Here is a 72089-nt window from a genome sequence, read left to right on the forward strand (position 1 = left end):
GGAGAGAAAGATGGCAACAGAGGATGAGATGGTTGGATGGCATCATCAACTCAATGGATGTGAGCTTGAGCAAACTCTGTGGGGTGGTGAAGGACAGGGAATCCTGGAGTGCTGCAGTCCTTGGGGTCACAAGGAGTCTAACGTGACTGAGCAACTGAACAACAGATATCAGGTCCTATTCCCTGGAACCTAAAAACATTACATAATAAATTAAAAGGTAATTGCGAATGTAATTAATAAGGATCTTGAGACATCCAGAAATATAAGAATGGATCCTAAATGTATTTACATGTATTTTAAGAAACAAGGAATTCCCGCAAAACAAGGAATTTCAGCAGCCACCAGAGGCTAAAAGAGGCAAGGAATAGATTCTTGCCTACATTCTCCAGAGGGAGCCCTGATGGCTCCTTGATATTAGCCCAGAGATGATTTCAGACTTCTGGCCTCCAGACTGCTGGCCTCCAGACTGCTGGACTTCCTTGGTGGCTCAGATGGTAAAGTGTCTGCCTACAATGCGGGAGACCCAGGTTCAATCCTTGCGTTGGGAAGATCTTCTGGAGAAGGAAATGGCAACCCACTCCAGTATTCTTGCCTGGAAAATCCCAAGGATGGAGAAGCCTAGCAGGCTACAGTCCATAGGGTCGCAAAGAGTCAAACACGACTGAGCGACTTCACTTTCTTTCCCTCTAAGAGGGAAATAAAGGGAGATTTTACACACACACCCGTACACACACATACACACATTCAGCAGCCTCCAGAATTGTTAAAAATAAATAAAAAGTAAACTTCTGTTGTTTTAAGCCTTCAGTTTATCTAAATTTGTACCAATAACCACAGGAAACTAGTATAAGCATCATATGAAAATAGGTTTTAGCATATTACAGATTCTCTGTTTTTTTAAATAACATTTCTTTTTAAACAAGAAGTCTACTACTTTGATCTTGCCTTCTCCAGTACAAGCTGAGAACCTCATAGTAACATTGCTGGAGCAGGCAAAAACAAACCAGTGTGAATCTTTTGGAGAGATGAGGTTTTGACAAACAGGGTTTATTTTTTATAAATCGATAATTTTATTAATTCTGAAAACATTAGAATAATGATTTATGGAAAACCTCATTAATTGTTTCCATTTTTTTTTTTAAAATACTTTTTCCCTCAAAAGGAGTTACTTTGAGTGATAGCTGTCTTCATAATTATTAAAAGATAGTGCTTGTGGAAAAAAGGAAGAACAATTACAATATCCCATCCCTGAAAACAACATAATTTACCAAAAAGAGGTTAAAAGAGGTTTATATATGCTAAAATGCTAGGAAATGATCATTATCTCATACTAAAAATGTAGACGAGTATATTCCAGATAAACTACTGCTTAATCCTAATTAAAAGAGGATGCTTGACATTTGAGTTGACAAGGCTATCGTTTAATGATATGGGTAGCTAGAGAGACAAGCAGTTTTAAAGCATAACAAAAAAATCTATTTTTCCATAGTAATTTTTTAAGGATAATTAGACCTCAAAACTAACATCAAAATGGACAATTTAATATACAACTGTGCAGTTCAGCCAAAATATAACTAGGATACTTTGGTACATAGTAATGATTTGTCCTAGAACTAGGAGTAGGATGCAGATAGAGAAAGGGATCTCATGGGAAAACTAAGTGTTATGTCCAAATTTAATCATCCAAACAAAAGAAAAGGATACATGCAAATAAAATGCAGTAAACAGATATTATACAAAAATAAATAATTGAGGAATAATTGGAAAATAGATTTCCATTTATACTCTAAGCTATAAAAATAAGAAATCTACTGAAAGAAGAAAAAGATAAGATTGGGCCAGGTACACAAAGGCAATAAATTAAGGAGAAATAACTCAATTAGATACCATAGGGTGGAAATGAAGCAGAAAGGGAAGAATCAGTAATGTAGAAAGCTAAATCAGTTTCATGGAAGACAGGTTCACAAAAATCATACATAATGTGAAAGAAAAGGGCAGAGAGGATCAGTTCATATAAAGAACACAATAAGTAGAGGACAGACAAAGGAGATCTGAAACAGTGGGATTCAAGTTTACCCCAAAACAAGAACAAAGGCAATGAAGGAGGAAATATTCAAATTCTTAAAAAAAAAAAAAAAAAGGTAAATGTTCAATGAAGTAAAGGAAATCATGAATCATTAATGAAAATGTTTGCATTCATTACATGGAAAAATGTAAATAATTGACACAGTGCAACTTGGATTATTGATCCCAATTCCCCACTCCCCCTTGCATTCAAAATAGACTCTTTTCATATGACTTTGTAGTTCTTCCCTTTGGAGATGAAATTTACTTCCCTGCCCCGTTGATGAAGGACTTAACCATGAAACTTGCTTGACCACAGATATGTGAGGAAAGGCAACATATAACCATGTCTGACTCTGTGCGACCCCATAGAGGGCAACCCACCAGGCTCTCATGTCCCCGGGATTTTCCAGGCAAGAATAGTGGAGTGGGTTGCCATTTCCTTCTCTAATGCGTGAAAGTGAAGTTGCTCAGTCGTACCTGACTTCTAACGACCCCATGGCCTGCAGGCTCCCAGGCTCCTCTGTCCATGGGATTGTCCAGGCAAGAGTACTGGAGTGGGATGCCATTGCCTTCTCCGAAAGCTTAGCCTTAAGAAACATTGCGTATTTCCTCCTGTTTCTTTTGAGCTTCTTCCAACCCCATGAGAAGATCCTCTGTGCCCAAAGTGTCCATGCCTCTTATTGGTATATTCCAATCCTCAGTTCACTCAATGGTCCAGAGAAGATAACAAACATGCAGGTAGACAAGGGCCCAAACTGCACCTTGGAGCCTATTCCAGCTAATCTCAGTCTGTATCAACCAGCCCTATGACTAATCTACTAACACAGAATCACATATCAAGAATTGTTTTAAATCTGTGACTTTTAAAGTGATTTATTACATGGCGTTTTTCTGGCAATAGTTGACATTGACATTGACTGTCAAGAAAATATTCCATTGATCCGACTTAATTAAACTTTAAAGAAATAATATATTTTGGAGAAAAAATATTATAAACAAAAAACAAAGACTTTGGGGACAATGAATACTCCTGAAAAGAAGTCATTTATCTAAAAAAAAAAAAAATTACTAAGAAAACTGATCTCAGGCTTCTAAGTAATATCCGGTGACTTCAAAGTCTATTTATAAGACAACAGCCACAGAAATTTGTAAAGTCATACATCAGATCACTTCAGTTCAGTTCAGTCACTCAGTCATATTCAACTCTTTGCAACTCCATGGACTGCAGCTCACCAGGCTTCACTGTCCATCCTCAACTCCTAGAGCCTACTCAAACTCATATCCGTCACATGTATTCATGATGCCATACAACCATCTCATCCTCTGTCATCCCCTTCTCCTCCAGATCACTTATTTCCCCCTGTTTAGAACACTGCAGTGATTTATATCATACTTATATTAAAATCTAAGCTACTTACATCTAGATGACCTGGCCCAAAGCTCAAGGACTTCCTTGGTGGCTCAGTTGGCAAAGAATCTGTCTGTACTGCAGGAGTGTGCCTGGAATCCAGGAGACCTGGGTTCGATCCCTGAGTCAGAAAGATCACCCCGAGAAGTAAATGGCAAGACACTCCTGAGAAATATTTGGACAGAAGAGTCTGGAGTGTTACAGTCCATGGGGTCGCAAGAGTGTTGGACACGACTTATCGACTAAACCACCACCAAAGTTCCAACCTCTTATGCAGTCTCTTCCATCATTAAATCCTCCAACAACCACTGGCCTCCATATTATTCCTAGTAATGCAAGGATGTTTAAAGGTTCAGAATCTCCATTTGGTATTTCCTCTGCTTAGGTACTCTCCTTCCTAATTTTAGATTGCTTGCTCCCAAATGCCTATCCTAACAATGCTTCCAAAAACCACCTTCATATTCTTCACGTAGTATACTGGATATTTCTGTATAACACATATTTATTTGTTTTATCATTTATTACATTCCCAATGCAAAAGAATCTCTGTTAGGGTTAAGATTTTGACTGCTCATGCAGTGCTGTATACTCAGCACCTGATAATATGTTTGAAAGGAAAGAGTTACTAGATGATTAATAACTATTTTAATAAATAAGCACCAGATGTCAAACACCCAAATAGTTTTAATAAAAATAAAGTCCTCAACCACTCTGTGGAAGCATATAGTCTATATAATTTCCAAATAAAATCTTCATGTCACCCTCTAGATTACTGAACAATTAATGGAAATAAAAACTATAAAAATCAGAACACAACAGTATTGAAGTAGTAATGGTAGCATTAAATCTAGCTATAAAACAGAATTGTATTAATTTGATAATTATGGCTATTGATTTGTATTACAACTTGTGAAAAATTCACTGTCAATTGCAAAAGTTACTATGATTTATCTTTAAAATATCTGAGGCAAAATCTCAGACATAAATGATTTGGGAATGGTGATAGAACAAGGCATAAGTAACTTTTTGTTTAGTTTTTATAAACAGGGTCATGACCCTTAGCTTGGTTTCTGAGGTCTATAAATCAAGATATATAGATTAATGATGGATACAAACATATAAAGAAAATTATGCTAATATAGTGAAAAGCATTCTATAATTTCCAGATTATTAAAAGAAAACAGAATTGAAACAATAATACAGATCATAAAGTACATGCTAGAAAACAAAGGAAACTGCTAGTAAAACATTTAAAAAAAACAGAAAATCAAACACAATTACAAAATAAAACCAAAATTATATGCCAAGTCAATATATGTAAATATAATAACTTCCCACTCAAAGTTATAAAATTAAATCCAACTATATAGGGTTATAAAATTCAACTGTATATTGTGTACAAAGAGACTTGCCTAAACTCAATTGATTTGCAAGGCTTGACTGTAAAAGAATGGATGAGATCTAGAAAAAATGCAAATAAAAAGAAAGCAGTTGCCATGATGTTAATGTTAGAAACTAAATTAAATTCTAAATACATAATAAATAGTATCAAAATATAAGAAACAAAAGTCCTTGTAACATAAGAAGGGCAAAAAAGTGTTTGTCTCCTCTAATTGTTCAAGCAAAAAAGGTTATATAGAAGCTCTAAATAGACATCTTAAGCTAAATTAAGAACACAGCATACCAGGGGGGAAAGATGAAGGGAGGGATTGGGGAATAAATTGGGAGATTAACATTTACACACTAGTATAAAATATATATATATTTAAGACAATGAGATATATACATGTATATATTTAAGATAACTAGTGAGATATATATATATATATATATATATATATATATATATATTTTTTTTTTTTAAGATAGCTAATGAGAACCTCTGTATAGCACAGGGAACTCTACTCAATACTATGTAATGGCCTATATGGGCCATTATAGGGCCTATATGAGCCTATATGGGCCATATACTCTAAAAAAGAGTATATGTATGCATGTGTACAACTTATTCCTGCTATGTAACTATTTCCCTAGTGGCTCAGATGGTAGAGAATCTTCCTTCCAATACAGGAGACACAGATTTGATCCCTTGGTTGGGAAGATCCCCTGGAGAAGGGAATGGCAACCCACTCCAGTATTCTTGCCTGGAGAATTTCATGAACAAAGGAGCCTGGCTGGCTAAAGTCCATAGGGTCACAAGGAGTCAGAGACGACTGAGATACTAGCACTTTCATTTTCATAATTTGATTTCATAATTGATTCACTGTGTTGTATAGTAGAAACTAATACAACTTTGTAAATCAATATACTCCAACAAAAATTTTAAAAAAAGAAGTCAGCAATTTGCAGGCTTTAATTTTTATTCAGTGATATACATTGAAGGATTTTTTTTTTCTTGTTTGAAACTCCTATTGTAATGTTATTAATGTCATCATCATTTCTTCATAATTAAAAAAAAAGTGGTTAAATGTAAAAATAATATAACACAGCAAAGACATAGAAAACCCCCAAAATCCAAGAACATTAGAAATAGTATAAACTTCATCACCAGCAATTAAACAAAAATCAGACTTAGAGTACATAGCATAAAGCAAAATCATGACTGTGGCATCTTTAGAAAATAGCTATGAAGAGCCAAACACATTCTCAAAATCTTTGAACAATGGCCAAGGTTAGACAAAAAGTTATAGGCTTCAATATTTTCATTACTGAATAGGAACAGTAAAAATAAAGTTTGAAAACAAGAATTTTAAAAAGAGAGCATAATTTAAAATATGTCCAAATAGTGATATCAAAAATACAATTGTGGGAGGGGGGAGGAGGGAATTCATTTGGTTGGATGAATACATTAATCTAAAAAACTAACTCTCAGCCCTTTTTTTGGGTACTTTTTAAATAAAATATGTTATAATATAAGTGGTTTATAGTCAGGGTCCATTCAAATCTCAAGAAAAACTCATCCTAATCTTATCCAAACTCTTAAAGAGAGTATGAGATATAACAAAAGCTTCCCAACTACTTTGATACACCAGTATATCATACAAACTAAAATCATATTTAGAAAAAGAAAATTATGGATATAGCTTCAGTTCAGTTCAGTTCAGTTCAGTTGCTCAGTCGTGTCTGACTCTTTGCAACCCCATGAACTGTAGCACGCCAGGCCACCCTGTCCATCACCAACTCCTGGAGTTCACACAAACCCACGTCCATCGAGTCAGTGATGCCATCCAGCCATCTCATCCTCTGTCGTCCCCTTCTCCTCCTGCCTTCAATGCCTCCCACCAGCAGAGTCTTTAGATATGAGTCAACTCTTTGCATCAGGTGGCCAAAGTATTGGAGTTTCAGCTTTAGCATCAGTCCTTCCAATGAACACCCAGGACTGATCTCCTTTAGAATGGACTGGTTGGATCTCCTCACAGTCCAAGGGACTCTCAAGAGTCTTCTCCAACATCACAGCTCAAAAGCATCAATTCTTCGGCACTCAGCCTTCTTCACAGTCCAACTCTCACATCCATACATGACCATAGGAAAAACCATAGCCTTGACTACACAGACCTTTGTTGGCAAAGTAATGTCTCTGCTTTTGAAGATGCTATCTAGGTTGCTCATAACTTTCCTTTCAAGGAGTAAACGTCTTTTAATTTCATGGCTGCAGTCACCATCTACAGTGATTTTGGAGCCCCAAAAAATAAAGCCTGACACTGTTTCCATTGTTTCCCCATCTATTTGCCATGAAGTGATGGACCCGGATGCCATAATCTTCATTTTCTGAATGTTGTGTTTAAGCCAACTTTTTCACTGTCCTCATTCACTTTCATCAAGAGGCTTTTTAGCTCCTCTTCACTTTCTGCCATAAGGGTGGTGTTATCTGCATATCTGAGGTTATTGATATTTTTCCCAGCAATCTTGATTCCAGCTTGTGTTTCTTCCAGTCCAGCGTTTCTCTGATGTACTCTTCATATAAGTTAAATAAGCAGGGTGACAATATACAGCCTTGACATACTCCTTTTCCCATTTGGAACCTATCTTAATTAGGTATCAGTATTTTGGCCAAACTTGATTATATTACACCCTTTCCAATTAACGAACTCTCTGTGAGAAATTAAGATTAAATATTAGTTTTTTTGAATTTTAAAATAATAAAACATTTTAATTTCAAAATATTTTTCTTTCCTTTCAAACTTAGAAGCTCAAAGACCAAAACCTTAAGTCTAAAACTATTCTCCCCAATTCCTTTTTCCTGTTGAATTTCAAGTTTCTTCTCAAAGTTTATTTTCTTTATGCAATTGCACCCTATGCTGTTTTGTCTGTTGATTGTTAAAGTTTCTATAGAGTCTTTGAATTGTATTGGTTCAATATTAAATGTGCAAATGTGTTCATAATTTTAAATTCCAAGTATACAAGTTAGTGAAAAATTCCAAGTGTACAAGTTAGTGAGCTTTTCAAATGTGTGCTGCCCTGTAACCACTGCTGAAATTATGATATATAACATTTTTATCACTTCCAAAATCTCCTTTGTAACACTTTTAGGTTAACTCCTGGACCATGGAAATTCATCAGCTGCTTTCTATCATTAAAGTCAATGCCAAAGAATGTTCAAACTATAGCACAATTGCACTCATATCACATGCTAGTAAAGTAATGCTCAAAATTCTCCAAGCCAGGCTTCAGCAACACGTGAACTGTGAACTTCCTGATTTTCAACATGGTTTTAAAAAAGGCAGAGGAACCAGAGATCAAATTGCCAACATCTTCTGGATCATGGAAAAAGCAAGAGAGTTCCAGAAACACATCTATTTCTGCTTTATTGACTATGCCAAAGCCTTTGACTGTGTGGATCACAATCAACTGTGGAAAATTCTGAGAGAGATGGCAATACCAGACCACCTGATCTGCCTCTTGAGAAATCTGTATGCAGGTCAGGAAATAACAGTTAGAACTGGACATGGAACAACAGACTGGTTCCAAATAGGAAAAGGAGTACGTCAAGGCTGTATATTGTCACCCTGCTTATTTAACTTATATGCAGAGTACATCAGAGAAACGCTGGACTGGAAGAAACACAAGCTGGAATCAAGATTGCCAGGAGAAATATCAATAACCTTAGATATGCAGATGACACCACTTTGATGGCAGAAAATGAAGAGGAACTAAAAAGCCTCTTGATGAAAGTGAAAGAGGACAGTGAAAATGTTGGCTTAAAGCTCAACATTCAGAAAATGAAGATCATGGCATCCGGGCCCATCACTTCATGGGAAATAAATGGGGAAACAGTGGAAACAGTGTCAGACTTTATTTTGCGGGGCTCCAAAATCACTGCAGATGGTGACTGCAGCCATGAAATTAAAAGAAGCTTACTCCTTGGGAGAAAAGTTATGACCAACCTAGATAGCATATTCAAAAGCAGAGACATTACTTTGCCGACTAAGGTCCATCTAGTCAAGGTTATGGTTTTTCCAGTAGTCATGTATGGATGTGAGAGTTGAACTGTGAAGAAGGCTGAGCGCCGAAGAATTGATGCTTTTGAGCTGTGGTGTTGGAGAAGACTCTTGAGAGTCCCTTGGACTGCAAGGAGATCCAACCAGTCCATTCTGAGGGAAATCAGCCCTGGAATTTCTTTGGAAGGAATGATGCTAAAGCTGAAACTCCAGTACTTTGGCCACCTGATGTGAAGAGTTGACTCATTGGAAAAGACTGTGATGCTAGGAGGGATTGGGAGCAGGAGGAGAAGAGGACGGCAGAGGATGAGATGCCTGGATGACATCACTGACTTAATGGACATGAGTCTGAGTGAACTACGGGAGTTGTTGATGGACAGGGAGGACTGGCGTGCTGCGATTCATGGGGTCGCAAAGAGTCAGACATGACTGAGTGACTGAACTGAACTGTGTTCAGTTAGGTGTATAACAAACTGTAGATAACCATTTAAACAAATTACCATACATATACCTAGTGGAATCATTCATATTTTAAGGAGAATAAAAGATTAAGAAACAAGATGTAAAACCAATACAGTATTGTAAAGTTAAAAAAAAAAAAAGAAATTAATTCAAAATAAATAAATAAATAAATAAATAAATAAAAATCCTCCCTGTACCCACCCACCACCTCTCCCCTCCAAAAAAAAAAATATGTTTCAAGCATTAGCCATATATTTGCGAAACAAAGTCACTCTAATGCTAAACAATTCAAGATTGAGTACACATGATCACTATAGTCCAAGACTGAGTTTTATTTGTACTCAAGTGAAGGAGCGAGTACCTAAATGCACTGTTCGGCTTTAGTGACAAAAAAAAGAAAAGCTGAAACACTGGGCAGTCAGGAACACCAGGAAGTCTGTGCCAGTTGTCTGGAATCCATGATGGATTCATTAACATTCAGTTAGGAAAAGTTTCAACAGGAACTTAATTTTGTTACAACACATTTACCACATCTAGAAGCCAGCCATTCTATGAAGTTTGCCTCCTAGGCAAGGTCCCCACATTTGTTTTGACTGGAGAATCATACTCACCATATTTTTGACCTGAAACTGCTATGTTGCTGAACCCTAGGCCACAGTGGGCGGAAATTAGGGATGAGGTGAACTGGAATGGACCAAATTTCAGTTATGTGCTACTCAAAATGTTGTTTTCCTCCATTTTCAATTCTATAAGTTGTTCAGGAATAATCCTTATGGGCACAAGCAGTATCTGCATACCCACTTACTATAATACTCTCACCTTAAACTACACTGTAATATTTTCATAGAGTAATTCTCATTCTCGAGCTTGTGGACAAGTCTCTATATCCCTCCACAGAATCCTCTATGGCCCAGAACGCAGAATGGAATTTGATTCAGTGTACTTAGTCATGTCTACATAAGCCTCATTCTAACAATTTAAAGCTGGGAATTCCCCTGTGCTCCATAGAACAAGCAAGCTCAGATACCTTGCATTTTAACTGCAATTGAAATTATTCTGCACATAAATGCTTAAAAAGACTGAAAATATCCATTTTCTTACAATCAAATCTTTGCTTCAGCCAATCATTCCTAGGAGATACTGCACCTGTCTTGCAAATTAGCAACAGCCTGCAATTTTACACTACCTGAGCCTGTATACATGCCCTTGGAATTGTGACTCCTCTCTTGGCCACCTAGTGTTGGAAAGGTCACCTATCTACTGTTCTTATAACTGAATTATCTCTGGATCTGTGCCCACCTATTTTGGTTTCTGTGCCCACCTATTTTGGTTTCTGTACCCGCAGTATATATGATTCTCTTCCAGCCCCCAATGTAGCCACTCATCCCTTTTTCCTTTTGCATTTGCTTTTGCTCACATAAACTCATTTACCTTTACATGTTTGCATTCCCAACACCTTTCCCAAGATTTGTTTACATTTTCCTACTTCTTTGCTTTTCTAAACATGGCCATTGAATCATGAACAAAGCTTCTTCCATAAACAGGACTCACCACCAAATTCAAAATACCCTAAAGCCCAAGGCTTAAAACTTGTCAGGATGCCACTAGAAATCATTAAAATCAAAGCTCTACCCAAATCCTATAAGGTCCAAAGACACATAGCTAGATTCCATAAAAAGTTACTTCTATATATTTTGTGTTTTCCTACTCTACAAAGTCTACAGTCATGCAAAAGATATTGGTGTCTCCAACAGGGCACCTCTTCCCTTTTGAGGTTCTGAAAATTAAAAAAAAAAAAAAAAAAAAAAACTAATTAGATAAGGAATAAAATATGACCACTATTTTTTATAGCAATTGTATTAGAGAATGCAGTTAGTATTGAATACAAATGGGCCTTATAACTGAATTCAAGGAATTAAGGAATTACATCTATTGAATTACTAACAATATCAAGCCAAAGAATTGGTCTCCATATATGTAGTCTGGATAGTTACATTTGTAATATGGAGAAGTAGAAGACAATCCATGATTTCTATTAGTTCAAAGATCATAAGAGAAAGAGGACAGACTGAGCTATCAATGCCCAGAATATTCTGCCCAGAGAGTGAACTGGTTAATGGGAAAATAAATGACAAAGATCTTAAGTTCTTGGAGCTCTAAGCATGTGAAAGAATTTATCATGATTAGAGGTAATTCTTTCAAGTAGGTTTAAGCAAGTTTATCTTGTAAAAACTTCTCTTGGAAACATAGATTTGTTACATCTTAGCAGCATTAGCAAATGTTCTGGGGAAACTGAAACATCAAAATTCTATTATATATTTGTTTTAAGAAGATCAAAATTAAGCTATTAGGTATTTTCAATTATAACCATATTTAAATTAAAAAGAATACACTTGAATCAGTTCTAATGAGATGGATGAAGCTGGAGCTGATTATACAGAGTGAAGTAAGCCAGAAAGAAAAACACCAATACAGTATACTAACACATATATATGGAATTTAGAAAGATGGTAATGATGACCCTCTATGCAAGACAGCAAAAGAGACACAGATGTGTAGAGCGGACTTTTGGACTCTGAGGGAGAGGGAGAGGGTGGGATGATTTGGGAGAATGGCATTGAAACATGTATTCTATCATGTAAGAAATGAATCGCCAGTCTATGTTCAATGCAGGATGCAGGATGCACATGGATGCATCCAGAGAGATGATATGGGGTGGGAGGTGGGAGGGGGGTTCATGTTTGGAAACTCATGTACACCCGTGGTGGATTCATGTCAAAGTATGGCAAAACCAATACAGTATTGTAAAGTAAAATAAAGTAAAAATTAAAATTTAAATAAAAATAAAATAAAATAAAATTGAAAAATAAAAATAAAAAATAAATAAAGATCTCATTTCCTTTTGGAATTAAAAAGCTGGAAGAAAAATCTCACTTGATAAATGAGAAATGGCTACAAAAAATATAAATTTGGAGAGATATATGTCTCTGAGGAGAGAGAAGGGATGCCAGGGACTGACTTACATGTGGGAGAACTTAAGAGGAAGACATGACTGATACTAAGTGAATAAGACTAAACAGAGCTAATGTAAAGAACTGTGAAAAGAATGCATGTGATCTGCAGTGACAATAGAGGACCACTTGTGAAAGTGAAACTTGTTCAGTTGTGTCTGACTCTTTGTGACCCCATGTACTACACAATCCATGGAATTCTTCAGGCCAGAATACTGGAGTGGGTAGCTGTTCCCTTCTCCAGGGGATCTTCCCAACTTAAGGATTGAACTCAGATCTCCCACAATGTGGGCAGATTCTTGCCAGTTGGGATACCAAGGAAGCTCAAGAATATTGGAGTAGGTAGCCTATCCCTTCTCCAGTGGATCTTACAGACTCAGGAATGGAACCGGGGTCTCCAGCTTTGCAGGCGGATTCTTTACCAACTTTACCAGATCTTTACCAGCTGAGCTACCAGAGAATGGCGTGGAGACCCAGAAAAGAGGGAATTCGCAGTTAGTTGCATGTTCCTTGTCACAGATCTTCATTAGAAGCTTATAAGAAAGAGTAGAGTAGTGAATGAACCCAAAGAGAATCTCTGTCCCTCAGTGCCAGCAGGAAGGAATTTACTGGTGCTGCTGGAAAGATTCTAAACTGTACTCTCTTGGTGCATTGACTTCTCATACTGAGGAAAAGCCTTCACCAGAGAGAAGAGCAACAGATTCTGATGTTTCCATATGCAAGTGAAATTTGATTATGAATTGAAGAAGGGTGAAAGAAAACACCTTAAAAACTTAAGGGAGTACCAAGAAACATTCTACAGAGCAGGATCCTATATCAATATGATTAGAAATCTCTTCTTTCTAGGAGAACACACTTTTTCCCATGCAAAACTCACTACAGATTTAAAAATTGTGTCTCATGGGGAAGACAGGAGGAAACAGAAAATCCTACACATGAGGCAAGGATACTCTCTCCAAAATCATACTGGCAAGCACTAAGTAACAAAAAGCAACTGGTTAACACTGAGAGAGGGAAAAGTTAATGGAGAAGATACACTCTGTGGCACAAATTTATAGAGATGACAACATCGCTGTTCTGGCTGTGCTCAGTTATGTCTTACTCTTTGCTGCCCCATGGACTGTAGCCCACCAGGCTCCTCTTCATATTTACAACCTGTACCTCTGGTACAAATCACCAAGAAAGAGCATATCAGTTTTGTGATATTCTTACCAAAAATGCATTAGCTCAAAATAAGCATAAGAAACATCAGACAAATTAAATTTAGGGATATTCTATCAAATAACTGACAAAGACACTTCAAATATGCCAAGGTCATGAAACACTAAGACTGAGAAGCTGCCGTAGATGGGAGGAGATCAAGGAGAAATGACAACTAAATCCCAAGTGAGACTATGGGTTAGACCCTGGAGTCATAAAAGATATATTTAAATATAGATAACATTTTAGTTAGTAGTATTTTTTCAATGTCAGTTCCTCAGTTTTGATAACTATGCTGTGTGTGTACACACTCAGATTGTCTGATTCTTTCCAACGTCATGGACTGTAGTCTGCCAGGCTCCTCCGTCCATGGAATTTTCCAGGTAAGAATGCTGGAGAGGTTAGCCATTTCCTGTGCAATGGTTATGTGAAATGTTAGCTTCAGGGGAAGATGGGTAAAGAATACACAGGAACTCTCTTGTGACACTTCTGTAAATCTACTATTACTTCAAAATATTAAAAAATAAAAATAAATTACCAATACTGGGAATAAAATTGGTCCATCAATAAAGATTTTGCAGATATTAAAGGAAAACTAAGGGGAGATTAAAAAGAAACATGTTAATATGTTTGACAATGTGTATGAATGTATGTTACTTGAATTGTAGAAAGCATCAATAGAAATTTAAGAACAATCCAAATTGTTTCATTTTAAATGAATTAAATTTATATCTTAAAACTTTGGCACAAAGAAAGTTCTAGGCCTAAATAATCTTGCTCATTACTTCTATATAGTATTTAAGAAACAATCCCTTGACATTAGAAAAGGAGGTAGGAACACATGTCCAGCTGATTTTTTCAAGGTAAGAATTATCCTGATTTCCAACCAAAGAAAGGAGTTATAATAAAACTACAGAATAACTTTCATGGACATAAATGCAAAAACTGCCACAAAATATTAGCAAATATAGATAAATATAAATCTTTATGTATTTCTTCAACAAAGTTTTATTAAGGATATGCAGAGCAGTGCAAGGGAAAGCTGGTACTATACGTGATAAGGTGGAGTCTACTCTGTTAACTTAAGGTTGTTCAACATCTGAAAATCAATCAATGTAGCTCAAACCACAGACTGGAGATGAAAACAATATTATAATCACAACTGATGCATTTGAAAAAATTCAGCATCAATTTCTCATTGAAATAATCTATAAGGGGGTAGGAATTAATGTGAACATTTTCACATTAATTAGTATCCTTGAAGAATGTATAATGAACCTGACCTTTAGGATGTAACACTATGTTCCCCGTAATATTAATATTAGGAGCAGGATAATGACTGACTCTTCATAAATATTGCACTGAAAGTTCTAGCCAGTGCAATAAGGTATGAACATTTTAATAAAACATAGTTTAAAAAGTGAGAAGAAAATTATTTTTCTTCACAATTGACAGGGTTTTCTATGCAACACATTCTAAATAAACTACAAAAAAAATCTATTATCAAGTAGTATTATATTATAAGATTAATGTATATAATTAATTATAATAACAAAGAACAATAGAAAATTAGAATTTTTAAAATTACAGTAGCATTGCAAAAAGTATGAAACACTAATCATACTTTTTACTGAGACTGTAAAATATTTATATGGCAAATTAAGCAGGAACTAAATAAGTAGAACAGTATTCTTTGTTCATGGATCAGATTGCTCAACATTATAAAGATGTCAATTCTCCTCTAACAAACCCATAAATTAAATGCAAAAATAATTCTATAATAAATGCAATTTCTATGCAATATCAGCAGTTTTTAAACCTATAATCAACAATATTTTAGCAGAAACTGTCAATGTGAATCTAAACATTTTGTGAAGAATTAAAGGAACTAGAATAGTAAAAACAGTTTAAAAAAAGAAGAAAAGAGTTGAAATACATATAATTTAAGGAACTAAAAATTTATATAGTGAAGGTAGCATAATATTATTAAAATGATAAATTCATAGATCAATGGAAGAGAATAGAGACAGGAACTAGACCTACTTGTATATTGTCAGTTGATTTTCAAACATAATTCAAGTGTTGGAATAATTAGATTAGCACTCGTAAAAAGCATCAATCTTGATCTATATCTTCTTCAAAGCTACACTGAGTATATACAAGACACTTTGGTCAGGACCTTCGTCTACATAAGCAATTAGAAGCAGCCCAGATCAGAACTTCAGCAACACTCTGACAGATCATTCATAGCCAATAGTTTTCCAGGAAAAGAAAAAGGAGAAATATTCAAATTAAAAAAACTGAAGAAAGAATGGTTGGAAACTTTCTAAATCTGTTAATGTCTGAAGACATTCTAAATTTGTAAATCTCTTACGTCTACAGATATAAGAAGCTTAGTACAATCCAAAATAATAATAAATAATTTCAAAGAAGTAAATAACCAGAAAATAAGAATCAATTGTTTTAAACCCAAAGGAAAAGAAAAATCTTAAAGCAGCCAGCAAGAAAGGATGCGTAATCTATAGGGCAGTAACAGATTGAATAACAGAGGATTGCTCATCAGAAGCCAAGAGTTTGGAAGAAAATGACATTTTTCAAATGCTGAAAGAAAAAGATGGGCAACCCATAATTATTTAGTGAAAATATTCTTTAGGAATGCAGGAGAAAGTCACTGTCATATGAAGAAAAATTAAGAAAATCTTTTGCTATCAGAAAATGAAAATATATACCTATCTGAATGCAGAGTTCCAAAGAATAACAAAGAGAGATAAGAAAGCCTTCCTCAGTGATCAATGCAAAGAAATAGAGGAAAACAATAGAATGGGAAAGACTAGAGATCTCTTCAAGAAAATTAGAGATACCAAGGGAACATTTCATGCAAAGATGGGCACAATAAAGGACAGAAATGGTATCGATCTAACAGAAGCAGAAGAGATTAAAAAGAGGTGGCAAGAATACATGGAAGAACTGTACAGAAAAAGATCTTCACGACTCAGATAATCACCATGGGTTGGTCACTCACCTAGAGCCAGACATCTTGGAATATGAAGTCAAGTGGGCCTTAGAAAGCATCACTACGAACAAAGCTAGTGAAGGTGATGGAACTCCAGTTGAGCTATTTTAAACCCCAAAAGTTGATGCTGTGAAAGTGCTGCACTCAATATGCCAGCAAATTTGGAAAACTCAGCAGTGGCCACAGGACTGGAAAAGGTCAGTTTTCATTCCAATCCTAAAGAAAGGCAATGCTAAAGAATGAACAAACTACTGCACAATTGCACTCATCTCACACTCTAGTAAAGTAATCGTCAAAATTCTCCAAACCAGGATTCAACAGTCAGTTCAGTTCAGTTCAGTCACACAGTTGTGTCCGACTCTGCGACCCCATGAATTGCAGCATGCCAGGCCTCCCTGTCCATCACCAACTCCCGGAGTTCACTCAGACTCACATCCATCGAGTCAGTGATGCCGTCCAGCCCACTCATCCTCTGTCGTCCCCTTCTCCTCCTGCCCCCAATCCTTCCCAGCATCAGAGTCTTTTCCAATGAGTCAACTCTTCGCATGAGGTGGCCAAAGTACTGGAGTTTCAGCTTTAGCATCATTCCTTCCAAAGACATTCCAGGGCTGATCTCTTTCAGAATGGACTGGTTGGACCTCCTTGCAGTCCAAGGGACTCTCAAGAGTCTTCTCCAACACCACAGCTCAAAAGCATCAATTCTTTGGCGCTCAGCCTTCTTCACAGTCCAACTCTCACATCCATACATGACTACTGGAAAAACCATAGCCTTGACTAGATGGACCTTAGTCAGCAAAGTAATGTCTCTGCTTTGAATATGCTATCTAGGTTGGTCATAACTTTTCTTCCAAGGAGTAAGCTTCTTTTAATTTCATGGCTGCAGTCACCATCTGCAGTGATTTTGGAGCCCCCCAAAATAAAGTCTGACACTGTTTCCACTGTTTCCCCATCTATTTGCCATGAAGTGATGGGCCCAGATGCCATGATCTTCGTTTTCTGAATGTTGAGCTTTAAGCCAACTTTTTCGCTCTCCTCTTTCACTTTCATCAAGAGGCTTTTTAGTTCCTCTTTACTTTCTGCCATAAGGGTGGTGTCATCTGCGTATCTGAGGTTATCAGTCCTGAATAATCACTGGAAGGAGTGATGCTGAAGCTGAAACTTCAATATTCTGGCCACCTTATGCGAAGAACTGACTCATTGGAAAAGTCTGTAATGCTGGGAAAGAGTGGAAGTGGAGGGCGACGGGGATGACAGAGGATGTGATGGTTGTATGGCATCCCCGACTAGATGGACATAAGTTTGGGTAAACTCTGGGAGTTGGTGTTTGACAGGGAGGCCTGGCGTGCTGCAGTCCATGGGGTTGCAAAGAATCAGACATGACTACACACCTGAAATGAACTGAACTGAACTTGCTACCAGAATTGCTGTAAAATAACTTCTAATGGAATTTCCTTACTCATAATGGAAGTTTAAAAAGTGGGATATATAAATGTTTACTAATGACAAAACTTGATTTAATGACTTATTTTAATTAGATTGTATCAACTGTTTCTTGTTGAGCTATGAAACTATTAGCTATTAACTTATTCTCCAAACATTCTGGACTTCACCCAATCCATGAAATAAACAAATTTGTATTAAGTGTCTGGATATCTATAAATGCTATTAACTTTGTAAGCCACAGGATTAATTTCTACCTGTCCTTCAGGTCACAAATGAACAAATTTTCTCTGGTTAATTTCCTGAAGTCTCCAAGGTATTAATAATAGTTTATGTTTCTACATATGTTACTGCTACATGGCAATTCTCTTATTATAATACTTATCACTCTTTAAGTTACTGACTTATTATAAATTCCCCTAGGAAGGACTGTGACTATCCTTCAACCTTTTATTCCTTCATCTATCAGACTACTGGCCAATAATAAACACAGAAAATAATCAAATAATAAGTATGATATAATGGGTACTTTCTCACTATATCTTTTTTAAATACACAAATAAATTTAAGAAAGTTTAAATGCTTTTTATTATCACACTAAATTGCAACCATTTAATTTTGCCCTTCTGAAATTCTGAAATCATCAATTTTAAATGGAAAGAAAGTAGAGTATCTATTGAGCACTTAATGTTATATAGATTATCTCATTGAATTCTCACAATTTATGAAGTTGGCTCTATTACTTTTCTTACTTTTATAAGGGAGAAAATTGAACCACAGAGAGGTTAACTCACTCTCCTAAGTCATAATTGGTAAGTGACTGGGCAGGGTTTGAATAAATGAAATTTTAAGAGGTAGTTCAACAACTCATTATTTATAATTCCTAGTTTTTATTGCATTTAAAAGAGGAGATTGCTTCTAAAGAAAATTACTCCTCAGTTGACATTTTCATAATTGGTTATTTTTCATGTTGTCCATTTCTCCTAGGTAATATGTTGTGTTATTATAGATAAGTCAAGAATAGTGGTCAGGTATATGTGATGCTTCACCACATTTTTAAGTGTTAACAAAAATACACAATTATATGATGACATTCAAATGTACTTTTGGAAGTGCCACGATTAGACTGCAAGTGTGACCTTAAATAATCTTTACTATCAGCACAGAGTCAAGCCATTGTATAAAGGTTGATTTTGAAAGAATCAAATGTATAAAAATAACATTTATTTCTCACTATATATTACATACTTTTAGGAGAAGTATATGTAATTAAATTAAACTTTTATCATCCCAGTATGTAAGATAATGTTTCCTTGTTTAGTAGAGGAAAAACTGAATACCAGAGAAAAACTTAACTTGTTCAACAACACAGGCAACTATTATCTGCATAAATTTGTATGTTTGAAAGGATTTACCAAATTCCCCAGAATTACTCACAATTAAGTTTTATTTAAATGTTACAGAATGAGAGTATACAGACAAGCACTGAGAATGCATGAGACATCCAGGAAAAATCTCAGTAAGGTCTTTTTGAACACATGGGCATGATTTGTCTTTGCATTAAAACACCAGTTCTTTAGCATGTGTCCTGATTCCTGGCTTCAGAATAGCTCAGGACACAAGTTCCCCAGAAATGGGGTCTTTTCATGCCCCTCTGATCAGTTAGTCAAGCCCAGCAGTCTAACCACAGAGGTCAGGTGAAAAATAGCAACAAACAAACCAGCTCTGCCTGTCACCATGGGAGTTTTGCACCTTATAAACAGCCCATTATAAATTCCATTACCCTGATATTAGCCAAAGGTCAAGTCAGATATGCAGGCATCCCCAGAGGTAGGGCTAGCATTTCTATGTCCAGTTGTAAGTGAACATTATTCTCCACCTAGATTTTAATCCCAGCATTCTGGTTCAAGAGACCATGCTCTTAAAACTACGTTACTGGGATAACAGGAGAAATTTACTGTTTCTTTGGCCTAATATTACTTATAAAAGGTGAAAAACCCAGTCTTGGAGAGGTTAATTGATGCACTATATTAATATACCATTTCATCATAATGTTAATAACTGACATTTACAATATTATAAAGTAGATAATTTTATAAGTATTCCCATTTTACAGACAAGGAAACTGAGGCTTAGAGAAGGTATACAATGTTATATAGCTGTTCTTAGAAGATCTATCCATCTATCCATCCCCACTACTGCTTTCATGACAAGCTTACTAAAGCTAGGCTGCTTGGATAGTAGTCCTGGCTCAGCCCCTAACTGTTTGTGTTTTTGACCACATTTCTTTACTGCTTTGTGCATTAGTGACCCTATTTCTAAGCAGGAATGATAATGGTACATATGCAATATTATCTTCATTGCAAGGATCAAATGAATTGATATACAGGTGACACATAAAACTGTGCCAGGCATACAATTAATGCTATATCAGCATTAGCTATTATTACATATTCAATATGTGTTTATAGAGTGTTTACAGGACCTGTTCTAGACATAGGGGATATAGTCATGAATAAAACAGACAATGTTAATGTTTTCAAAGAGTTTACATTCTAGTGGGAGAAGATAGATAAGGTCTAAACAAGTGTATATGTACAATATTAAGTGGCAATAAGTACCATCAAGAAAATTAAGCAGATAAATGTTTTAGAGGGCAATGAATGAGCCTGCTGAGATATATATGTGTATGTGTGTGTACCCATATGAGGCCAAACCTAATAGAAACTAGGAGAGATGCAATCATCTGGGAAAGAAGATTCCTGGCAGAAAACAAACTGCAGAAGTGCTGAGGCAGGCTTGCGTTTGGATAGTACAAGGGTGCAAGGAATAGCAAAGGAGGACAGTGTGGCTGATACAGCAAGAGAGCGGGGCTGGAGGAGGGCAGATCATGTAGAACTTGTTCATCATGAGGACTTCAGGCTTTATTAAAAGCGTTTAAGCAAGATTAATAACAAAATCTGTTATATTTTAAAACAGTCTGTTGGTTCCTGTGTGTAAAACAGAGAGTATATGCAAAAAGTGGCAAGGATAAGTGTGTATTCTTTGAGGAGGACGCAGAATTGCTCAGGTAAGAATAGTAGATTGACATACAGGTAAGTAGTATAAAATTGAGTGTACTGAAATTGTCACACTCAGATTTAACCTGGGCCTGTTTAACTTCAAGTCCCGTGAGTCTAAGACCAGACACAGGAGAAATAGCTTTATCTCCTAACTCCCAAGATTGCATGGTTACAGCTAAACCATATCTGCTTCTCCAACTGAGGAAGGACTCTGTTGATGCTAAGCACTTACCCTACAATGTGCTATACCCTATTCTCTCTCCCAGGGTCTCAAACCATTCTGTATTCTTTTTCTGGGAAAGCTCATTCCTATTCTCTTAATTATCATCTATACATGGATGCATTGCAAATCTATAACTCTGCCTGAAATTTAACATTCCCTAATTTCTGAAAGAGATGGGAATAACATATCACCTGACCCACCTCTTGAGAAATCTGTATGCAGGTCAGGAAGCAACAGTTAGAACTGGATATGAAACAACAGACTGGTTCCAAATAGGAAAAGGAGTACCTCAAGGCTGTATATTGTCACTCTGCTTATTTAACTTATATGCAGAGTACATCATGAGAAACACTGGACTGGAAAACACAAGCTGGAATTAAGATTGCTGGGAGAAATATCAATAACCTCAGATATGCAGATGACACCACCTTGATGGCAGAAAGTGAAGAGGAACTAAAAAGCCTCTTGATGAAAGTGAAAGAGGAGAGTGAAAAAATGGGCTTAAAGCTCAACATTCAAGAAATGAAGATCATGGCATCTGGTCCCATCACGTCATGGGAAATAGATGGGGAAACAGTGAAAACAGTGTCAGACTTTATTTTTTTGGGCTCCAAAATCACTGCAGATGGTGATTGCAGCCATGAAATTAAAAGATGCTTACTCCTTGGAAGAAAAGTTATGACCAATCTAGATAGCATATTCAAAAGCAGAGACATTACTTTGCCGACTAAGGTCCATCTAGTCAAGGCTATGGTTTTTCCTATGGTCATGTATGGATGTCAGAGTTGGACTGTGAAGAAGGCTGAGCACTGAAGAATTGATGTGTTTGAACTGAGGTGTTGGAGAAGACTCTTGAGAGTCCCTTGGACTGCAAGGAGATCCAACCAGTCCATTCTGAGGGAGATCAACCCTGGGATTTCTTTGGAAGGAATCATGCTAAAGCTGAAACTCCAGTACTTTGGCCACCTCATGCGAAGAGTTGACTCATTGGAAAGGACTCTGATGCTGGGAGGGATTGGGGGCAGGAGGAGTAGGGGACGACGGAGGATGAGATGGCTGGATGGCATCAATGACTCGATGAACATGAGTCTGAGTGAACTCCGGGAGTTGATGAGGGAGGCCTGGGGTGCTGCAATTCATGGGGTTGCAAAGAGTCGGACATGACTGAGTGACTGAACTGAACTGAAGACTATTTATAATTTTCTATGGAAAACAACAACAACAAAACTTCAGACAAAACCAAACCACCTACTTTGTCTTTCAGGCAAAGCAAACTCAAAACCAAATTCAATATCTAACACTCTCCGCCTAACCTAAGTCTGCTTATTATCCAACAGGCAAACTGTTTTGCTAAATTTATGCTTCTTCTATTTTGTTTGCTATTTCAGTGAATGTTAACAATGTTTCAATAACAGATACTGAGGCATATTGATGACTAGAGATGAAAAGAAGTTTAAGTTATATATTGGCTTTAAATAATCAGTAATAGCTGGCAGGATTAGACAATGAGAAAGCATAACAAAGTTTATATCTCATATCTCTTTAACACAAACATGATAGGAGTTCAGTGTAATTATTCCTTTATTATGCAAGGATTCCTTTAAGCAAACTGAAATTACATTGATGGTTGGAAGGGTGTCTGAGCATGTGATTTTTATTCTAATTTTTGAGTAAAATCACACATAGCATTTTATATTACAATACAGGGTAATATTTTCAAAAATGTGTAATATCATATACTTAATATTAGGATATCTGTTTAAGAGACAATAAAAGTTACTTGGGTCAGAATGGATCTTAAGGTCTCTAACTTGGAGGTTACAATTAAAAATATCTCAAACAATGTAGGACTCTACTCTAAAACAACCCTTGACAGACTTCTAGACTCTGCATGAGCATGTTCAACAATGTAGTAATGAAGAACTCTTGTGGTGGCTAATGGATTTTAAAAACTCTAATTATTAGACAATTCTTTATTTCTTATTAAAAAGGAGTTATGGAGTTACTTGAGCAGAGAAACATAATGAAATCTGAAGTATTTAGTATGCTGTTCAAACATTTTTACTAACTAAATCCAAATAGCTGGTCTACCTGCTTCATTGTTTATCTTTTAAATGAACCTAGCATCCCTTCACAAGTGTAACCAGGGTAAATATCTCTAAGCCAATTTCACATTAGTTTTTCTGCTTTCTACCTGAATAAGAACAAGTTTTATCCTCACTATATCTAGTCTCTGTATCTTTAAACAAAAGATTGGTTATAAAACACTCCATCTCTTAAGTACATGGAGAGAATTAAATGAATTAATATACATAAAGCGCCTAGGACAATGTTTAGAACAAGTGATCAATTTATGCTAGGCATTATTATTGTCATTGTTATTTTTTATTAATATTATAATTTATTACTTTCTCTTATTCCTACTTTTAATTCTAGTCCATTTCTTTGACTCTTGTTGGCCATATATTCCCATGGATAGGACTCATCTTCAGCACTTGTCATCTGATTTGATTTTTGACATCCCAGACTGTGTCTCCTGGTTTTGTCCTTGAGCTTCACCTGCAAAGTCCAAGTCTCATTCTACCAGGAGCTGGCAGTTAAAGTGAGAGAAGAACATTCCTGGAGTCAAAAATGCTCTAGGGCTTCCAACTGCTGCAGGTTCACATACAAAATCTGAGCTCACATTTATTTCTAACGAGAGAATTTTTTCACTTCTAAAATTCCTATCAGCTATCACTCTTTGGTACAGAATGCAAGCTGTGCATTTCTAACCTCCCAACTTCCATCTTCATGGGCTATTATCTGCACAATTCTTGCTTGGTAAGCTTTGCAGTGTTCTTTGAGACTGTCTGTTGCTTTTGTTAAAATAACAAATAATGAAGACCTAAATTTTCAGGGCATTTTAAGAAATGCACATCTTTAATGCCTAGCAACAAAGCCAGTGCTTCCTTTCCTGACATCTTGATGCCTATTCTACATGGACTATGAGGGATCCAGAGTGGTAAGGTTCATCAAGAATTTTCTACCAATATCTTTTATGCCTTAGGGGCCAGTGTTTTGGTGATCCTCAAATCTACTGATGTTTTCCACTGCTTTCTCCAAACCCAAGTAAAGGTAATTGAATATTCTGAATTTGTTGCTGTATACCACTTTTGGCATTAATGGATAAGTATGAATCTCTCCTTGTAAATGTTGTACATGGCCATTTAGGAAAGAGCTCAGAGAACTTCCTGTGCAACTCAGCAGTTTCTTTAGATACTCATCACTTTAAGTTTTATTCAAAATAGCTTTTGAATATATTTTAAGATATTTATTTTCAAGCATAGATAACTATGCTTGAGTTATCTTCTTTGTATTTATTTGTAACAAATATCAAGTACAACTCATACAACCATTCTTAGCCACTTTTCACAACTAAATCTATGCATGAACCACCATTAACACTTCAATCCTATTGCAGTTCTTGAGTCAATTCTGTATTCAAGGGTCCTATCCAGATATGACTTTAAAATTATATAAATATATTCTGCATATAACTTTTAAAAAAATTATGCCAAAGTCTAGGATATTGCTTCTAAAACCATCCATAAAGAAAAGCCAGATTTTCTTCATCCATGAAGAAAAGCCATGGATTAATTCTACTATAAGATACATACACAAGCAAAAAAAAAACCTAAGAACTAGAAAATGAAATGTAGAAAAATATACACAAATTATAAACCCCAAATTTTACTGTTAAAGTTACATTTCAATAAATACAATTAAAGCTTATCATAAAAATTAAAAATAATCACATAGGCAATAGAGAAAATGTTTGTATATTCACAACTGTTTGATCATCTTCAATGCCCCTGTGGCTGATTCATGTCTATGTACAGCAAAAATCATCACGAAATGGCAAAGTAATTATTTTCCTATTAAAATAAATTAATTAAAAATGTCATAAGTGAAAAGAAATTATCCATATTAAGGTATGTTTACACATTTTGAACGTTATACATATAAAGTGTTATGAGTTTGCTTGTTTGTCTTACCTAAGTTGGGTTGATGGCAATGATACAGTATCTGACACTCTACAGTGAAAGTTTCTATGTTTTATTTTATCATCACTTATAGGAGAAACCAATCTAACTAAATATATAAATGAGAATAAAAGAAAAATTCTAAAGCAATTTCAGCAACCTCAGGATATTCTTTTTAAACTTTTGCTGAAAATGAAGCAAAAGTTGGGATGAATTTTTTTTTTTCATTTTCCATTATTTATCAGTATCTAGAACCAACAATTTATTTTATAAATTATAGCTAAATTAAATAATAATTTGATGAAAATAGTAAGTTATGGATTTTTATTACTTATTTTTTCTTCTTGATTAAGAAAATTGCCAAATGTTACATTCTTTTTACTAATTGCTCTCTTCTCTCAAAATATCAGGTTACTTTTTTGCTTGTCATATAGCATAACTTAATCATGGAAGTGATATTCCATCATATTCAGAGGTTCTGCTTAAATAAAATAACAAGCATTATTCAATGGTTTTGGTCATTGGCAGTCATCCTAGAATTCTGCATTATTTTTTCCTTTCCAAAGCCAATGCTTTAAACACATAGTTGGCAAGTAACATATACTCATAAAAGACATTTAAAAATAGACTATAAATATTACATTATTTTATGTAAGAAATAGCAGATTAATTTTGATGACAAGAAACATCAAAATTCATGCCTAAGCCTTAGTATGGTCACCAAAATACTGATGATCTGAATTCAGACCAGATGTTTCTAAACCGGTGGGCTTGATTTAATGAAGGGAGCTAATATTTGGCTTTAACAACAGCAGTTTAGCTTAAATACTAGATATAATATAACCTTTTATTTTAATGTAAGCAGTTTTAGTTTTTCCTAATCCATATTGGTATACATGCTTTGCTTATTACTTTCTAAATGGTGTAAGTACCAGCTAAAAATTTTATATCTTAAAAATAAATGTAATCTATTTTAAAGAGATATATGAAAACACATTTGGAGCATTACCTGGTAATACTGTTATAGATTCACAGGTTTCTTAGAAAATTTCACACTCTATGGTAAACTTCAACTTTTTAAATCATTTATCAGCATCTTTATATTCATATACTGAATCCTGTCCCTGGGAATGAACTTTAATTTCTACCATCTGTGCCTTGGCCAGGAATGTCCATATTCCTTTAATGCATAAATACATTCCAGATATTTCTCATTCTGTTAGTAAGAGCTGTGAAGCACAGAAAATAAAATTTCAAAAAGGAACCACGAGGGATCATTTATTGCTCCAGCACTTTGAAAAATCTATGAAATTCCTTTATGGCTTTTTCATTATATTTTCAATGGAACAATTAGCTTGAGTGGCTACAAACACTGAATTTTCATGACCACATTAGCCTTTGAAACCAAATTATTGAATGTACTATTCTCTATGCAAAATATAGTGGGATGTGGCAAGTTAGAGATTAAAAAGCATAAGTTGCCTCCAACCGGAAAACTAGTTGAGAGTTCATTTCCTAACAGCCTATCTGGTCACACTTTATAATCCACTCAGTTCACATAATTCATTTTTTTGTTCCAAGGATCCATTTTGCAAGTATTGAGAGTAGTAAATCTGGCCTTACAAAGAAAAAACAAACAAACAAACATATATATATATATATATATATATATATATATATTAGTAAAGCTCTTGCAATGAGCAATAACATCTCAAATACAAAAGTTGTCCCTTGAAAACTTTGGTTGCAATTTCTAAGGATAATAAGACATTCTCATGCCCAATTCATTCAAACACACAGTATAATTACTGCAAAATTACGAAGAGCACAAATTTACCACCAATTGAAGTTATTCCCCATTATTTGACAGAGGGAAAGTATGATGAATATTATAGCTTTACTTTTCCTGGATTTTATCTGTTTCATATTAAAATTCTAGAATGTTTGGGTAACACATGGATGTTTTGATTCTAGACCAATGATTAGAATTTTCTATAGATAAAAATGTAGTAACCAGTTTAGATTTGGGGCCACCAAGTTTGCATGACAACTGCTGGACTCTGCCTTTGTAGCATGAGAGCAGCTGTGCACGATGCTTAAGTGAAGGGCTGTTCCAATAAACTTTATTTACAAAAAAGCTGGCTAATGGAATTTGACCCCCAAGACCTACTTTGCTAAAGCTTGCTGAAATCAAAAGAATAAGACCCATGCCTCCCATTTTCTCAACCTAAAACTACTTTTCTGGTTGAATTGGCAGTCATATCAGGAAATAAATATATTGTTCTTTTTGGAAATACATTCTATATTCATTGCAGCAATTCTACTTCATTCAATGAACTTGTGGTTATGTATCAACTTGACAACTCCACTGTGCTTGAATATATGGTCAATCACTGGTCTGGATGTTGCTAAGGAGGTAAACTTTTTGAATGACATTAACATTCAAATCGGTTTGAGTAAAGCAGATTATCCTCCATAAAGTAGATGAGCTTCATCTAATTAGATAGTTAAGTCATCATCTCTGAACATACTGTTGTGTCCATGTCTGCTCAGTTGTATCTGACCCTTTGGGATCTCACGGACTATAACCATGTGGACTTCCTAGGCAAGGATACTGGAGTGGGTTGCCATTTCCTTCCCCAGGGTACTGGCGTCATCAAGGGATCAAAGACACATTTCCTGCACTGGCAGGTGTTTTCTTTACCAACTGAGCCACCTGGGCCGGGCCCTGTTCCCAAGTGCAATTATAGAAGTTAGATTCGTATGTTTCTTTATGAAACATTACTTTTCACTTAAATAACTATTCTCCTGCAATAACCTTATTTATTTGAACATGTTGTAAGTGATGGATAGATGTTAATTGGTAGGCTTCATTACAGCAGCAGCAGTTTACACAGAACTAACAAATCGTTAATATTATTTCTTCAAATAGAAAAGAAGCTGAATTAATTCCAACAATGGTTTAATTTTTTCAACTAATTCATGGAATCAAAAACCTTTTGGAATTTCACCCTGGTTAAACATGAAACATCTTGTGTCATTGGGATTATTAATATAAATTCAGTTGGAAAGCTCAAATTTCAGACAAATTATTTTTGTAATAACACAAGCACAAGTTTTGGTATAGCACATGACCTTGATAAACAAATCACTTAGTAAATTAGAAAAATATGAATTAAATATATGCAATTATTAGGGACATAAAATAAGAAATTGCATCTAAACAAGTTGTAATATTAAAGTAAAAATTGTCAAAAGTTTAAAATGTTTCATATGCCTATTATACTTGTTATATAAAAATGTTGAGATAAAACATATATATATGGATGCAAGAATATGTTTTCTATCTGCAGCCTGCTATCAATAAGACTTTGAAAATATTTGTACCTTTGAGGAACTACTTTATAAATTAATCTAGCTTCTATTTTAACATTACATTTTTTGTGCATATGCTAAATTTTGGTTGCAATTTGTTTCAGTTCAGTTCAGTTGCTCAGTTGTGTCCGACTCTTTGCGACTGCATGAACCCCAGCACACGAGGCCTCCCTGTTCATCACCAACTCCCAGAGTTTACCCGAACTCAAGTCCATTGAGTCGATGATGCCATCCAACCATCTCATCCTCTGTCGTCCCCTTCTCCTGTCTTCAATCTTCCCTAGCATCAGGGTCTTTTCCAATGAGTCAGCTCTTCGCATGAGATGGCCAAAGTACTGGAGTTTCAGCTTCCAAATCAGTCCTTCCAATGAACACCCAGGACTGATCTCCTTTAGGATGGACTGGTTGGACCTCCTTGCAGTCCAAGGGACTCTCAAGAGTCTTCTCCAGCACCACAGCTCAAAAGCGTCAATTCTTTGGTGCTCAGCTTTCTTTATAATCCAACTCTCATGTCCATAAGTGACTACTGGAGAAACCATAGCCTTGAGTAGATGGACCTTTGTTGGCAAAGTAATGTCTCTGCTTTTTAATATGCTGTCTAGGTTGGTCATAACTTTCCTTCCAAGGAGTAAGCGTTTTTTAATTTCACGGCTGCAATCACCATCTGCAGTAATTTTGGAGCCCCGCAAAATAAAGTCAGCCACTGTTTCCCCATCTATTTGCCATGAAGTGATGGGAACAGATGCCATGGTCTTAGTTTTCTGAATGTTGGGCTTTAAGCCAACATTTTCACTCTCCTCTTTCACTTTCATCAGGTGGGTCTTTATTTCTTCACTTTGTGCTGTAAAGGTGATATCATTTGCATATCTGAGATTATAGATATTTCTCCTGTCAATCTTGATTCCACCTTGTGCTTCATCCAACCCAGCATTTCTCATGATGTACTCTGCATATAGTAAAATAAGCAGGGTGACAATATACAGCCTTGATGTACTCCTTTTCCTATTTGGAACCAGTCTGTTGTTCCATGTCCAGTTCTAACTGTTGCTTCCTGATCTGCATACAGATTTCTCAAGAGGCAGGTCAGGTGGTCTGGTATTCCCATCTCTTTCATAATTTTCATTGTTTATTGTGACCCACACAATATGTTTTTCTGGAACTCTCTTGCAATTTGTTTAAAATTAGTCAGAAGTTTACAGTCATCACAGATAAACAATGCAGTCAAATAACAAGATTTTTGTTAACTAAAATGGATGTAAATAGTGATCCCAAACAGATACAGATAATTCTACACAATAATGAAAGAAATAGTACAAGCTTAAAGAATGAGATTTTAAAATTCTATCTTTGTACTTTGTTCTATCTCAGCCTTAAAAGGAAAGTATAGTATATTTTCCTACCATGTTAAAAAAAAAAAAAAGTGTGTACACTTTACTGGCATTAAGTACACTCACATTTTTTTAGCAAACTTCACCACCATTTCTTAAACATTCTTCATTTTCCAAAGCTGAAAATTTATGCCTATTAAACAATAGCTCCTTAGTCCTCCCCTCCATTTCTAGGCAACAACTGAGATAAAAGTGTCTACAGGATCTTTGAGCTCTCATGTAGATACTGAATCCACTCTCCTCCCCCCATCCAGGTGAAGAAGTTAACTACATGAGGCCCAGACTATAACCATGATATAAGCTGCCGCAATTCTGAGAACTGGCCTCAAAGAAAGGGAAAAAGACTGACCCTGGAACTGAAGATTAACTATGGTTAAAACAATCAATATGATGCTCATCAGATCACAACATGACCAATTTTAAGATGACTGTGAGAGCTGACTGTGCCATTTCTGCATGTAGCCCCTCCTTCTGCCTGTAAAATCTCTTGAATGCTGATTATCAGTAGGGGGAGTCAGCCTTTGGACAGGAGAGACCCCCACATTCTGTTGCCAGCCTTTGAAATTAAGTTAAAGCAAACTTGCTTTGCTTTCCTTTCCTTTATTGACTTTAGAGCTGTGAGAAGCCAGACCCCACTTTTGGTAACACTATTTTTAAATATTGAAATAAAATTGAGAGATACTATGACACAAACTGTGGAAAATTCTTCAAGAGATGGGAATACCAGACCACCTGACCTGCCCTCTGATAAATTTGTATGCAGGTCAAGAAACAACAGTTAAAACAGGACATGGAACAACAGACTTGTTCCAAATAGAAAAAGGAGTATGTCACGGGTGTATATTGTCACCCTGCTTATTTAACTTATATGAAGAGTACATCATACAAAATGTCAGGCTGGATAGAGCACAAGCTGGAATCAAGATTGCCAGGAGAAATATCAATAATCTCAGATATGCAGATGATACCACCCTTATGGCAGAAAGTGAAGATGAACTAAAAACCCTCTTGATGAAAGTGAAAGAGGAGAGTGAAAAAGTTGGCTTACAGCTCAACATTCAGAAAACGAAGATCATGGCATCTGGTCCCATCACTTCATGGCAAATGGATGGGAAAACAATGGAAACTGTGACAGACTTTATTTTCTTGGGCTCCAAAATCCCTGCACATTTTGACTGAAGCCATGAAATTAAAAGATGCTTGCTCCTTAGAAGAAAAGTTATGACCAACCTAGACAGCATATTAAAAAGCAGAGACTTTACTTTCCCAACAAAGGTTTGTCTACTTAAAGCTATGCTTTTTCCAGTGTCATGCATGGATGTGAGTGTTGGACCATAAAGAAGGCTGAGGGCCAAAGAATTGATGCTTTTGAACTGTGGTGTTGGAGAAGACTCTTGAGAGTCCCTTGTACTGCAAGGAGATCTAACGAGTCAATCCTAAAGGAAATCAGTCCTGAATATTCATTGGAAAGATTGATACTGAAGATGAAACTCCAATACGTTGGCCACCTGATGCGAAGAACTGACTCATTTGAAAAGACCCTGATTCTGGGAAAGATTGAAGGCAGGAGGAAAAAGAGACAACAGAGGATGAGATGGTTGGATAGCATCACCGACTTGATGGACATGAGTTTGAGCGTGCCCTGGGAGTTGGTGCTAGACATGAAAGCTGCCCTGCTGCAGTCCATGAGGCTGCAAAGAGTCAGATGTCTGAGCGACTGAACTGACTGGTGATCTTTGATATTGTAGCATCTAAATTTGGCAAAATTCAAAAGAATTATAGAAACACCTTAAGTGCCACACTTTTTTCCAGCAAAAATATCCATGTATAATCTCTTTTGTTTAATTCTCTTTATATAGTTCAATCAACCAGAACTCCTACCTAAAATATAGCAATGCATGAAAGGGGGTTGAATGATGCACACTCCCTTTAGACTTTCATGTAAAAGGAAATAATGCTATTAACTATGCTTCATCTGAGATCCTAAAAATTAATATTAATATATTGTGAAGTATAGAGCAAAGAAATATCTATCTTCAAGGTTTGAGGTAAGATCTCATACAAATCTAATTTTCTGTCTAAATAATTCTATGTATCCATTTACTTATCATTAAAAATCATGCACAATGTGTTGTTTGAGACCCCAAGAATTGTAGCTCTTCAGGCTCCTCTGCCCATAGCATTTCCCAGGCAATAAAATTGATTGTTATTGTTCAGTTACTCAGTCACGTCTGACTCTTTGTGACCCCATGGACTGCAGCATGCCAGGCTTCTCTGTTCTTCACCATCTCCCAGAGTTTGCTCAAACTCATGTCCATTGAGTTGGTGATACCATCTAACCATCTCATCCTCTGTCAACCCCTTCTCCTCCAGCCTTCAATTTTTTCCAGCATCAGGGTCTTTTCTTTGAGTCAGTTCTTCTCACCGGGTGGCCAATGTGATGGAGCTCTAGCATCGGTCCTTCTGATGAATATTGAAGATTGATTTCCTTTAGGATTGACTGGTTTGATCTACTCGCTGTCCAAGGGACTCTCAAGAGTCTTCTCCAACACCACAGTTCAAAACTATCAGTTCTTCAGTGCTCAGTTTTCTTTATGGTCCAACTCTCACATCCATACATGACTACTGGAAAATAGCTTTGACTAGATATACCTTTGTTGGCAAAGAATACTAGAGTGGTTGCCATTTCCTTCTCCAGGGGATCTTCCTGGCCCAGGGATCAAACCTGTGTCTCCTGCTTGGCAGGTGGATTCTTTACCCTGAACTGCCTGGGAAACCCACATAAAATAGCAGACACTACCTATAATATGAATTCTGTTCCCTATTTTAGGGTAAATGAAAGACTTACAAGAGAAGTCTCTATTCCATGTTCACGGTGTCCCTTTTTCTCTGCTTCAAGTTCACAGGGACAATCCCAACAGAACAGTCCATAGACTCTTTAACAGATTCTTTAAAACTGAAAGAACAGAGTGTAGCAGAAAACAGTATAAACCAGCTGTTTTCATGGTCCCAGACATCAAGCTTGCTTTGCTACTTAGTTATATTTTAGGCATTTAGGAGATTCATCATATTTCTGTAAGAGGAATAATTGTGTTCAGACATAAAAAATTATAGACTGAAGATTTTGAGTATCCTCTGTAGTCAGACAGCTAGGCTTTGTGTAAACAAGTGGAATTAGGAAAAATTGCTCACAGTAACAAGACAATAAACTTCAACAAAATGTTGACCATGAGTTAGGAATTTACAAATCTCTGAGAACATTTAGCAGATTTTCAGCAATAAAAACACATCAGAAAACCTGTGGCCTTACTATGCCCCAGTGATATAAAATGAACTGTAAATCATTTATTGGAAATTATTAATGGAATTGAATATTACAGCTAATTGATTTATTCTTTAAGTTGTCCTATCTTCTTAAATTATCTCATTGAAATATATCTATTCATAAGTTCATACTAATAGAAATAAAGATGAAGTAAAAAAAACTCTTGATTATCCAAGCTAATATGTTTTAAAGAAAAATCCCTTGATGCTGGATTATAACTCCCATTTTTGTGTATGTACTGTCTTTTATCTTGTGCGTGTAGGTGTCTTATCTGACAATGCAAATCTAGTTACTATTGCTTTAGTAAATAAGATTAGTTGGTTTGACTTACCCTGCATTATAGTAGCAATGTTTATCTTATAATAATACATGAGCTGTATATTAAGCTTTATTTCTTCCTACTATTTACATGGTAATTGAATCCTTTGAGTCTTTAACTTTAAAACAGCCATTTTCTTGGTGATCAAAAAGGCAATAGTAAGAATATACTAACTGCATAACTGAACTCTGATTCAGTTCAGTTCAGTTCAGTTCAGTTGCCCAGTCCTGTCCAACTGTTTGTGACCCCATGAATTGCAGCACACCAGGCCTCCCTGTCCATCACCAACTTCTGGAGTTCACTCAAACTCACATCCATAGAGTTGGTAATGATATCCAGCCATATCATTCTCTGTCATCCCCTTCTCCTCCTGACCCCAATCCCTCCCAGCATCAGAGTCTTTTCCAATGAGTCAACTCTTTGCATGAGGTGGCCAAAGTATTAGAGTTTCAGGTTTAGCATCATGCCTTCCAAAGACCACCCAGGACTGATCTCTTTTATTTTTTTTCTTTTTATTTTAATATTATTTTTAATACAAATTTATTTATTTTAAGTGGAGGTTACTTACTTTACAAGATTGTATTGGTTTTGCCATACATCAACATGAATCCGCCACAGGTATACACGTGTTCCCCATGCTGAAACCCCCTCCCTCCTCCCTCTCCGTACCATCTTTAGAATGGACTGGTTGGATCTCCTTGCAGTCCAAGGGACTCTCAAGAGTCTTCTCCAACACCACAGCTCAAAAGCATCAATTCTTCGGTGCTCAGCTTTTTTCACAATCCAACTCTCCCATCCATACATGACCACTGGGGGGAAAAAAAAAAAAAAAAAAAAGCCTTCACTAGATGGACCTTTGTTGACAAAGTGATGTCTCTGCTTTTGAATATGTGATCTAGGTTGGTCATAACTTTCCTTCCAGGGAGTGAGCATCTTTTAATTTCATGGCTGCAATAACCATCTGCAGTGATTTTGGAGCCTGAAAAAATAAAGTCTGATACTGTTTCCACTGTTTACCCATCTATTTCCCATGAAGTGATGGGACCAGATACCATGATCTTAGTTTTCTGAATGTTGAGCTTTAAGCTAACTTTTTCACGCTCCTCCTTCACCTTCATCAACAGGCTTTTTAGTTCCTCTTCACTTTCTGCCATCAGGGTGGTGTCGTCTGCATATCTGAGGTGATTGATATTTCTCCCAGCAATCCTGATTCCAGCTTGTGCTTCTTCCAACCCAATGTTTCTCATGATGTACTCTGCATGTGAGTTACATAAACAGGGTGACAATATACAGCCTTGACATACTCCTTTTTCTATTTGGAACCACTCAGTTGTTCCATGTCCAGTTCTAACTGTTGCTTCCTGACCTGCATACAGGTTTCTCAAGAGGCAGGTTAGGTGGTCTGGTATTGCCATCTCTTTCAGATTTTCCACAGTTTACTGTGATCATCCCAGTCAAGGCTTTGGCATAGTCAATAAAGCAGAAATGGATGTTTTTCCAGAACTCTCTTGCTTTTTTGATGATTCAGCAGATGTTGGCAGCAATGCAGAGTTACCACCTGGGATACAAAATATAGTTGTTATTATTCTATATTTTTCTATGGAACATACGAAATGATTAATATGTAACACCAGTGTTCCCTTTCCTTTATTTTATGATGTGAAGTCACTTAGTCATTTCCCACTCTTTATCACCCCATGGACTGTATTCCTTCTCCAGAGGATCTTCCCCACCCAGGGATCAAATCTGGGTCTCCCACAGTGTAGGCAGATGCTTTATTTTCTGAGCCAGGTGTATCTAATATCCTTTATTGTATAAGCGGTGTTTATAATCTGGGAACTTGGTATAGTTTCTCTACCTTCTCGTATCCCAAACTCCAACATTTTGTTCACAGGAATACTGAACAAATTAAAATAATGAAAAAATTCTCTGAAATGAAAAAATAAAACCTCTCTCTTCCCCCTATTAAATAGAAGTAAAAGAGACAATGGATGAGTCATCTGAGAATTTAAAATTGCAATTGTTTCTTTAAAAGGAGCATTTTAAAGTGTTCCTTCTAAGAAGACACAACTACATTTGATAATTGCCTTCCTACTTGATCAATAATAATAATTTCAGAACCATAAAAATAAAACAAGCAGAAAGTACAAGCAACTACTAGAGAATATAAACTGCTGAGAACTTTCATTCTTTATAAGAGACAAATATCATTTATCAATCTTATATAACCTGTATATAACCTTATATAATGAGAGGAGCTACCCCACGCCCAAGGAGCAGAGGCTGCACAGGTGCAGGAGGGCAGGGAGGAGTGTTTCTCATGATGTACACTGCATATTAGTTAAGTAGGCAGAATGACAATATATAGCCTTGATGTACTCCTTTTCCTATTCAGGTACAAATTAAATCAAATGACTTATGATTATACAGTGGAAGTGAGAAATAGATTTAAGGGAATCGATCTGATAGATAGAGTGCTTGATGAACTATGGACAGAGGTTTGTGACATTGTACAGAAGACAGGGATCAAGACCATTCCCAAGAAAATCAATGCAAAAACCAAAATGGCTGTCTGAGGAGGCCTTACAAATAGCTGTGAAAAGAAGAGAAGTGAAAAACAAAGGAGAAAAGGAAAGATATAAGCATCTGAATACAGAGTTTCAAATAATAGCAAGGAGAGACAAGAAAGCCTTTCTCATTGATCAATGCAAAGAAATAGAGGAAAATAACCAAATGACTAGAGATCTCTTCAAGAAAATTAGAGATAAGAAGGGAACGTTTCATGCCAAGATGTGCTCAATAAAGGACAGAAATGGTATGGACCTAACACAAGCAGAAGATATTAAGAGGTGGTAAGAATACACAGAAGAACTGTACAAAAAAGATCTTGATGACTCAGATAATCACGATGGTGTGATCACTCAGCTAGAGCCAGACATCATGGAATGTGAAGTCAAGTGGGCCTTAGAAAGCATCACTATGAACAAAGCCAGTGGAGGTGAGGGAATTCCAGTTGGGCTATTTCAAATCCTGAAAGGTGATGCTATGAAAGCGCTGCACTCAATATGTCGGCAAATTTGGAAAACTCAGCAGTGGCCACAGGACTGGAAAATGTCAGTTTTCATTCCAATCTCAAAGAAAGGCAATGTCAAAGAATGCTAAAACTACTGCAAAATTGCACTCATCTCACACGTTAGTAAATTAATGCTCGAAATTCTCCAAGTCAGGCTTCAGCAATACGTCAACCATGAACTTCCAGATGTTCAAGCTGGTTTTAGAAAAGGCAGAGGAACCAGAGATCAAATTGCCAACATCCACTGGATCATGGAGAAAGCAAGAGAGTTCCGAAAAACATCTATTTATGCTTTATTGACTACGCCAAAGCCTTTGACTGAGTTGATCACAGTAAAGTGTGAAAAATTCTGAGAGAGATGGGAATACCAGACCACCTGACCTGCCTCTTGAGAAACCTGTATGCAGGTCAGGAAGCAACAGTTAGAACTGGACATGGAACAATAGAGTGGTTCCAAAGAGGAAAAGGAGTACGTCAAGGCTGTATATTGTCACCCTGCTTATTTAACTCACATGCAGAGTACATCATGAGAAACACTGGGTTGGAAGAAGCACCAGCTGGAATCAAGACTGCCAGGAGAAATATCAATAACATCAGATATGCAGATGACACCACCCTGATGGCAGAAAGTAAAGAGGAACTAAAAAGCCTCTTGAAGAAAGTGAAAGTGTAGAGTGGAAATTTTGACTTAAAGCTCAACATTCAGAACACTAAGATCATGGCATCTGATCCCATCATCCCATGGGAAATAGATAGGTAAACAGTGGAAACAGTGTCAGACTTTATTTTTGGGGCTCCAAAATCACTGCAGATAGTGATTTCATCCATAAAACTAAAAGATGCTTACCCCTTGGAAGGAAAGTTATGACAAACCAAGATAGCATATTCAAAAGCAGAGACATTACTTTGTCAACAAAGGTCTGTCTAGTCAAGGCTATGGTTTTTCCTGTGGTCATGTATGGATCTGAGAGTTGGACTGTGAAGAAAGCTGAGTGGTGAAGAATTGATGCTTTTGATATGTGGTGTTGGAGAAGACTCTTGAGAGTCCTTTGGACTGCAAGGAAATCCGAGTCCATTCTAAAGGAAATCAGTCCTTGGTGTTCATTGGAAGGACTGATGTTAAAGCTAAATCTCCAGTACTTTAGACATCTTATGTGAATAGTTGACTCATTGGAAAAAGCTCTGATGCTGGGAGGGATTTGGGGGCAGGAGGAGAAGCAGACAACAGAGTATGAGATGGCTGGATGACATCACTGAGTCGATGAACATGAGTTTGAGTAAACTCTGGGAATTGGTGATAGACAGGGAGGCCTGAGGTGCTGCGTTTCATGGGGTCACCTAGAGTCAGACACAACTGAGCTACTGAACTGAATTGATATAACCTGTGATAACCTGAAGTGACTTAACTTAGTAGTGATAACCTGAGGTGAGAGAAAAATCCCTGTTGCTAAGAGATAGAGAACTATTCTAAATTTCATTTTCAGAATTGCTAATTTTCAAATTCATATATTACAGAAGCCTGTGGAGAATAGTGGAAAACATTCTATAGAGACAAAAGAGGACTTTATTATCTGATATGGGTTAAAAGTGTAACATATAAGATGTATGATTTAAAATCTCTAGACATTTAAGTGAGTGAGTATATACATACAATTCATAGAACATTTACTCTGAGCCAGGCATTGTGGGTTGTATGCCTCCACATGATCCATAGGCATTTTATGTACCTTTTCTGAAATATGTCTTATGACAATATAATAAACTTGAGTAAAAACTAGGATTATCTTATAAATTGGGATTATTTTTGAGAAAGCATAGTAATTTTCTCCAAATAAAAGGCAAGTAGCAAAGCTAGGATATGAAAGTAATAGTAACAACTATGTTTCATTGTATTAATTTATCAAAAGTGATCTGTTTAAACATATATATTTTCATTGGAGTATAATTGCTTTACAATGTTGTGGTATTTTTTTCTGTACAGCAAAGTGAATCAACTATACATATACATATATCCCTTCTTTATTGGATTTCCTTCCCATTTTGGTCATTACAGAGCAGAAAACTATCCTTGGATTATGCTCAATACACTTTAACAATTACTATGCAGTATTCCATAGTAATTGTTTCCAAGTATTCCAGTAATAACATATTCCATAGTAATATTATTCCAGTATTCAAAGGATCAAATTTCCACAACAGAGGTTCTCTAGAATTTAGTTAAAAACAACTTTTTTTTTTCCTCAGTGTGTTTCCTACCAGCTATCTTCTAATGTAATCCTTTAATGACAGATTACAACCATGAAAATATTTAATATAATAGGTGCAGGAAAATTGCATTATCCTTTATACTAAGAATTATAATGTTAATTAAATAGAAGGAAGAACAAGTTCATGTTTCTGGTTATCTTACAAGAAATAGATAAGCAAATGCAGGCTGCCTTGTGACCCTGTTACATAAAATAACAGAGATTACTTTAGAAAAGAGCAAGTCCAGAAGAACTTCCAAGATGGCAGAGGAATAAGACAGGAAGAGTGCATCCCTCCCCACAAATACATCTGAAATCCATCTGCATATGGAACAGCTCCTACAGAACATCTTTTGAACACAGGCAGAAGACCAAAGACTTCCAAAAAGGCAAGCCAATCTCTTTAGAATAAGAGCATTTAGACCTTTTTTGGAGAGAACAGAATTTCCCACAACATGCTGATGGCCATGTTTCATCACTTCATTCATAAGGTGGTTAAGAAAAATGACAGTGTTCAACAGCAGGAATTCAGCCTTCACACTGCTGGGCTTTTTATCTTCTTGTTCTGGAAGTAGCAGACAGGGTAATTCAATCAAGTTTTCCACCCACTGCTGTTTGACAAATATGTTCAGATTCTAAAGAGGAGTGGGCTCAAGAATCCAGCTTGGATGAGAAAAGAAAAAAAGAGCAACCAAAAACACTGAGGCCTGCAGGAAAGAGGTGATGAAGACGGATGAGGTTACTAAAGAAGAGGATGAAGAGACAAAGGAGATAAAGATTTTTTTTTTTCTTCTTCTTCTGAAGACCATTGTCAAATTCTAAATGCCATCTTTCATGTTTGAAGAGCTTTCAAGATTTCTTCCCAAGTTCTCCCTAAAAGAGAAGCCAGAGTGTATACATAATTGTGTAGAAAGTCTTTGTTGCATTAGCTAGTTTTGAACCAGTTCTTAATAAATTTCATGTTATGTAAGCTGGAAATCTCCATGAAGCAAAATATATACCAGAACTGGCCTATCATGGGTTGTGTTTGCTTTGCTTCCCTATTCACAGAGAAGGAAACAAGATTCTCAGATGTGTTTTCCATCAAATGTTCTACATTATATTAATGAAACAAGTGAGCAAAGACTGCCATCACAGCCCCCTTGCCATCATGTCTCCAGTTGTCAGCAGTAGAAACCTGGTCATCCAGCTTGTAAGTTCTGGGTGAGCTAAAAGAAACCCTATATACATCCAGTCCTTTGAATTCTGCTACAACACATCTGTGGCAAGGTGTTCAATAAATCTAAATATCAAACCTATGACAATTGCACTCATCTCACACACGAGCAAAGTAATGCTCAAAATTCTCTAAGCAAGTCTTCAAAACTATGTGAACTAAGAACTTCCAGATGTTCAAGCTGAATTTAGAAAAGGCATAGAGACAAGAAATCAAATCACCAACATCCATTGGATCATCAAAAAAGCAAGAGAGTTCCAGAAAAATATCTACTTCTGCTTTACTAAGTAGGCCAAAGCCTTTCACTTTGTGGATCACAACAAACTGTGAAAAATTATTCAAGAGATGGGAATATCAGACCACCTGACCTGCCTCTTGAGAAATCTGTATGCAGGTCAAGAAGAAACAGTTAGAACTGGACATGGGACAACAGACAGGTTTCAAATTGGGAAAAGAGTACATCAAGGCTGTATATTGTCACCCTGCTTATTTAACTTCTATGTAGAGAATCTCATGTGAAATGCCAGGCTGGATGAAGGACAAGTTGGAATCAAGATTGCAGGGAGAAATGTCAATAATCTCAGAAATGTAGATGACACCACCCTTAGGCAGAAAGCAAAGAGGAACTAAAGAGCCTCTTGATGAAAGTGAAAGAGGAGAGTGAAAAAGCTGGTGTAAAACTCAACATTAAAAAAAACTAAGATCATGGCATCCGGTCCCATCACTTCATGGCAAATAGATGGGGAAACAATAGAAACAGTGATAGACTTTATTTTCTTGGGCTCCAAAATCACTGCAGATGGTGACTGCAACTATGAATTAAAAGACGTTTGCTTCTTGGAAGAAAAGCTAGACCAACCTAGACAGCATATTAAAAAGCAGTGACATTACATTGCCAACAAAGTTCTGTTTAGTCAAAGCTATGGTTTTTTCAGTAGTCATATATGGATGTGAGATTTGGACTATAAAGAAAGCTGAACACCAAAGAATTGACACTTTTGAACTGTGGTGTTGGAAAAGACTCCTGAGAGTCCCTTGGACTGCAAGGAGATCCAACCAGTCCATCCTAAAAGAAATCAGTCCTGAATATTCATTGGAAGGACTAATGCTGAAGCTGAAACTCCAGTACTTTGGCCACCTGATGCAAAGAACTGACTCATTGGAAAAGACTCTGATGCTGGGAACAACTGAAGGCACGAGGAGAAGGGGACGACAGAGGATGAGATGGTTGGAATGCATCACCGACTTGATGGACATGAGTTTGAGCAATCTCTGCATCTTGGTGATGGACAGGGAAGCCTGGCATGCTGTGGTCCATGGGATCACAAAGAGTCAGACATGACTGAGCAACTGAACTGAAACCTATGTGGCTCATTCTCTGGGCCAGCTGCTCAACATGCTTCCTTGTGAGGAATATGCTTCTTTCATGGCCCAAATTTATGAATTAGCACCAGATGCCAAAGTGTCTTCCAGGTTTCACTCTAGATGTGGCCTTGGCTCTTCTGGAACTACCTGACAAGAGGTGGATGACCCACTTCCCCTGGAGCATGAGAAGTTCCTGAAGCGTAAGTTCTTGGTTCAGGAAATCTTGTTTGCCTGTTGTATAGACAAGGACCCAGTGGTCCATAGCAAAGCTGTGTCCAGTTTTGCACATGGCCTAGAGTCCTCTTCCATGTCCTCGTTGGACAGCATGTAGGCATTTCTGGATAACACTCCTGCAGTTTCAGGAGTAGAGAGCCACCAAAAGAGTGCTCAGAAAAATTCAACAGAAGAGGATTTCATGATGATGCTGAGGAACAGGGTTAGTGATGAAAAGATCAACATCAGGAAATCTGCAGTCCAAGTCTTAGTGAACATCTTGAAATACTGTACCATCTTGTGTATGAGAGGCAAACTGCCTGTCCTGCATAATCAGTGTTTTGATATCACCATGTCTGTCAGCAAGCAGGCTTTGCAATCTCTACCGAGCTGCTGATGGCCCAATCCTGGTGTGTCCATCTACAGAAGGCCTGGCTGGAGGGGGTTATCCTGGATGTAATAGACAATGAGAGCTCCTGTCTATGCCCACCTCTAGCTCTCACACCAAGATGGGGACACTATTCTTGATGAGGTCCTCGGGCTGTAAGCACAGCTTTCCCAAGGTGATGATGGCTTGTCCTCTGATCACAGAGGGCATGACTCACGTGAACCTGAAAGAGGGGCTAGAAGGTGGGCGTGGGCAGGAATGTCCTTAACAACATTATCCTTTGTGACCTCTGTGTCCACTACACAGCCCCAACAAACAAGTACATCCCCAAAATCTGCACACATCTGAAGGACCTGAACCCTTTCTTCCAGAAGCATACACTACTTTTGTTCACCCGACCCCTGCAGGAGAACTTCATGAAGTGACAGTGTTGCCTGTTCCTCCGTTTCATCAGCATACCAGTAGACCTGAACCCAGAGGTCACCAGCACCAGGGCAGTCTGTCTGGCCCATTGCTCTTGAAGAGGAACCCAAACATATTTTTCCAGCACCTCATTGCATTCATTTTGCTCTTCAACAACTTTGAGAAACACAAAGTTTCAATAGGTTCCCCCAGGTGGAGAGAGAGAAGTGGCTATTCTCCCTGAAAGGGAATATGGACAAGGAAAAGTAGATGAAAATCTACAAGTTTCTCCTGGAACACTACTTCACTGATGAGCAGGGGTTCAACATCACTTCGAGAGTCTTCAGCGACATCCTGGCATACTTCACTGACAGTGACCTCCTGTGGACACAGAAGACAGCAAACTCCTCTCAGACATGTTTGAGGTGCTCAGTTTGAAGGGGATCAGATTGTAGGTACTGAGGGCTAAACCAGACAAGGACCTGGCCCAAGCCAAAGTGTTCATGTAGGAAGTGCAGAAGGAGCTTGTTTTAAGTTCAAAGGAGGAATTTCCTAGAAAGTAATATTCCAATTATCATCTCCCTGAAGTCTGCCCTAGAGAAGAACAAGATCCCAGCTCTTTGGGAACTCATGCACTACCTCAGGGAGCAATGTGGGATTACTGAGATGAAATCAAGGACTTTTTTACAGTTGACAAGCAGCTGGTCACAAAACTTGAGTAGGACACCAGGTGCTACTAAGAGCAGCTGACTTAGAAGTAGGAGCTGGGGAGGTAGGCAGCCACAGACAGGATGGTCTCAGGTTCCAAGGAGGCACAAGTCAGGTAGGTTGTTCCAAGTTTGGAAACAATGTCAACTCCTGCTGGCCAAGAAAGACTCCATGGTCACTGCTGCAGACCATCCGTCCACATCCAGGCCCCATGCTACCCACATGACTGCATTTCTCTTCCTGGTGCCCAAAGACAGGCTCATGTTAGTGAGCACCAACGTCAGCCTGAGTTCCTTCAGGAAGTTTGGGGAGTCATGGAGCTGGTCTTGTGGCTAGAGAATAGAGCTATAAACCTTAGATATGTGTCCTGAGAGCCTGGGTAATCTGGTCAATGTGAGTCCTTAAAGGGCTTAGAGATGGAGTCCAGAAGAGCTATTGACCTGAAAAGGAAGTGAGGGATCAGGACCCCTGAGTGGACCATTCAGAATGTCATGTTCTGAGAGGAAATCAGCTATGTCTCTCACTGGGTCCATCTTTTTCCCCCAGAGGCCAGACCCTCCCAACCTGGTCCAGTAGGCTCACCCTGGGAAGTCAGAGGTAGACAAAACCTGGGGACAACATTCTGTGTCTGTCACTGCCTGACTTGCAGACCATGCAGCCATCCTAGACTTCTCAATGGAATGTGACAACCCCCAGGATGTTGGACTGTGAGGCCTGGAAGAAAAAGGCAACTGACCACCTCTCCCTGGAAGCTTCCATTAGGAGCATCAGGGCCACCTATCTGTTCACCTGTGTGGCTGGTCAATACCGAGTTTGGAACTGTAAGATACTGTAAGATACTAGAGAAATGCCTCATGCATTTAATACAAATTTAAATATTTGAAAATATTTGGCTTATTCTATTAAGTTCTATTCTGGTCCTAATACTGAGCTTTCTCTTCTGTAAATCCAGGTTTTGGTAGCTGTACCTAGCTTTCTATATCTGATGTCAAAATCCTATATATAATATATTTCTGCATCTCCTGCATTGAAGGCAGATTCTTTATTCAATGACCCATCTGGGAAGTCCTAATATGTTTCTAATGTTATTTATATTTTGCAAACTTTTTGACGTTTGTTCGAATAAATAAAGGTGTTGTTGTTTGGTCACTAAGTTGTGTTCAACTCTTTGAAACTCCATGAACTACAGCACTCCAGGCTTCCCTCTCCTTCACTATCTCTAGAGTTTGCTCAGATACATGTCCATTGAGTCGGTGATGCCATCCAATCATCTCTTCTTCTACTGCCCAGTGAGTGTGCTCTTTGCATCAGGTGGCCAAACTATTGGAGCTTCAGCTTCAGATGAAACTTCAGCATTAGTCCTTCCAATGAATATTTAGCGTTGATTTCTTTTAGGATTGACTGGTTTGATACCCTTGCTGTCCAAGGGATTCCCAAGAATCTTCTCCAGCACCACAATTCACAGCCATTAATTCTTTGAATTGATTAAGGTTAAGCATGAAAAAAAAAAAAAAAAGTCCAAAGTTTACATGGCAGAAAACTGATTTTCAGCTTTATTTGAATACACAAGCTAGATAGGTTTCTGTGGTTAAAATTCAACCCTGATTAATAAAATTTGATTACTCATCATTATATTTTTCCTCCCTTCCCCATTCCTTCTTTGACTAATTAGATCATCCAAGAAGCCTAACAAATAGTCCAATAAATATTAATTCCTTTCAACTCCCATAACTCAGTATTTAGAAAAAAATTATATACAATTCATTTCACTACTTATATAATATCTTTTTTAAATTTATCATTTTCAATACATTATTTTACATTTAAATAATCATGTACCCCAAGTTACATTTCAAATCTTTCTTACTGACATTATTTACTTGTGTGTTCTTATCTTTATTTATTCAATCATTCACTATCCAGGCACTGGAATGTCTACAAAGAATAAGACATGGCTCGTGACCTAGAGGAACAGTATAATGGGAAGGGTGCCTGGCAAATGGACAACTATAACACTGAGAAAAAAAGCTAGCCCAGTTCTGTGGAATTGCAGAGAAAGGAGAATCTAACTGTGCAAGATGGATTACTACATAATGGATTACTTAGGATTTAGCCCTCAAATAGGGTTTGTTTTAGATTAATATATATTTCCTAATCATCTATCTTTTCTGACATAACCAGACTTCTAATTGCCAGTTAAATGAATTGTTATTTCAGCTGTAACAAAATAATTCTGGATTATATTTTGAAAAGTACTTTTTTTTTTTTTCCTTTAAACTTTATGGGAAGTGAACTAGAGGTATTAACCAAATCCTGTTTAAAATGTCAAAAGCAGGGAGTATTAAAACAATGAAATTTTCATCTTCTCTTGCTTAGTTTTCAGACACTCTCTGCAGGAAGGCCTTGATCACATCTATGTAATAAAGACACTAAAAGTCTAAAAAGAGGAAGTGGATACCATATGTTTATCTAAGAAATCACAACATTAACAAAAACAAATGAACAAACAAACAAACAGTCTCATAATGAGTAAAGAGCTTGATGTTGATATGTTTTCTCCAATAGAATGCCACCTCTTATTTTACCACAAGCATTTCTGTAAAACATAGTAAAATTAAAAAAAAAACAAAAAGAAAAAAGTGTTCAAGTATTTCCATTTTGTGGCTGCAAAAGTCAGCTTACACAGCATATTATTTCATAGAGTCTATTTACTCCTTCAGTTTTAGGGGTCATTAAGAGACATAAGATGATTTTAAATCTTGGATATTAAAAAAAAAAACAACTGAAAATATGCGTAAAGCTTTAAAATTTGTCTTCTTAAACAGACTCGAGTCTTCTTGATCCATCAGTTGAGAGTCTTACATGATAAAAGATTATTGCCATTTCTTTAAAGAAAAACCAAACAAATTCTCCCCTTGTTTGGGAAAGATGTTTTCCATGTGACTGACTTTTAGTTTATTGTTAGACCCAGGAACTTATTGTGACATAATATAAATTGACATAAAAAATATGGTGTACACTAGCCAGATTTTTATTCAACATTTAAAAAAATATTTCTAATTTTTACAATTCAATCACATATACTTTTTACCAGCTTTAATAAAATTTCCAGATATCTCTAATATTTTGTTTGATATAGAAAACTGATTTTATAAAGTTGACAGTTATTAAATCAAGGCTTAAATCAATGAAGGTAGTCAGAAGCCTTTATCCTAAAGACCTAACTTTAATTAATCAGGTCACCTATCACCTTGACAAGTAAAAAGGGCTTTCAGAGTGAAGACCCAGACTTTATAATTTTATAGAGTGATTATGAGCATGATTTTAATCCAGTGACATTTACATGGGCTAAGTTACAAGATAAAGATCATCTTTCTAAGACTCTCTGGAGTTAATTTATGGGTTTAAAAGATGATTAATAATGCTGTGACAGGAAACAAGAAAAAGAGAAAATGTTTCCTGGAACTCCTTTCTCCAATTCTCCAAGACAGGGTCAAAGGTATGATTTGCCCAGGTGCAATCCTGCACAAATCAATTCTATTCTGTTTATGTCTCTCTTACCATCTGTTCCCTCTTTTGAGTTAACTACTCTTGTAGGGGAAGAAATGTTTTTGATAATGGTGAGACACACAACAAGGTCTTCTAAATGTGTCTCTACTCACTGTGAAAAGACATGGTAATCTTTTAAATTGTTTTATTTTTAGGGAGTGAAAACACAGTAAAGTGGAATCATACTAATGAGATAAAATGCACAAACATATTATTTTGTATATATATATATATATATATATATATAAAGAGGTTTTAGGGCAGTGAAATTACTCTTTGTGATATTATAATGATGGATATATATTATTATACATTTGTCCAACCCCCAAACATATACAACACTAAGGGTGATCCCTAACATAAGCAATGGGCTTTGATTGATAATATCAATATAAGATCATCAATTGAAACAAAAGAATCACTCAGGCAGGGAATGTTGACCATGGAGGAGACTATACATGAGGTGGAACAAGGAATGGACAGGAAATCTCTGCACTTTCTGCTCAATTTTACTGTAAACCTAAGATTGCTCTAAAATGAAAATATTAATAGGTACTTAATAAAATAATTGTTTACTATAATAATGTATTCTACATGATTTAATACATTTAATGTCATCATTTTCAAAGTATCAATGCACACCAAGCTTAATAAAACACTATATTTATAAAGAATAAAGTAAAACAAGACAAAATAAAATCAAAGTAAATACTGATTCTTGTGGGTAAAATAAATAAATGTATAACAGTGTCAAAAAAAATAGACCATTTTTATTAACATATAATTTACATCTGGATAAAACTTATTTTGTTCAGATGTTAACCTGTGATTTATAAATACAATATATGAAACACATTATAGAGTTTTTAGTACATAGATTATACAGTTCTTGAAGGTGTGTCATATTTATCCTTTGAATGAAATCCTCAACAATTCATAATGGTAAATATTTGTGTTTGTATTATTTTGAACAGTGCTATTGCTATTGTCATTCAGTTGCTAAGTTGTTTTAGACTCTTTGCAACCCCATTGACTGTAGCATGCCAGGTTTCCCTTTCCTCCACCATATGCTGGAATTCGCTCAAACTCATGCCCATTGTATTAGCGTTTAAACAAGGAGGTCATTAGGCTGAAGTGGTTCTAATTCCTTGGTAACCTACATAAGCAAACCAAAATCTAAGTCAGAGTCAATGCACTTGAATCCAAGAAAATGAAACAATGGCAACCAATAGTAAATAGTCAAGGAGACTCTGCAAAATAACGGGGCAGCTTAAACTATAGACAATCAAATAACTTTCCTTGCTTTGCTTTCATGTGTTTTCTATAAAAAATCTCTCCCCAAGCTCCTGTCACTGGAGTGATCCTACCACTTTTTATTTGGAACTGCTGGACTGAAATATATGCACATTCAAATAAATATTTGAAAAATTACATTGTACCTAAATTTACCTTTTAACAGCTCATAAACTACTTATTCTGGTTCCAAATAGGAAAAGGAGTATGTCAAGGCTGTATATTGTCACCCTGCTTATTTAGCTTATATGCAAAGTACATCATGAGAAATGTTGGGTTGGAAGAAGTACATGCTGGATTCAAGACAACCAGAAGAAATATCACTAACCTCAGATATGCAGATGACACCACCATTATGGCAGAAAGCCAAGAAGAACTAAGGAGCCTCTTGATGAAAGTGTAAGAGGAGAGTGAATAAGTTGGCTTAAAGCTCAACATTCAGAAAACTAAGATCATGGCATCCGGTCCCATCACTTCATGGCAAATAGATGGGGAAACAGTGGAAATAGTGGCTGACTTTATTTGGGGGGCACCAAAATCACTACAGATGATGACTGCAGCCATGAAATTAAAAAAAAAAAAACACCTACTCCTTGAAAGGAAATACATGACCAACCTAGACAGAATATTAAAAAGCAGAGACATTATTTTGTCCACAGAGGCATGTCTACTCAAGGCTCTGGTTTTTTCCAGTGGTCGTGTAAAGATGTGAGAGTTGAACTATAAAGAAAGCTGAGCATGGAAGAATTGATGCTTTCGAACTGTGGTGTTGGAGAAGACTCCTGAGACTCCTTTGGACTGCAAGGAGATCCAACCAGTCCATCCTAAAGGAGATCAGTCCTGGTGTTCATTGAAAGAGCTGATGTTGAAGCTGAAACTCCAATACTTTGGCCACCTGATGCAAAGAGCTGACTCATTTGAGAAGACCTGATGCTGGGAAAGATTGAGGGTGGGAGGAGAAGGGGATGACAGAGGATGCGATGATTGGATGGCATCATTGACTCAATGGACATGAGTTTGGGTGGACACCGGGATTTGGTGGTGGACAAGGAGGCCTGGTGTGCTGAGGTTCACGGGGTCGAGAAGAGTAGGACATGACTGAGCTACTGAACTGAACACTACTTATTCTGTACTTAGGAAAGAACACCTGTTCTCCAAATGCTATGGAGCAAATCTGTGGTTTCTTGTTGTTTAGTTGCTAACTCATGTCTGACTCCCTTGCAATCCCATGGACTATAGCCCACCAGGCTCCTCTATCCATGGGATTTACCAGGCAAGAATACTTGGGTAGGGTGTGATTTCTTTCTCCAGGGGATCTTCACTACCCAGGAACTGAACCTGCATCTCCTGCACTGGCAGGCAGATTGTTTACCATTAAGCCAACTAAAAGTCTCAAATCTATGGTACACGTTTCAAATTCATCCTGGAGTTCTACAATATGTTAGACATGGTGGCATTTATTCTTTTGTGGTGTTGGAGAAGACTGTTGAGAATCCCTTGGACTGCAAGGAGATCCATTAGTCCATTCTAGAGGAGATCAGTCCTGGGTGTTCTTTGGAAGGAATGATGCTAAAACTGAAACTCCAGTACTTTGGCCACCTCATGAAGAGTTGACTCATTGGAAAAGACCCTGATGCTGGGAGGGATTGGGGGCAGGAGGAGAAGGGAATGACAGAGGATGGGATTGCTGGGTGGCATCACCGACTCTATGGACGTGAGTTTGAGTGAACTCCGGGATTTGGTGATGGACAGGGAGGCCTGGTGTGCTGTAATTCATGGGGTCGCAAAGAGTTGGACACGATTGAGCGATTGAAGTGAACTGAACCGAAAGCTAAGAAAAATGTTCAAGTAAACATAGTACTGTTTAAATACTCTTAAGTAACAATAAATATACACATTTAATTTCCATTCAGTAGATTAGAAACACCGACTATGTGAATTAAGAAAGCCCACTGAGTCTTTTGTTCTATGCATGATAAACTTTTTCCTGTAAGTACACAACTTCAGTACAGTTCAGTACAGTACAGTTCTTAGTCATGTCTGACTCTTTGCAACCCCATGGACTGCAGCACGACAGGCCTCCCTGTCCATGACCAACTCCGAGAGTTTACCCCAAATCATCTCCATTGAGTCGGTGTGCTATCCAACCATTTCATGTCCATTGTCCCCTTCTCCTCTCACCTTTAATCTTTCTCAGCATCAGAGTCTTTTCCAATGAGTCAGCTTTCTACATCAGGTGACCAAAGTATTGGAGTTTCAGCTTCAGAATCAGTCCTTTCAATGAATATTCAGGAATGATTTCCTTTAGGATGGACTGGCTGGATCTCCTTGCAGTCCAAGAGACTCTCAAGAGTCTTTTCCAACGCCACAGTTCAAAATCAGAAATTCTTTGGCATTCAGCTTTCTTTATAGTCCAACTCTCACATTCAAACATGACTGCTGGAGAAACCATAGCCTTGCTAGTCAGACTTTTATTGACAACATAATGTCTCTGCTTTTTAATATGCTGTCTAGGTTGTTCACAACTTTCCTTCCAAGGAGTAAGTGTCTTTTAATTTCATGGTTGTAGTCACCATCTGCAGTGATTTTGGATCCCCCCAAAATAAAGTCTGACACTGTTTCCATTGTTTCCCCATTTATTTCCCATGAAGTGATGGGACCTGATTCCATGATCTTAGTTTTCTGAATGTTGAGCTTTAAGCCAACTTTTTCATTATCCTCTTTCACTTTCAGCAAGAGGCTCTTTAGTTCCTCTTCACTTTCTGCCATAAGGGTGATATCACCTGCTTATCTTAGGTTATTGGTATTTCTCCCAGCAATCTTGATTCCAACTTGTGTTTCATCCAGCCCAAGGTTTCTCATGATATACTCTGCATATAAGTTAAATAAGCAGGGTGACAATATACAGCCTTGACATACTCCTTTTCCTATTTGGAACCACTCTGTTGTTCCATGTCCAATTCTAACTGTTGATTCCTGACCTGCATACATATTTCTCAAGAGGCAGGTCAGGTGGTCTGGTATTCCCATCTCTTTCAGAATTTTCCACAGTTTACTGTGATCCAAAGAGAAGGCAACAGCACCCCACTCCAGTACTCTTGCCTGGAAAATCCCACGGATGGAGGAGCCTGGTAGGCTGCAGTCCATGGGGTCGCTAGGAGTTGGACACGACTGAGCGACTTCATTTTCACTTTTCACTTTTCTCTTTCATGCATTGGATAAGAAAATGGCAACCCACTCCAGTGTTCTTGCCTGGAGAATCCCAGGGACGGGGGAGCCTGGTGGGCTGCCATCTCTGGGGTCGCACAGAGTCGGACACGACTGAGGTGACTTAGCAGTAGCAGTACTGTGATCCACACAGTCAAGGGCTTTGGTGTAGTCAATAAAGCAGAAGTAGATGTCTTTTTTCTGGAACTGTCTTGCTTTTTCAATGATCCAGCATATGTTGGCAATTTGATCTCTCGTTCCTCTGCCTTTTCTAAAAGCAGCTTGAACATCTGGACGTTCACCGTTCACATACTGGTGAAGTCTGGCTTGGAAAATTTTGAGCATTACTTTGCTAGCATGTGAGATGAGTGCAATAGTGCTGTAGTTTGAGCATTCTTTGGCATTTCCTTTCTTTGGGTTTGAAATGAAAACTTACCTTTTCCAGTTCTGTGGCCACTGCTGAGTTTTCCAAATTTGCTGGCATATTGAGGGCAGCACTTTCACAGCATCATCTTTTAGGATTTGAGATAGCTCAACTGGAATTCCATCACCTCTACTAGCTTTGTTTGTAATGATGCTTCCTAAGACCCACTTGACTTCACATTCCAGGATGTCTGGCTCTATATGAGTGATCACACCATCGTGCTTATCTGGATTACGAAGAACTTTTTTGTATAGTTCTGTATATTCTTGCCACCTCCTCTTAATATCTTCTGCTTATATTAGGTCCATACCATTTCTGCCCTTTATTGAGCCCATCTTTGCATGAAATGTTCCCTTGGTATCTCTAACTTTGTTGAAGAGATCTCTAGTCTTTCCCATTCTATTATTTCCCTCTATTTATTTGCACTGATCACTGAGAAAGGTTTTATTATCTCCTTGCTATTCTTGGGAACTCTGTATTCAAATGGGTATATCTTTCCTTTTCTCCTTTGCTTTTTGACTCTCTTCTTTTCACAGCTATTTGTAAGACCTCCTCAGAGAGTCCTTTTGCTTCCTTGAATTTCTTTTTCTTGGGGATGGTCTTGATCCCTGTATCCTGTACAATGTCCTGAACCTCCATTCACAGTTTATCAGGCATGGTGTCTATCAGATCTAGTCCCTTAAATCTATTTCCCACTTCCACTGTATAATCGTAAGGGATTTCATTTAGGTCATATCTGAATAGTCTAGTGATTCTCCCTACTTTCTTCAATTTAAGTCTGAATTTTGTAATAAGGAGTTCATGATCTGAGCCACAGTCAGCTCCTGGTCTTGTTTTTGCAGACTGTGTAGAGCTTCTCCATCGTTGGCTGAAAAAAAATATAATCTATCTAATTTCGGTGTTGACCGTCTGGTGATGCCCATGCGTACAGTCTTCTCTTGTGTTGCTGGTAGAGGTTGTTTGATATGATCAGTGTGTTCCTTTGGCAAGACTCCGTTAGCCTTTGCCCATTCTTCATTCTGTACTTCAAGGCCAAATACGCCTGTTACTCCAGGTGTTTCTTGACTTCCTACTTTTGGATTCCAGTCTCCTATAAGGAAAAGGATATCTTTTTCACGTGTTAGTTCTAAAAGCTCTTGTAGGTCTCCATAGAACCATTCCACTTCAGCTTCTTCAGCATTACTGGCTGGGGCATAGACTTGGATTACCATGTTAAAAATACACAAGTTAAGTTAGTTAAATCGCTCAGTCGTGTCCGACTCTTTCCGACCCCAGGGACTGTAGCCCACCAGGCTCCTCCGTCCATAGGATTCTCCAGGCAAGAATACTGGAATGGGTTGCCATTTCCTTCTCCAAGGGATCTTCCCGACCCAGGGACCAAACCCAGGTCTCACGCCTTAGAGGCAGACACTTTAACCTCTTAGCCACCAGGGAAGAGCAAAATACACAAGACACCAGTATTAATCTCACAAGAAGATCATTACCACCTAGTCATAACTACCTAAGAAAATTCTCAAAAAGAGAGGCATATTCTCCCTCATCTGGTCCCCCAGCAAAATTTCCCAATACTTTATTACTTGTCTGTACCTGCCCACCACCTGGTTGCTCTAACTATAACTTGTCTGTCCCCAGAGACCAAGGTCTCCCCAGCAGAGCTTTTAGCAGTGACATTTTTTCCTCACAACTTACATATCTCAACATTTGACAGGAGATGTTGTCACCCCCTTAGTCTTTGTTGCTACAATATCCAGAAAGCCAGCATGACCTTTCTCTTTCTTAGGAATACTAGTCCTCAAAGGTAGTGACCTCAGTATTCTTTACCATGATATGATGCTTGGTAGTGGTGGTTTAGTTGCTAAGTCATGTTGGACTCTTGTGACCCCATGGACTCTAGCTTGCCAGGCTCCTCTGTCCTTGGAATTTCCCACGCAAGAATACTGGAGTGAGTTGCCATTTCCTTCTCTAGGGGATCTTCCTGGGCTATGGATCAATCCCACATCTCCTGTATGGCAGGTGGATTCTTTTCTGCTGAGCCACCAGGGAATCCCTGATATGATGGTTAGATAACTAGAGTTTGCTTTCCTGTTTATATCAGGTGTTAGAGTGCCTTCATTTTTCTGTCCTTAAAGGCTTTTGCTGATGTTAAATAACTTTTGTGCTGTGCTTCTTATCTACGATTCTGCTCTCAGTTGAGTCACTAGTTTCTTCAATTTTACCTGGGTGATTTAAGTATCCCAGTGATTTTGTATATGCATGTCGTAAGCTCTGGCTGTTATCTTAAAAAATCCAGGGATTGGGTAGCTTAAATAAAATATAAATTTATTTACTACAGTTCTGATTGCTAGAGCATCCTAGACCAAGATTCTGGCCAATTGGTTCTTGATGAGAGCTCTTTTTCTGGCTTTCACATGGCTGGCTTTTTGATGTACCTTGATAGAGAGCACAAGCTCTCTAGTCTCATTTTATAAGGAAACTCATTCTGTCACGAGAACTTCATTTTCATGACTTTATATAAATTGAATTGTTTCCTTAAAATTCCATCTCCAATTACCATCACATAAGGGCTTCAACTTATGAATTTTGGAAAGGACCAAGACATTCAGTCCATGCTGCTGCTAAGTCACTTCAGTCATGTCCGACTCTGTGCGACCCCATAGATGGCCGCCTACCAGGCTCCTCCATCCATGGGATTTTCCAGGCAAGAGTACTGGAGTGGGGTGTCATTGCCTTTTCCGATTCAGTTCATAATCACCTATTAATCTATAACTTTACAAAGTTAATTTAAAGAGGCAGTCAACCACCTTATATCTAGCAAATTCTAGCTTTAACCTACACTCTCCAGAAACACAAACCTGCCTATAATCCCTCTACTCAAAACTGGCTGTTTGTAGGTTGTATCCTTCATAATTTTGTTCCCGTCCCCCTGCAAATGCCAATCCTCATCACCTGACCTTTACATAGACAATATCTACTCTGCTTTAAAACTCAGACCGTTAATACTGAAAACCTTTCATTTCTATTTGTATCTTGTCTTCCAGACTAGGTAAGGTGAATATGCTACTATGATCTGTCTCATATAAAGATTTATATTTGCAGTGTCCAGCACCCAAACTCAATTGATGTTTAATAAAACAATGTTTGAAAGCCCATGAGATAATTTTGTTGTTGTTGTTGATCCCAAGGTACAAAGAGAGCCAAGGAGGAAAAAAATAATGACAAAAATAATGGGCTAGGTAATAATGGGCTAGGTAGTGCAGATTAGCTCCTCTTCAATAAAAGCTGCCCACTTCTTCCTTGTCTATTTCATTTGGGAGTGGCAATGTTCCATGTGCCAGGGTATGAAACATATTTCCTCTATGTCACTTGCCAGTAATTAGCCTATGAGTGAGCATATGACACATGCTTAGCATTTAATTATGGGAAGTGGATGCAGATCTTCCAGGCATGATTTTCTTCTCCAAGCAAAACAAACAAACAATCCTTTCCACCTTTCTGTTTCAGTAACTGAAACAAAGAAATGGTACTCAGAGGCTACTGCAGTTTTCTTATAACCAAAATGAATAAATAAAACTAGACCAAAGAAGTGAATATGAAGAACTTATTTGTTCAAGTGCTGTATCAGGTCTGGAATTTCCTAGCATGGACTACCGCTAACATGGAAATGCAAATTTCTATTATTTAACATACTTCAAGTCAAGTATCTTTTCTTGCAATGAAATGGATCCTATGTGACTCAAATGGACCTCGAGTAATAGATCTTCGTCTGTTAAGAAGCACATCTGGACAGAGGCATTCCCTCCTGTTAGGTCCCCTCTCACCTGGCTTTCAGAAGCAACACTGGAACTGGAGGCCTTAGGTACAGATTTTCCAGGATGTTGCCTATTTTATTTAGGCTTTTATAGGGACTTTGTACTTTGTTTCCAGCATATACTATCTTTTAATAATAATAATAAGCTTCTATTGCCAACCAAGGAATTTCTTCCCTTTGCCTTCCTACAACAGGAGTTCATTTCTCTGAGAAAGTGGTGCAGGGCAAGTCCTTGCACTCACTGATAAATGGTTACAGAGGCATGACCAATGAAATAGATAACACAATCAAACCGCTGTTTGATTAAAATACTATTAAGGACTATAGAACTTAAATAGCTTACTATTTCTCTTCAGAAGAGGTCAACTATCCCACTACCTATGATAAAGGACAACTTTCTTCCTTTGAAGGAACTCTATTTTTTATTTAGCATCCAGCATTGACAGGAAGTACCTTTTCCCTCTCCTTTTGCTCCTTTAAATTTTGAATTTAAAAATAAAAAGGCATTATGCTTTACTAACATTTAATATTTTGACCAATAATGCACATTTTCTAAGACCATATCTATCAGAAGGTCATGTGTGACGTTCAGAATAGGATATATCCTTAAGGAAGTGTAAAGTTCCATGAGGTAGTAGGTGAAAATTGTACCCTCTATAGCTTCTTTTCTCTCATTGTGTTTTGACAAAGTACAGCATACATATGCCAGATTAACATGATTTATATGTTATAATGGCTAGCTTAAGCTAAATAAATCTTGAATAATGACCTAAGGATCTTAAAATATTCTTGTAAGGAAACAACTTATTAAAAATAGAACCAGTGATTCAAACAAAATGAGAAAAAAGCAGAAAGGACATTTAGTATATTCCAGTTAAAGCTTTTCATCTGCTATATCATGAGACAAAATGATGATTATTTTAATTGTATCTAATAAAAGATTGGCAACAGATGGAAAATATCAGATTATTGGAAAAAGGGATTTATATTTTAAAATAAACAGTGCCCTATCTTGTGGTTTAATTTCTGAGTTAAGAATGTGCTGAACTTCTTGTGATTAGAAATATATTTATAAAACTATTTCCTCTTAAAGACTTGTGGGTGTTCTGATAAAGTTTATAAAACATGTGCCATATGAGGATGGTGAAGTTGCTCAGTCGTGTCCGACTCTTTATGACCCCATGGACTGTAGCCTACCAAGCTCCTTGGTCCATGGGATTTCCCAGGCAAGAATACTGGAATGGGTTGCCATTTCCTTCTCCAGGGGATCTTCTTGACCCAGGGATTGAACCCGGGTCCCCTTCATTGCAGGCAGATGCTTTACTGTCTGAGCTACCAGGGAAGCCCTGCCATATGAGGATAGTCACCCCATATGCAATTTAACATATTTATATTTTAGAGTACTAGTTAATAACAATTTAGTAACTAATAATAGTAAAATAATAAAATAGAGCAAAATAGTAAAATAATAAAATATTTTAGTAAAATAATTTACTAAAAATTATTTAGTAAAAGGTTTGGAATTTTTTCTGAAATTTAAATACCATTACTCTAAGAGATGACACACTTAATTAAGGTTTTAGTGAGAATGTGAATTTAGTTTAATCTCCTTCTAATTGAGTAATAAGGACTTCAATCCAAATCTAGTAAACAGTCTATAAATGTCACTATTTTTAAAGTAAACTATATTAATTATACAAACTGGAAACTTTTTTTTTAATACTTATCACATAATTCCCATGCAATTAGTATCTGACAAAACTGATTATAATCTGTTCAGTTCAGTTCAGTCACTCGGTCGTTTCCGACTCTTTGAGATCCCATGAACAGCAGCATACCAGGGCTTCTTGTCCATCACCAACTTGCGGAGTTCATCCAAACTCATGTCCATTGAGTCGGTGATGCCATCCAACCATCTCATTCTCTGTCACCCCCTTCTCCTGCCCTCAATCTTTCCTGGCATCAGGGTCTTTTCCAATCAGTCAGCTCTTCTCATCCGGTGGCCTACGTATTAGACTCTCAGTCCTTCCAATGAACACCCAGGACTGATCTCCTTTAGGATGGGCTGGTTGGATCTCCTTGCAGTCCAAGGACTCTCAAGAGTCTTCTCCAAGGCCACTGTTCAAAAACAATGCTGTTCAAAAGCATCAATTCTTTGGTACTCAGCTTTCTTTAAATTCCATATCTAACATCCATACATGACTACTGGAAAAACCATAGCCTTGACTAGATAACCTTTGTGGACAAAGTAATGTCTCTGCTTTTTAATATGCTGTCTAGGTTGGTCATAACTTTCCTTCCAAGGAGTAAGCGTCTTTTCATTTCATGGCTGCAATCACCATCTGCTGTGTGATTTCGAGCCTCCCAAAATAAAATCAGCCACTGTTTCCACTGTTTCTCCATCTATTTGCCCTGAAGTGATGGGACACGATGCCATGATCTTAGCTTTCTGAATGTTGAGCTTTAAGCCGACTTTTTCACTCTCCTCTTTCAGTTTCAAGAGGCCTTTTAGTTCTTCACTTTCTGCCATAAGGGTGGTGTCATCTGCATATCTGAGGTTATCGATATTTCTCCCAGCGTTCTTGATTCCAGCCTGTGCTTCATTCAGTCCAGCGTTTCTCATGATGTACTCTGCATAGAAGTTAAATAAGCAGGGTGACAATATACAGCCTTGACATACTCCTTTTCCTATTTGGAACCAGTCTGTTGTTCCATGTCCAGTTCCTACTGTTGCTTCCTGGCTTGCATACAAGTTTCTCAAGAGGCAGGTCAGGTGGTCTGGTTTTCCCATCTCTTTCAGAATTTCCCACAGTTTATTATGATCCACACAGTCAAAGGCTTTGGCATAGTCAATAAAGCAGAAATAGATGTTGTTCTGGAACTATAATCTGTTATGTTGTGAAAAAAAAGTCTGTTCCTAACGCCATGGATGCAATACTATTTACTCAAGTAAATGCTGATTTCCAGATGTTGTAACTTATTCTGAGACTCTTTAATTAGAAACTGTTGGAATGAAGCTCTATGTTAACCTGGGCCCCTGTATATCTTTCCTGTGGATAGAATACAAAAAATGAAATGAAATATTTCCATTTTATAATTGAAACTTGGTCAGTGTTATCTTCACAGGCAAACAATTCATCTTTGAATTACTTAAGAGGATCCATTTTATCTAATAAGCTATAACCTATGTTTCCCTTGAGCAATCCTAAAAGAAAAGAGAAGGTTACATCCATGACCCTAAACTCTTTCTCTGGCTGTACCATATCTCCTCCATGTAACCCACATGCCTGCCAACTTCTAAACTTTCCAACTCATTTTGAGAGTCCCTGGAAATCCTTAACATGTCTCTTTATACATTCTTTCAGCATAGCTTAGTGTTTGCAAGCACAGACTTTGCTTTTGAATCTTAGGTCGGCATATGTTATGTGCAACATTGAACAAGAGGGCTAAGGTCACAGGAATCAGCAAGTCAGTATGTGGAAGCCCTTGGAATGAGTGTGGCCCATAGGAAGGCCCTGAGCATCTTTTCTATTACCATTGGCAATAACTTCTGGCGTCATAGACAGCTAATGCCATCATTTGGCCACAGGTTCCAAATTTACTGCTATCACACTATAGCTCAACAATTCCCAGAGGCATCTTTGTCAGGAAAGGTGCCAAGTCCTGATGCTGTGAGGACCGATGGATGTTCTGAGGACATGCTTGCTGTTGGCACTGCTCCCAACCCAGCAGGGACCACTGTCTCTGAGGGTGCTAATGCTGTGGCAATCTCCCTGTCCCACAGAGACCTGACTTAGTCAAAGAGCTCATCTGTCTACTTTCTGTCTTACTGTACACTGCTTTAGCTTTCTCCTGGAGCAAACACAATGGTTGACTGATTGACCTTTAACCAAATCTTTATGTTCAGAAGAGAGATTATGAACTAGTATTGGTGGCAGAAAATATTCGTGTACCTTTAAGTTGGACCTCTAATTCAATTACCCACAGACTTATTGCTAATTATTATATTCTATCCTAATACAATTCCCTGCTTGGTTCTTGAAGACTTTTTTTAGACTTTAATCTCTTTCTTACATTGGAGGGTAAATTAATTTCCTGCAAGCTCTTTAGTACTCCGTCTATATAGACTCTGGAAATCCATCTCAGTATTTCCCAAAATGTTCAATAATTTAAGATTGGTGTGGTCTGGATTTCATGTGGAAGTTTTACTACAAACATGTGATAAGAAAAAATTTGATCATTTTACAAACACTTTATAAAGCCCATAGAATACAATGCTGCTGCTGCCCCTAATAGATAGTTTTCAATGAATGGATATATTAATTAATAATTTCATAAACATGCTTAAGGTATGTTCTTGCACGGTATTATGTCAAAACTTTGAAGTTTCTTTACTTGAAGTATATTAAAATATATGCTAAGAATAAGATCCTCTGGAGAAAGGAATGGCAATCCATTCCAATATTTTTGCCTAGAGAATCCCATGGACAGAGGAGCCTGATGATCTTACATTCCATGGTACTATAAAGAGTTGGACATGACTGAGTGATTAACACTACTACTAAGAATAAAGAATGAAATTTAAGAAACTATTTGAAAGCTAACTGGTATTAAAAGCAAACATCTTATTATACAGTAGGAATTAAAGTTTCTGAAAACTATAGCAACAAAACCAAAGCCATTCAGGGTGCAGGAAGAAATTTATACAGTCAAAATTACTTTTCACTTTTCAAAAATATGACTGAAAGCAAATGGTTGAATGTGCTGAAAACCAACTGCAAAGTTTTTCTGTCTGTTGTAGCAGATGAACAAAGTGAGTTACAGAAGATTTGCCATGATGGTGACTGAAGCAGATGAGGGAAGATGGGAGCTCACAACCAGGACACTTAAGCTCAGGGCAGAAGTCCATCTATGATCCAATTTTGATCATTCTGACAAGTGACTGTTCCATCATTAGTCTTCCTCAGAAGTCCCTAAAAAGGGCTCTTATTTCTTTCTCTTTACCTTCTGTTAGAAACAGCCAAATTGCCTCAGTATTCAGACTTCCCTTCTTCCTTTATAAGTAAATTTTCTATTTCTAGTGAGATATCTGACAGTCCAGAGCTTAGCCTATATTTTTCCAGCCTTCCAAATAGCTGTTACCTACACATTCAAGTTACAGCCAATGATATCAAGATAATACAGAATGTCAGACTAACAATGAGGATAAGTGGTCTTGCTCTGTATTAAACTGTAGTAATACTTTCAAGGATGCAGATCATAGTGAAACCTGAGTGAAATGTGGATCTGGGCTACTGAAACCACTCTCCAAGTCTTGACTTTTCATGTTAGGATGATTCTTGGCCTAGATTTAACATAGGAGATCCCTGAGTAATGCGTGTTACTAAAAAGGAAGCTATTTTGGTCATGGTCAATGAAATAGCTTTATTTTATACTCCAATAGTTACATAGTTTAAGTGATATTTTCCATGAAGCCCCTCCCCAAAGATTTCAAAATTCATAGATTCCAAACGTGTTTACCAAAATATTCCTGAATATGTCAGATATAGCCTGCTAAAATGATTTTGGGGGCAAGGACTCTCCAGCTAGCAAATGCCATTAGTGGGTTTGCTAAGGTATTACCATGATTACGAAAAGATTTGACATGCTACTTAGTTTTTATTAATCAGATATTTAAGCCAACAATTCAGGTTTTACTTCCAGGATTCATTAACTAAAAATTTCCAACAACTCAACTGCATTTTGCATTGACCAACATTGAGTCCAGATGTTGGTCAACCAAACAAGAGTTGGCACCTCTGATACAAATTATTAGTGCACCCTTATTGATAAAGTATGTTTAATTTAAAGTCAGCTTCTCTCATGTAGCACTCTGTTAATTCATTTCTACACATGCTCTCAAGATTTACACTAACATAAATAAAATTTTGAGATTATTCTGATATCAAAGGCTTTTCTTTTTGAATTAAAAAAATTGTGTACAATATCCTGTGAAAGGTAGGATCTGATCTAGTTATAAATCTAGATGTAATTATAGAGGGATACGAGGAATAGGGCATGAGGAGAATGACAGTGTAAATCGTGCAGGTGATGCTGTTACATGTTTTTCAGAGCATGGACTATTTCACTGAACTTGTAAGGAGGCAGCTTGTGCTAGAAGAAGCTTATGAAGTTAGGGACCCTGGGTTATAAAGATCTATTTAAATCCACCAATATGTCTCAATTACAATAGTGGGATCTCTCTGTTTACCAATCGACATACTACTTTTCATTAAAAAAGACCAGATAAGGCTGCAGTTTAAACCATTCCTGTGCTAGTTAGTGGTTTTCAGTAGTTGTACCTTGACTCATCAATGATGGGCTTTCATCAATAGGTGAAAGTTCTATATCTGTATTCATTCTCTCAGTTATTCATCCTTTAATGACAATAGTGTTTTTGCTATCTTCTACTCTAATCATGTCAGATAACCATCTCCAATCCCTATTTCCTTAAGAGTCTGTTTTGTTGCCTGCATTCTCTTTTGGTAAGAATTGCTAAACACAAAACCTAACAAGTTACAAATAGCAAAATTATTTCTACTTGTCGTAACTAGAATTAAGTTTATCAATAGATTGAGATCCAAGAATCAAAAGAATGGATATAGATGGCCAAAAAACATACAACCAATCAGAAATTGGGCAGAAGATCTAAATAGACACTTTTCTAGAAGCACAATGAGGTATCACCTTACACCAGCCAAAGTGGCCAAAGAATCTACAAATAATAAGTGCTGGAGAGAGTGCAAACGAAAGGGAATCCTCCTACGTTGTTGTTGGGAATGTAACTGGTACAGCCACTATCGAGAACAGTATGCGGCTGCTGCTGCTGCTGCTAAGTCGCTTCAGTCATGTCCGACTCTGTGCGACCCCATAGACGGCAGCCCACCAGGCTCCTCCATCCCTGGGATTCTCCAGGCAAGAACACTGGAGTGGGTTGCCACTTCCTTCTCCAATGCATGAAAGTGAAAAGTGAAAGTGAAGTCAATCAGTCGTGTCCGACTCTGTGCGACCCCATAGATGGCAGCCCACCAGGCTCCTCTGTCCATGGGATTTTCCAGGCAAAAGTACTGGAGTGGGGTCCCATTGCCTTCTCTGATGAAGAACAGTATGAAGACTCCTTAAAAACTAAAACTAGAACTACCATAGGAACTAGCAACCCCACTCTTGGGCATACATCTGGAGAAAACTGCAATTTAAAAGGATGCATGCACTCCAATGTTCACTGAAGCACTGTTTACAACAGCCACGACATAGAAGCAACCTAAATGTCCACCAATAGAGAAATGGCTAAAGGAACTGTAGATAAAGAAGATGTGGTACATATATACAATGGAATATTAGGCATAAAAATGAACAAAATAATGCCACTTGCAGTGACATGGATGTATCTAGAGACTGTTGTACAGAATGAAGTCAGATGAAGGCATATATATAATATCTATCATTTGTAAGCCTTCCTTGGTGTTTCAGACCAGAAAGAATCTGCCTACAATGTGGGAGACCCAGTTTTGATACCTAGGTGGGGAAGATCCCCTGTACAAGGAAATGGCAACCCACTCCAGCATTCTTGCTTGGAAAAATCCATGGACAGAGGAGCCATAAGGAAAGCTGAGTGACAAAGAATTGATGATTTTAAGCTATGGTGTTGGAGAAGATTCTTTTTTTTTTAAATTAATATTTTATTTAATTTTAAAATCTTTAATTCTTACATGTGTTCCGAAACATGAACCCCCCTCCCACCTCCCTCCCCATAACATCTCTGTGGGTCATCCCCATGCACCAGCCCCAAGCATGCTGTATCCTGCGTCAGACATAGACTGGCGATTCAATTCTTACATGATAGTATACATGATAGAATGCCATTCTCCCAAATCATCCCACCCTCTCCCTCTCCCTCTGAGTCCAAAAGTCCATTATACACTGCTGTGTCTTTTTTCCTGTCTTGCATACGGGGTCGTCAGTGCTATCACTGACGACCCTGTATGCAAGACTGGAGAAGATTCTTGAAAGCCCTTTGGACTGCCAGGAGATCTGACCAGTCAATCCTAAAGGAAATCAGTCCTGAATATTAACTGGAAGGATTGATGCTAAAGCTGAACCTCCAATACATCAGACACCTCATGCCAAGAACTGACTCATTGGAAAAACCCTAATGGTGGGAAAGATTGAACACAGGAGGAGAAGAGGACGACAGAAGATGAGATGGTTGGATGGCATCATCAACTCGATGAACATGAGTTTGAGCAATTTCTGGGAGATGATGACAGGAAAGCCTAGCATGCTGAAGTCTATGGGGTTGCAAAGAGTTGGACACGACTGAGCTACTGAACTAAACTCATATGTAAAATCTAGAAAAATGATACAGATGAACTTATTTGTGAAGCAAAAGTAGAGTCACAGATGTAGGAAAAAAAGAATGGTTACCAAGGTGGGCGAGAAGGGCTTCCCTGATGGCTCAGTTGGTAAAGAACCCACCTGCAATGCAGGAAACTCCAGTTAAATTCCTGGGTTGGGAATATCCCCTGGAGAAGGGACAGGGTACCTGCTCCAGTGTTCTTGGGCTTCCGTTGTGGCTTAGCTGGTAGAGAAACCACCTGCGATGTGGGAGACATGGGTTCAGTCCCTGAGTTGGTAAGATCCCCTGGAGAAGGGGATAGGCTACCCACTCCAGTAATCTGGCCTGGAGAACTCTATGGACTGTCACAAAGAATCAGATATGACTAAGTGACTTTCACTTTCACCAACGGGGGAAGGTGGGGTGAGATGAATTGGGAGATGGAGATAGACATATATATATCTATATAATAAAATAGATAACTAATGAGAATCTAGTGTATAGCACAGGGAACTCTACTCAATTCTCTATGGTGACCTAATGGGAAGGAAAATGAGAAAAAGAATGGATATATGTATAAATGCTTCACTTTGCTATATAGAAGAAACTAACAACATTATAAAGCAACTGTACTCCAATTAAAAAATAATTTCAAAAAGAGTCTAAGTCAGACTAAAAATACAGAGAAGCTGGAGAGAAGTAGATATATGTAAAATATGCTTTGGAAAAAACTGATATATGGATTAGAAGTCAATAAACAGAAAAATAGAGAAGTCAAGGATGACCTCTTGGATTTGACTTTAGCAACTGGGGAAGGGTGGTGCCCCTCTCCCAGGTGGTGCCAGCAATAAAGAACTCACCTGCCAATGCAGGAGACATAAGAGACATGGGTTCCATCCCTAGGTCAGGAAGGTTTCCTGAAGGAGGGCATGGCAATCCACTCCAGTATTCTTGCCTGGAGAATCCCATGGATAAGCAGCCTGATGGGCTAGAGTCCATAGGTTCACACAGAGTCTGATATGCCTGAAGCAACTTAGCACACACATAAAATTGGGGAAGTGTGCTGTCCCTCTCCAAGACAGCAAACGTATCTAGATATGTTTTAGATAAATATATTTAGAAATACGTTTATATAAGGAGAAGGAATTGAGATCTATTTTTTAAGTGTTTAAATTTAAATACTTAATAGACGTGAAGCAGCAGTTACAGTTGAATATCTATTATGTTTGGGAATATGGCTAATGTTTTGGTGTAATGAGAGCAGTGCCAAGTGACATCACTGAATGCATCAGACCAAGGGAGGAAAATACATATTCCCTGACTTAGCCTAATAATTCAACTCAAGGGATGCTGAACATTACCCTGGAAGTATCAAGAATAGCTTCATGAATGATCTGAGGTATTTGAGTTAGGGAAATGGAAAAAAAGACATTCCACATGGGTGATTGTAAAGCCACAGCAGGTTGAGTTTTGCAACTGTTATTTTGGATTTATTTATTTTTTTTCTTCTTCTTTTAAGCTAGTTCAATTTCAAGCATGTTGTATGTTATTAGACAAGACAGATCCTTTAAGGGATTCAAGTAGAATGTGTATGTATGTCCAAATGTTGTAGTTAATCCTGAACATATATTACCTAGGAAAACGCAGCTATCCTATTTCTCTAGGAAGGATAAGCAGGGAGGCCAGGTTTATATTAAAACTAAAAAAAAAAAAAAAAAACATATAAAACTTTTATAAGTTAATACATATTTTCTAACACTTCAATTTATTTTATTTTTATCTTTATAAAGCTTCAAATTCTTTTGCTATAATGAACATTCATTACTTTGGGATTTTTTTGATAAAAAATTAAGGAAAACATTTAAGACTTTTCACTTCTATAAGAATTTAAATTCCTGTTACTCTTTTGGAAATTGAGTTTGCCATGTAAATTTACATTCAGCAATTTCCTTGTATGAGGTCTATATGCAAAGAAATTCAAACAATGATTTAGGTACAAAGATATTCATGACAACTCTATGTACAAAAATCCCTAATATATGGGAAATTTAAAGGAAGATGCATCTCAATAGTAGACAATAATGGGATAACTAAAGTCAAGCCTATTGGGCATCTTATGAGCAAAGGACGTGTTTATCATGTTTGTTAATTGATTTACCAATATGCAAATTGTATTTTTGACATAATCACAAATGTTTAAAATAGTAATTAAGAACATATTATGCTATGACAGCGTATTAACTAAAGTTATTCCTGAGTGTTGGAATAAGCTATTGTATTTCTTCTATGTTATTCTTTTATATTTGAGTATGCTTATTACATTTCTTACATTTTATTCTCAGTAAATTCCTAGCAATATATATTTAGCTCTGTAATTAGATAAAACCAACAACAACAAAAAAAAAACATAACAACAAGATTTTTGGGGAGAAATTTTGAGTTATGTTTTCAATATCTAGAATCCAAGACACTTGTGAACTTAGAGAAATAATAAATAATATGTCTCTTCTACCTAAAGTTTGAACTAAATGAGAAACATAGCAAAAATAGGAACAGAATGTGCGAAGTCAAAATACATTGTTACAGATAAAGCTAGCATCTGCAAGTTAGTTGATTTAATAGTGAACTTCAAAATTTGATGTCCTCCCTCCCCAGTTACAGGCTTCCCGAGTTATTCAGCTGGTAAAGAATCTGCAGGCAATACAGGAGACCCTGGTTCAGTTCCTGGGCTGGTAAGTTCTCTTGGAAAAGGGATAGGCTACCCATATTTGTATTGTTGGGCTTCCCTTGTGCCACAGACAATAAAGAAATAGCCTGCAATGTGGGAGACCTGGGTTCAATCCCTGGGTTGGAAAGATCAGTTGGAGAAGGGTATGGCAACCCACTCTAGTATTTTTGCCGGGAGAATCCCTATGAACAGAGAAGCCTGGTGGGTTGCAGTCCAAGGGGTTACTTTGCAACTCTTTACAGTCGCAAAAAGTAAGACATGACTGAGCAACTAAGCACAGAACAACAAAGACTCCCCAGTCACAGGTAGTGTTTGACCATTTCTAATACACCTGCTTTTGTGAAACTCATCACATGGAGTTAGAAGAGAATGACTGTTTGTGTGGGAGTTTGGCTCCCACAAAAAAATAACAGCAAAGAAATAACAAGCCTTCATAAATGTCAAGTTCTGCTCTTAAACTCAATACCTAAATAAGTCACTAATTTTTGGAAAAGGAATGAGTTGCGAGAGGTAGAGAGCAGAGACTAGTTAATGTTGCCCTTTTGAAACTCTCTCCACGTGGAAAAAATACACCAGAATTAGACAATATGCACATGAACAACATCAGATATAGGGACAAATTTATTGTTTATTAATTTAATTTATTTTTCTCTTTATGAATTTATACTTCTGTCAGGGGAGCTTGCAGTTTTCTCAATTCTGTCTTGCCACAACAAAAATTTGAAGTGATGGATGGACCAGTGTTACAGCTCCCTGTTACAGCTCAATTTTATTTGGTAAGTAAAGGAAAATATATCCTCGAGGTGAGGGCAGGCTCACCCAAAAGACAGGAAGAGAAGGGAAGCCCCCAACTCAGTTTTGGCTCCTCTTTTTATATATTTTTTCTCCTCCCCCTGAGCCTGACCTATGTAAACTGGGCTAGCCAGGAGGGCTGTTTGTTTTACCCGAGGTCCTCACTCTGGTCCTCAGACCTTCCTTTATTCTATTTTCACAGGATTTTCCCTTCTTTGTCTTTTAGCCACTGCCATTTTGGACTCCTTTTTCCTTTTCTAACTACCTAACATTCTCCCCTCAAGAGATGAGAGGCCCGATTCTTTGGGAATAAAGGCATTGAGGTCTCTCTGGCTCCTTCCTGCTGAACTAGCAAGCTAGTCTCAAGCATCAGAGTCCCTATAGTAATGTAAATCTAAGGTGAATGGTATTTTTCATGGTTGGGTGTAGTATTATATATCTGTGTTGAACGGGCACTCCATGTTGTAGCTTGTTGACTTGTGCAGAGAAAAAACAGGTTAGATGATTGATAATACATGGAGCAATCATAAGCAGAATTAATATGGTGATAACAAGGATTAGTAGGGGCATTAGGCAAGGGTGAACGGAGAGAGAGCCCTCGGGGGTAGGCAGGAGGATGGCATGGTTAAGAACCTCACAAAGGGTTATAGTTAGGTGTGGGTTTTCCATCAGCACTACTTGATATCTGAGGATTCTTTGATCAGACATCCATAAATGGCCTCTCCCATTTAGGAGTTGTTTCACTTGGTAGCTGGTAAAAATAGTTAGTTTGCCCCCAAAAGAGAGTTTTAAAGCATCTTCTATCAAGATGGCAATAGCTGCAAGAGTTTGAAGGCAGGGAGAGATCTCTTCCCAATAAGGGAGTATCCAGGTACCACCAGAAACTGGTGGGGAAATATTTGTCCATTCCAGCAATAAAGACGTGGTCGGATGAATCATTTGTAATTGTTTTTCTTGTAGCACCCAAAATGGTACAGGTTTGGGAGGAGAAGTCTCTGGAATAGGAGGTCAGGACAGCATAGGTAGCTCCTGCGTCAACCAAGAAATTCTCGGACTTACCCTGCCACATCCAGTTGCACCCTTGGCTCCAGCCCCATGACATGATGGTTATCTGTGACAGGCGGACTGGCTGGGCCACTTCAGTCCTGTTGAACCATCCTGCAAGAAGGTTTGGCTCTTGACCTTGAGGCTCTTGGGTCCCAAGGGCAGAGTGCCACCCAATATCCCAATTGATGGTATTTGTAGCAAGTGCTTTTAGGAGACCTGTCTCTGTGTGGACACTCTTTGGCCTACTGTCCTGCCTGTTTACAGATTAGGCATTTTCCTTGTCCTTCAAGGACTCCGGGTTTGCCAAAGGGCTTCCCTGGAGGGCAGCCAGCATCTGGACATGCCTTATCTCTTTCCTTCTCTCCCTTTCCTGCGCCTTGGCCTCCTCCTCCTGTTCTGTTATAAATGGTACTGGGGGCTGTCTGGACCATAGGCAGCAGAGTCTTGTTCCTGTAGCTGTTGTAACTTTATCTTGATGTCTGATGGACCTTGGGACAGGAATTTGTCCTTTAAAAATCACCTGTTCCTTGAAAAAGCCTAAGTATATATTGGTAAATTTTTAGAGGACTTCTTTTAGTGGGTTCACTGAGAGATGTTGTTGTTACACGTTGTAGAAAACATGGAAGATGAAGGCCTGAATATCTAGACGAATTGGATATTATACATTATTTCTCTCCAAAAGGCCAGCTATTTTCTGGTTGTCCTTCCAGAAGATTGTAAGGGAACATTGTGGGCCTGGAAGGGGCTCAGGAGAAGAGCATGAAACAGGAGGGAAAGGAGCAGGGCACAACTTTTGAAAGAATGACAAATCCAAGGGCATAATATAAAGCAATTAAAATCAAATAGGTCCAAGAAGACAAGTTAAATTCAACTAAACCTTGATCCTCAATCTGCAAGCTAAATGACACACCCAGATGCCCCAGGACAATCCTAGTTCAGTTCAGTTCAGTTGCTCAGTCGTGTCCGACTCTTTGAGACCCCATGAATCGCAGCACACCAGGCCTCCCTGTCCATCACCAACTCCCAGAGTTCACTCAGACTCACATCCATCGAGTCAGTGATGCCATCCAGCCATGTCATCCTCGGTTGTCCCCTTCTTCTCCTGCCCCCAATCCCTCCCAGCATCAGAGTCTTTTCCAATGAGACAACTCTTCGCATGAGGTGGCCAAAGTATTGGAGTTTCAGCTTTAGCATCATTCCTTCCAAAGAAATCCCAGGGTTGATCTCCTTCAGAATGGACTGGGTGGAGCTCCTTGCAGTCCAAGGGACTCTCAAGAGTCTTCTCCAACACCACACTTCAAAAGCATCAATTCTTTGGCGCTCAGCCTTCTTCACAGTCCAACTGTCACATCCATACATGACCACAGGAAAAACCATAGCCTTGACTAGATGGACCTTAGTCAGCAAAGTAACATCTCTGCTTTTGAATATTCTGTCTAGGTTGGTCATAACTTTTCTTCCAAGGAGTAAGTGTCTTTTAATTTCATGGCTGCAGTCACCATCTGCAGTGATTTTGGAGCCCCAAAAAATAAAGTCTGACACTGTTTCCACTGTTTCCCCATCTATTTCCCATGAAGTAATAGGACCGGAAGCCATGATCTTCCATTTCTGAATGTTGAGCCTTAAGCCAACTTTTTCACTGTCCTCTTTCACTTTCATCAAGAGGCTTTTTAGCTCCTCCTCACTTTCTGCCATAAGGGTGGTGTCATCTGCATATCTGAGGTCATTGATATTTCTCCAATCTCAAAGAAAGGCAATGCCAAAGAATGCTCAAACTACCGCACAATTGCACTCATCTCACATGCTAGTAAAGTAATGCTCAAAATTCTCCAAGCCAGGCTTCAGCAATACGTGAACTGTGAACTCCCTGATGTTCAAGCAGGTTTTAGAAAAGGCAGAGGAACCAGAGATTAGATTGCCAACATCCGCTGGATCATGCAAAAAGCTGGAGAGTTCCAGAAAAACATCTATTTCTGCTTTACTAATTAGGCCAAAGCCTTTGACTATGTGGATCACAATAAACTGTGGAAAATTAGAGATGGGAATACCAGATCACCTGATCTGCCTCTTGAGAAATCTGTATGCAGGTCACAAAGCAACAGTTAGAACTGTACATGGAACAACAGACTTGTTCCAAATAGGAAAAGGAGTATGTCAAGGCTGTATATTGTCACCCTGCTTATATAGCTTATATGCAGAGTACATCATGAGAAACGCTGGACTGGAAGAAACACAAGCTGGAATCAAGATTGCAGGGACAATCCTAAGACACTATCAAAAGATCAAGGAGTGGGTGGTTCCCTAACTGTTGAAATGATCCTGCCATTTATTAGCATATGAAGTCATCCAGCTAGGGAAAACTAACCACACCACATTCCATGGCCTCTGCACTCACCCTCTGCTATGGCTCACCCCCTGTGGAGTATGCTTCTCTCTGAATCCCAACAAATCCACCTGTTACCTATCTCTGTATCTCTCACTGAAATTTTGCCATGAGACATCAAGAGCCTGAGTTCATTATGTCCTAAAACCAGGCACCATGGGTTTTGGCCAGGCTCAAGTCCCAGGAAAGGGGAACTAAAGGACAGGAGGAAAAAGCAACAGGGAAAAATCATGCCAAGGAATCCCCTTCATAACCTGCCAGGAAATCTGCTAAATACCTGACCTGCACTCACATTTTTCATTGGCCTGATCATTGACACAAAGAAAATTAAGGCCAGAAAAACCCCCACCAGCTTGGGCAACAACTACTAAGGCATGACAGATGTAGAGCCTTCAGGACACCCTGGTACATCTACTACTGCTCAGCTGTTCACGGGGGGTTCAAGGAATGAGAGATTATATAGGAATCAAGATTTTGTTAGCCATATGTCCTTCCAGTCATAGGGGTGAGGACTTTCTACCTCAACCAGAGTTTTCCTGGAATCTGACACTGAGCTGTGTGAGCTTTCTGCTGAGTTTGTTTTTGCTGTCCTGCTTTCTGGCATGCTGGGCTTCCTGTCACTTCCACTGAGCTGGCTTTTTTTGGGTTCAGTTTCCACTATAGGAGCTTTCACAGAGTTGGACTTCTGCTGTGTTTGGCCTCTGCCTCACTGGGGCCAAACTGAGGTTGTTTCAGCCAATTTAAATCCAAGAAATGGGACCATATATGTTGGGGAAGTTTGTAATTTCCTCAGTTCTGTCTTGCCACAACAAAAATTTGAAGCGAGGGACAGACCCAGTATCACAGCTCAGCTTTATTTGGCAAGCAAAGGAAAATACATCCTAGAGGTGTGAGGGTGGGCCAACACAAAAGACACAAAGAGAGCCAGAGGCTCAATTTTTTTTTTTTTTTAATATGCTTTTCCTCCTCCCCCTGAGCCTGCCCTATGTAAATTGGGCTAGGCAGGAGGGATGTTTGTTTCACCTGAGGTCCCCACTCTGGTCGTCAGACCTTTCCTTTGTTCCATTTTAGCGGGCTTTTCCTTTCTTTGTCTTTTAGCCACTGCCATTTTGGCCTTCTT

At 37.8% G+C, this 72089-nt stretch overlaps 2 pseudogenes; both read left to right on the plus strand.

Annotated features, from left to right (window-relative positions):
• Positions 1-20775: 20775 nt before the first annotated feature.
• LOC138081828 (condensin-2 complex subunit D3-like) lies at positions 20776-42394 on the plus strand (annotated as a pseudogene).
• LOC138081829 (condensin-2 complex subunit D3 pseudogene) lies at positions 42394-43411 on the plus strand (annotated as a pseudogene).
• The last annotated feature ends 28678 nt before the right edge of the window (positions 43412-72089 follow it).

Source organism: Capricornis sumatraensis, chromosome 7, assembly GCF_032405125.1.
Source record: "Capricornis sumatraensis isolate serow.1 chromosome 7, serow.2, whole genome shotgun sequence".
Taxonomy (NCBI): domain Eukaryota; kingdom Metazoa; phylum Chordata; class Mammalia; order Artiodactyla; family Bovidae; genus Capricornis; species Capricornis sumatraensis.